This window comes from Pseudomyrmex gracilis, unplaced genomic scaffold (assembly GCF_002006095.1).
Source record: "Pseudomyrmex gracilis isolate BER0280 unplaced genomic scaffold, ASM200609v1 scaffold_5, whole genome shotgun sequence".
Taxonomy (NCBI): domain Eukaryota; kingdom Metazoa; phylum Arthropoda; class Insecta; order Hymenoptera; family Formicidae; genus Pseudomyrmex; species Pseudomyrmex gracilis.
This window is the reverse complement of record NW_018020589.1, coordinates 75,479-133,189: the sequence shown is the minus strand read 5'-3', so window position 1 is coordinate 133,189 and position 57,711 is coordinate 75,479. Positions and strand designations below refer to the sequence as shown.

General features: G+C 35.6%; 9 protein-coding genes across 18 annotated transcripts; 6 read left to right on the top strand and 3 right to left on the bottom strand.

The window, feature by feature from the left end:
* Positions 1-3,688: 3,688 nt before the first annotated feature.
* Positions 3,689-4,771, top strand: LOC109857460 (ejaculatory bulb-specific protein 3-like). The gene is made up of 2 exons (XM_020433768.1): positions 3,689-3,950; positions 4,392-4,771. The coding sequence occupies exons 1-2, from the start codon at positions 3,752-3,754 to the stop codon at positions 4,565-4,567; spliced, it is 375 nt and encodes a 124-aa protein (XP_020289357.1). The 5' UTR covers positions 3,689-3,751; the 3' UTR covers positions 4,568-4,771.
* Positions 4,772-6,019: 1,248 nt separating this feature from the next.
* LOC109858002 (metallophosphoesterase domain-containing protein 1) lies at positions 6,020-8,323 on the top strand. The gene is made up of 5 exons (XM_020434857.1): positions 6,020-6,189; positions 6,402-6,546; positions 6,641-6,917; positions 7,248-7,474; positions 7,564-8,323. The coding sequence occupies exons 1-5, from the start codon at positions 6,067-6,069 to the stop codon at positions 7,689-7,691; spliced, it is 900 nt and encodes a 299-aa protein (XP_020290446.1). The 5' UTR covers positions 6,020-6,066; the 3' UTR covers positions 7,692-8,323.
* A 34-nt stretch (positions 8,324-8,357) lies between these two features.
* On the bottom strand, positions 8,358-17,975 carry LOC109857988 (ribose-phosphate pyrophosphokinase 1). 3 transcript variants are annotated; one of them, XM_020434824.1, is made up of 7 exons: positions 17,813-17,975; positions 15,198-15,405; positions 14,252-14,435; positions 13,172-13,231; positions 9,703-9,926; positions 9,287-9,620; positions 8,358-9,165 (listed from the first exon to the last, which is right to left on the bottom strand). In XM_020434824.1, exons 1-7 carry the CDS (start codon positions 17,877-17,879, stop codon positions 9,073-9,075), a joined length of 1,170 nt encoding a protein of 389 aa, XP_020290413.1. In that variant the 5' UTR covers positions 17,880-17,975; the 3' UTR covers positions 8,358-9,072. The 3 variants fall into 3 exon arrangements, with proteins under 3 accessions (XP_020290413.1, XP_020290431.1, XP_020290422.1); XM_020434842.1 differs by lacking the exon at positions 17,813-17,975 and adding an exon at positions 16,667-16,752; XM_020434833.1 differs by lacking the exon at positions 13,172-13,231.
* Positions 16,843-20,160, top strand: LOC109858007 (ubiquitin-conjugating enzyme E2-22 kDa). 2 transcript variants are annotated; one of them, XM_020434879.1, is made up of 5 exons: positions 16,843-17,135; positions 18,594-18,746; positions 18,989-19,071; positions 19,198-19,361; positions 19,425-20,157. In XM_020434879.1, the coding sequence occupies exons 1-5, from the start codon at positions 17,073-17,075 to the stop codon at positions 19,562-19,564; spliced, it is 603 nt and encodes a 200-aa protein (XP_020290468.1). In that variant the 5' UTR covers positions 16,843-17,072; the 3' UTR covers positions 19,565-20,157. The 2 variants fall into 2 exon arrangements, with proteins under 2 accessions (XP_020290468.1, XP_020290458.1); XM_020434869.1 differs by lacking the exon at positions 16,843-17,135 and adding an exon at positions 18,131-18,212 and having other exon boundaries at positions 19,425-20,160.
* A 324-nt stretch (positions 20,161-20,484) lies between these two features.
* Positions 20,485-24,125, bottom strand: LOC109857839 (E3 ubiquitin-protein ligase RFWD3-like). The gene is made up of 3 exons (XM_020434568.1): positions 23,923-24,125; positions 23,518-23,691; positions 20,485-23,425 (listed from the first exon to the last, which is right to left on the bottom strand). The coding sequence occupies exons 1-3, from the start codon at positions 23,930-23,932 to the stop codon at positions 21,963-21,965; spliced, it is 1,647 nt and encodes a 548-aa protein (XP_020290157.1). The 5' UTR covers positions 23,933-24,125; the 3' UTR covers positions 20,485-21,962.
* A 694-nt stretch (positions 24,126-24,819) lies between these two features.
* Positions 24,820-25,897, top strand: LOC109857785. Its single transcript, XM_020434478.1, has 3 exons — positions 24,820-25,049; positions 25,245-25,622; positions 25,754-25,897. The coding sequence occupies exons 1-3, from the start codon at positions 25,044-25,046 to the stop codon at positions 25,895-25,897; spliced, it is 528 nt and encodes a 175-aa protein (XP_020290067.1). The 5' UTR covers positions 24,820-25,043.
* Positions 25,797-31,143, top strand: LOC109857846 (early endosome antigen 1). 3 transcript variants are annotated; one of them, XM_020434593.1, is made up of 17 exons: positions 25,797-25,893; positions 26,038-26,234; positions 26,402-26,538; positions 26,639-26,743; positions 26,849-26,997; positions 27,092-27,268; positions 27,975-28,285; positions 28,434-28,621; positions 28,735-28,956; positions 29,108-29,152; positions 29,225-29,450; positions 29,546-29,694; positions 29,786-29,887; positions 29,987-30,196; positions 30,284-30,457; positions 30,527-30,676; positions 30,781-31,143. In XM_020434593.1, the coding sequence occupies exons 2-17, from the start codon at positions 26,042-26,044 to the stop codon at positions 30,976-30,978; spliced, it is 2,736 nt and encodes a 911-aa protein (XP_020290182.1). In that variant the 5' UTR covers positions 25,797-25,893; positions 26,038-26,041; the 3' UTR covers positions 30,979-31,143. The 3 variants fall into 3 exon arrangements, with proteins under 3 accessions (XP_020290182.1, XP_020290171.1, XP_020290190.1); XM_020434582.1 differs by having other exon boundaries at positions 30,275-30,457; XM_020434601.1 differs by lacking the exons at positions 25,797-25,893; positions 26,038-26,234 and having other exon boundaries at positions 26,452-26,538; positions 26,679-26,743; positions 30,275-30,457.
* Positions 31,144-31,593: 450 nt separating this feature from the next.
* On the bottom strand, positions 31,594-37,961 carry LOC109857515 (MATH and LRR domain-containing protein PFE0570w-like). Of its 4 annotated transcripts, none has more exons than XM_020433872.1 (6): positions 37,403-37,961; positions 35,372-35,740; positions 32,999-35,214; positions 32,188-32,913; positions 31,900-32,099; positions 31,594-31,795 (listed from the first exon to the last, which is right to left on the bottom strand). In XM_020433872.1, exons 2-6 carry the CDS (start codon positions 35,721-35,723, stop codon positions 31,663-31,665), a joined length of 3,627 nt encoding a protein of 1,208 aa, XP_020289461.1. In that variant the 5' UTR covers positions 35,724-35,740; positions 37,403-37,961; the 3' UTR covers positions 31,594-31,662. The 4 variants fall into 4 exon arrangements, with proteins under 4 accessions (XP_020289461.1, XP_020289471.1, XP_020289480.1 ...); XM_020433882.1 differs by lacking the exon at positions 37,403-37,961 and adding an exon at positions 36,788-36,874; XM_020433891.1 differs by lacking the exon at positions 37,403-37,961 and adding an exon at positions 36,033-36,720.
* Positions 37,017-39,876, top strand: LOC109857527 (ubiquitin-related modifier 1). Of its 2 annotated transcripts, none has more exons than XM_020433915.1 (5): positions 37,017-37,236; positions 37,350-37,414; positions 37,496-37,577; positions 37,983-38,031; positions 39,694-39,876. In XM_020433915.1, exons 1-5 carry the CDS (start codon positions 37,187-37,189, stop codon positions 39,760-39,762), a joined length of 315 nt encoding a protein of 104 aa, XP_020289504.1. In that variant the 5' UTR covers positions 37,017-37,186; the 3' UTR covers positions 39,763-39,876. The 2 variants fall into 2 exon arrangements, with proteins under 2 accessions (XP_020289504.1, XP_020289514.1); XM_020433925.1 differs by having other exon boundaries at positions 37,155-37,236; positions 37,986-38,031.
* Positions 39,877-57,711: the final 17,835 nt, after the last annotated feature.

The following is a 57,711-nucleotide window of genomic DNA, read 5'->3' as shown; positions in this document are numbered from 1 at the left end:
TAAATGTTTCTTAAGATGCCTTGACTTACTTCCACTAGTTCAGTTAAGTAGTCTGCGATAAATATTACAATAAAAAACGAGTTAATATCTCAAAGTGTTAAAAAAAACAAGTAACAATGTGTGTATATATCTGAGATAAAAAAAAAAAAACAAAAAAAAAATACATATTTATTATCGACAGCGTGTAATATGTTTGTATCAGCGATTTCACGAAAAAGGTTGGCTTGGCTTCTTCCAAACTCAGTATTAGAAGACTTTTGGAAACATTAAAAACAGAAAGCTTGAATTTGTAAGTAATTTTATAACCGTTTTGTCTAAACAGATCGGCTTTTGTCATCTCTCTCACTGATTTCGCGAAGTTTTTCTAAATCTAAAAGAATCTTTTAAAAGAAATCCTTCCCATTCTCTTCCACATAATATATATATATATACGCGTCGTCTTCATATTTTTATGTGGATAATTTACATTTTATATACATGCGGTGTGTATGAAACGGTGACACACTAATATATTCGGCGAAATAGTATTTTATATATATATTATAGGCGATGTGTGTAGATCTTGAAGATTTTATAAGTGTTTCTTTGCGAGAAGAAAACAAACAAAACTATGTACTTCGTTCTTTATGCTCGTGATTGTACTTTGATGATCACGTGTCATGTTTTTGTCTCTGATTACTTTAACAAATCGCCTCTGAGCAACATTTTATCGTGAAATCTTTTAAATAAAAATCAACTGAAATGGGCTCTCTTGCCCGTTAATATCAGACAGTGGGACCGGACTAAATTTTATAAGTGTATATTTGAGAAACACACGCACACACACACACACACACACACATACAACACACAAAGGTTTGTAATAACTAACGAGTGTCACCGTCATTTCTCTTTCCGATTCTTTGTGAACTCTGTTGATCTATGAGAATGTAATTTTATTTATTGTAAATAAAACAAGAATCATATATATATATATAAATATATACATATATATATATGAAAACAATTTTATATATTGTGCATTGACACACACACACACACACACACGTATTTCATTTTCGAACAATGAAATTTCTATCTATTGGCCCAGAGATTGTAATGCAAATTGTACGGAGAAAAATTCATAAAAACGTGAATATGACTCTTTGTACAGCGATCTTGCAAGAAAGTACAACTCTAGAAAGAGAGCCAATGTGGGGCAGGAATAAAAAGTTAATTTCCGATAAAACTGTGTACTTTATTACACATATGATCCTCTTAGATAAACATTACCAAATAGTATTTGATACAATTAACGTTTACATATTGTTGCATTGTTGCTTCTCTTGTATATCGAATGCGATGTGATAAAATTGAAAAAAAGTTGGTTTTTGTACATAAAATAATACATTGAAGACATTGAATTTATTATTATGCTGACTAGGTTTTTTTCATAGTTTGCGTTGCATACTCTTCAAGGTTATGCTGTTGTAGTTTAATATTTTATTACATGGATATATGGCCATAGTCTGAAATTTAATGATTTTTTTTAATAGCAATGTGACCTATACACGTCTTAGCAGTTTTAATCATTTTGAGCAGAGTTATATAAGTATCGAACTGTTTTTTTGTTTACGTACGTATAACGAACACAGCTACGTATTATACTAACTTATAATTATCTCTGAAAAACAATCTTCAATCGTCTATATACATGAATAATTCACAAAGATTCATAAAGATAAAGTATTAATTATTGTATATGTTTCTGTGATCTCTTATCAGATACTAATTTTTTCCATCTGATTATTTTCATCATTAAATATACTCGTACCACATAAATCAGAGTTGTTTTATTACAAGGATAACGAATATTAACTCACAGATTGTTTGAAACAAGTTTTATAAAAATATGCGTAATTCTTTTGTGCACATGTTCCTCTAATAATACTTAAATCGTGTAAAAAATAAAAATTTATCTTTTTATTTATTACATCCATAATTTTGAGACATTTTGTTTTTTTTTATAGCTAAAATCTAGTGTTGTATATAACTTCATGTCTTGTAAAAATATATAGATATTAAACAAATACAAAAAAATATTGATCCTGATCTTAACATTTCAGTGCCAGATATGGCTCTTCGAGACCCACTTAAAAGTTTTAAACCGGTGTCTCCTAGGTATAAATTTAGCGCGACATCATGAAGGCCATGAAAAAAACTTTCGACAATGGTAAAAGTTGTTGACGATAGCGTCCTTCGTTTAGCTTTGCGAAGTTTAAATTTTGAAGTAAAAGGATCTGAAAGATTTGAGAGACCCAAGACTGAACAAGACGTTAGCATTTCGAGAAGTAAGTGAATTTTTTTTTCAGTTTGTGCATTTTTAATACATTAAAAACTTGTTGTTTTTTATAATTTTATCAAAATTATATTATATGTACATTTACTATATAGCGATTTATTAGGTCATGGCGCGCAGAAACGTCTCAAACGTTTCTTTGAAAGTCAAGTACTAGAGATTTTTTCACTTTGTTTTTTTTTTTGGATCGACGAAGAATTGTTTAAATTTTCTCTTCAAAAAAATAATTATGTCTAAATATTGATTTATTGCTAAAATATTGTATGTCAAAGTTGGGCGCTAGAAAAATGTATTCTTCAAATAACATTCCAAAAAATCCATTGTGAAAATGTTTTTTTTTTTAATTTTACAATTTTTAAAAAACACTTTTGTCCCTGAAAGTACGAACGAGTCTGTACAAAACTGCGTTGGAATTTTGTGAAAATCTTAATTACACAAAAAATTATGAATTTTCAAACAAAAAGCCTTTTTTCGAAACAATTAATTGTCAGGTTTTTCTTTAAACGCTTGTATCTTCAAAACTAGTGGAAGACTTTTTCAATCTGTTTCTTTTGATCGACGCAGAGTCGTTTAACTGTTTGATTCAAACGAAAAGAAATTGAAAAAAATATTGATTTTTTACGGAGATATTCGAACTTAAATTTTTTATGTCTGGCACTGAAGAGTTAATAGAAAGAATATAACAAATGTTTTATATTTATAGAAGAATATTCCCACTAAAAACCAACAATTTATTTGCCTTTTAGGATAATGTGATTTCACTTTTATTTATTTTCTTTGTTTCCACATTTGTTTATATCTTCAATTTTGAATGGTCTCATTCTTGGTCTCGTATGCTTAGTCAAAGTAAATAAAAATAAATAGATTAATAAGCAAATAAATAAATTAGAAAAAAAAAGTTTTAGTAATGCTGGGAATAGACTATGCGTGTATTCGTGATTCGTGATTCGCGATTCGTAGCGATGCGCTACGTAGCTACGTAGTAGTCACGCGAATACACGCAAAAAGTGTTTGTATAATCGCGAATCACGAGTCACAAATCACGAATACGCGCATAATCTAGAGGTAGCATAAGAAAAATAGGCATAAAAAAGCGACAAGATTGTGGTGTCTTAAAATGCAATTATACCAGCTAAAATTTATACAAATGCGTATTTATTGATAAATAATATGAAATAGGTGCATATTAACATTATTATTACATATTGTTACTACTGTCGGCTATTTATCATCAAAAACGTACATGATTAAGTACAATTCTTTTTCCAGCTTTTTTCTCTCGATGACGGTTCAGACTTTAGCATAATAAATGACGGCTTGAACCTATATATAACAAGACGTTTGCTCAACAGCATCGCATTCGATATTTCTCCGTTCACGGTCAATAAGTTGTGTTTCAGAAGAAGCGAAATAATGGTTCGGCTAAGCTGCGTCGTTGCAGTCATCTGTATTGCACTATCGTGCGTCTTCGCAGAAGAAGAAGTATATTCCACTCGGTACGACGACATTGATATTCACGGTATTCTGGACAATTCTAAACTGCGAGATCAGTATTACAAGTGTTTTATGGATTTCGCGCCATGCAAAACAGCAGACGCAAAGTTCTTTAAAGGTACGTACAATAGTTATTTACTTTTTTTTACAATAAATTTTATATTTAATACAATTAGAGATAGTTTTTATTTGAATGGATGGTTAGGAAAAAAAAAAGTTTTTGAGTAAAAATATAACAAAATTATGTAAAATTATATAAAATTTTTTCTGAGAAATTATATAAGGAACACAAAAGAAAATAATTAAAATACTTTTTCAGATTAAAAGCAACTACATTGCTATAGAAATTTTTATTTTATTTTGTATTTTGTTTGTGATGTAACATATTTTTTTTTAGGTTTTAATGTCTAAATACAATTTGTATCTTTTTTGCAACAGAATGTTAGACGTTAATTTAAAAATTCAGGTTTAAAAATATTATAATCAAAAATATATGAGATTAAAACACTGTGTGAATTGAAATCAATAAGAATGTTACGAATTTATTTGATTCTTTCAGAGATTGTAGGTGAAGCTTTGCAAACTGAGTGCAAAAAATGTTCCGAAAGACAAAAACTGCTTCTGGAAATCATGATTGATTGGTATACAAAGAATGAACCTGATAAGTGGCAAGCTTTTGTGGCAAAAACTATTGAAGATTTGCGAAAGAAAAATAATAAACTGAAAGAAAAATAAATAACTGATGAGTGCTGATATCTACTAAAAACAAGGAAAATATTTACGTACCAAAAAGAAATAATGCCTATATATATATATTTACATGTAATCAGTATATTATATTTGTTATATCTTTGTATGTGCGTGGAAACTCTTGTGATAATCATTTATTCAAACAATCTCTGTAGAAAGAGAATAAAAATTTAATACTTGTCTGCTGTATTTTATGGAACACTATGTTTAAAACCTGATGACTTATAGACGTATCCGATCGATCGATCAAAAGAGCAAGACTCGATCGCGATCGTAAATAGCGATCGGCTCGAGACTATTCTGCATGTCGGTAGTATGTACCCAGCAAACAAAATGGTGGCAACGTGCCGGCATTACGCAAGCATGCTTTCATGGCGTGATGTCTCTGGCTTATTGTTTACACCGATCGCTTAACACGCGTATTAAGTACTATATTCGTATTAAATCGGCTTAGTCTCAATAATGTAAACAATGTCATATTAAGCTGGTACGATAATGCCTTCTTCACGCGTATCGTATCAAAATGATACGCGTATCAAGCACATTTATAAATGATGTAAGCGCCAAAATTATACATTGACAAACAAATTTTATTTGATTCGCGTACATCAAAAAGATGTACGGTGTAAACTAGGCCTCTGTGACTGTCAGATGCAAATTCATTTGGCACTTATCTAAGCTGGCAAGCATCGCGATGACACGTTACGCTCAACACTCTATCCGAGCTTTGGGCTGTGTGTCCAGTTAAGCAAGAGGGAACGAACAAACGCAAGAAATACAGGAATTGAAATGCAGGAATAGCAGAAATTGAAAGAAGTTGAGAAAGTGCAAGACAACCGTCTGCTACTGCGCATGCTCCGCAACAGATCGGAGAGCCTTCTCATCAGAGTTGCAAGATCGAGGAGAGAGCAACGAGAGATCGAAGCAATGTAGATACGTACACAAGCGAAAACCGCCCTCCGTGTGCGCACACGGAGGGCGGTTTTCGCTTGTGTGCGTACCCCCACCGCTTCGATCTCTCGTTGCTCTCTGCTCGATCTTGCAACTCTGCAGTTCTCATTTCTTCTTTCGCACTTTATCGACTTCTTTCAATTCCTGCTATTCTTGCATTTCAATTGAAAAGTAGCGATCTCTGTCGTTATTTATGCTCATCATCTTCAGCATGCCATGATATCAGTTTGCTAGCACACCAACCCGTGGCGTCACTGAACAGCACTGTACCAACATATTGTTCACATGGCATGATTTCACGGCGTGCTGACACGTTGATGTTTGCTGGGTATGTAACATACTCACCGACAAGCTGCTCGTGGACATGGCTACGTAGTTGCCAACGCGCACCACTTTGTAATTATAGCGCTGGCGAACAGGGTGAAAAAGCGATAACAGTTAAACCGGGACCGTGGCCGCTCTCGGTCTTCTCTTTAATTTTAGCGTACCGAACCGTAACATGTAAACCTGTCATATCAGATCGTCGATTCAGCATGAAGATAGATATTCACCCATTAACAGCGAATCCCACGGCAGCTTGGCGCGAGTTATCGCAGCATCAGAAAGTTGTTAAGATAACCGCTAAATTACCAACAACTGAAGCACCGACCAATAAAGTACGTTTAAGCGTTTGCATCGTTTTAACTTCTTTTTATAAAGAAAGACGTGTTTGTGGTAACCCTCTATGCACTCGCTCCTTAATTTTCTGTAGTTATTAATTGTTAATTATAATTATACAGAGTTAAACATTTTTTGGTTTTACAATGTAAACTGTATCACTTCATCCAAACGACGCATATAAATTTATAAAATAAAATCTACTTTTCAGTTACGCGTAGTATGTATGAGTGATACACACTCACTCACACCTTTTATCAAGTTTGATATACCTGAAGGAGATGTCTTTATTCATGCCGGGGATTTTACAAAATGTGGTAGTTTACAAGAAGTTATAGAATTTAATAATTGGATAGGTAAACATTTATAAACATATATATATATATATATAAATTTCATCTTTTGTTGAGATATTAAAGATGTTAAGTAATGTATATTGTGTATTTATAGGTAATTTACCACATAAACACAAAATAGTTATAGCTGGAAATCATGAACTTAGCTTTGATCCAACATTTACACATCCCTTTTCCGTACATACTAGTGGAGATCATCAGAAGCATACAGGGACTAGTATACTTGATGATATACCCACTTTGGGCATGTCAAAAGATACTCTTGCTGAAGCTATCAAAACTGCTAATGTTAAAGATTATTTGACAAATTGTACATACTTGGAAGATTCTGAAGTTTTAGTACATGGAATCAAAATATATGGCACTCCATGGTAAATATTGCATTTCCTATTAGCTTTATTAATAATAAATAACTTAGCAATGAATAAACAAAATTATCAATCAATTTATATTTATATTAAACAAGTGTTGTAAATTAGAAAGCTAAGAAATAGAAATTGAATTTATAAGAGAGAATTCTCTTGTATTACTTGTCAATTGTAAAGATCTCTCAAAATTTAAATATTTTAGAAATTTATTGATGGATTGAATTAGAAGCAAACCAAACATGTGTGAGAGCCATACTATGAAAAATATTTGTAGACAACAATTTCAGATATAGGAGATTCTTATTTCTGAGGGACATTTCGTTGAAACTTTAGGCAACCAGAGTTTTGTAAGTGGGCATTTAACGTGCCGCGCGGAGAAGCATGTCTTTCCAAATGGGAAATGATTCCATCAGACACAGATATCCTCGTAACGCACACTCCTCCTGTAGGTCATGGAGATCTATGCTGTAGTGGAGTACGTGCTGGATGCGTCGAATTGTTGTCAACCGTGCAGAATCGTGTAAAACCTAAATATCACGTATTTGGTCACATACATGAAGGTACAGCAAATTTCCAAAATATATTCTTGAGTTTGAATGGAAAAATATTCGATTCATTCTGTCTGTATGTATAATTTTGTTTCTTACAGGATATGGAATATCTTCAGATGGCAAAATAATATATATTAATGCGTCGACATGCGATCTAAATTATCTACCAAGTAATCCTCCAATAGTATTTGATATAACATTACCTCCTGGCGTTGAAAAATCATAAATCCTCAAATGAAACAAACATCCTTTCATACTTAATTACTATATCTCTCACGAGCTTGAGAAAAAAAAACTACATGATTGATTTACAATTATGTAGAGTTTCTTGCCTTAATTTAAATCGTGATGTATGTATAAAATGTATAGAATAAGTACTAATTTATCTTTTTTTACACAATTTGTAATATCTTAACATTAGATGAGATGTAATTAAATATGTGATCTTTTTTTTGAGTAAACATCTCGCTAACACATTCTACTACCCAGAAAATGAAATAAAAATAATAACAATAAATAACAAATAGAAACGAACGTTTCGAAAAATTAATATTATACATTTTTTGGAATATATAATCTCAACTTATTATATCACTAATAAAACACCATTTTCACTTTTTTTTAAATACATTTATTGCAATATCCAATCACATAACAAGTAAAAAATTTGCATTTGTCGTAATCATTGTAGTCAGGCTAAATCTTGATATTTGGTCCGAGATTATTTCGAATAAAAATGAACTGGCATTGACGGCTGTCAACCGATTCTTGTTTTTTTTTTCACGTTATCGGTGTCATAAATCATCGCGTTAAAAACACGATCAGATTTCCTTATTACGTACAAATGCGCATAACAAATTTTATCGCGATAAACTTAGTTTAGTTTTGCATATAATTTATGAAAATTATCAAATTTTAATTAGAAAATCTTTTTATACAGATATTGCAGATCTAAAATTTGTCTAAACACGGGATGTCCGTGGTAGCAAATTACACAGTAAGCGAATATTATGTGCATTTATGATACTTATAGTTTACAAATATTTCGATTTCTAAAGTTCAATACAGATCGATTCTTCTCTTATATTTTTGTTAAACGATGCTACTTGTTGTAAATTACAACACTGCACTAAGATTTTAATAAAGTTCGAAATTTCAATCACACAAAAGCATTATGCATTCTTACTATTGTTTGTAAAAATTGAGAATATCTTTAGACTATTAAGTTTCAAAGGAAAAACCGCCTTATATGTACATATTATATCTAAATTTTCTAAAAATGTATTGTAGTTTCATATATCGATACTGTCATCATACTCATAAAGTTCATGAAAAAATAGATAACAATCTCAATTTAGAATTAGGATACAGAAATGTGTGTACCAGCCTTCTTATTCTGTAACTTATAGCGATAATTTCATTATCGTTAACGTATCGTTGCGCTACTTTTTGCACCAAAAATTCATAACGTATACGTTAAAAGTTCTAGAATAAGCCCGCTGGCTAGCAGATAAATGAAACTATTCTTATATGACTAACAATAAACAAATGTAAAAAGAGTATACATTCTTCTTACACAGATTTTCCAATATACGGAAAATTTTTGTCTAATACGGTACGTTAGAAAACAGGTACGATACTGATTCACCGTTGTGAGTCCGCCTCACGGCTTCAGCAAACATCATCGAGACATCAATGCACTGAAAGAAAATTTATTTAGTGTCACGTTAAAATTCACTTACTCTTTCTCTCTTTCTTTCTTCCGTCTCTATATAAATTATCGCAATAAAAGAATTTCTATACTGCAAGAAAAACACTTACCTGGATTCTTGGACAATCTTTCATGTGACCATCTTGAGGAATAGTATTAGTCACTACTACAGCTTCAAAACAAGCATTGTTAATCCTGCTAATTGCGGGACCGCTGAATATTCCATGTGTTAGTATAGCGTAAACTTTCGTGGCTCCAGCTTCCAACAGCTTTTCTGCTGCATGACAAATAGTACCGCAGGTATCAGCCATATCGTCCACCAGAATCGCGACTCTGTCTTTGACGTCTCCAACCAATACCATGCTGGCAACTTCATTCGCTTTTTTCCTTTCTTTGTGTATAAGCGCGAACTCGACGTTTAATCGATCAGCAATAGACGTGACTCTGCAAAATACAAGAGTTACGATCAACATATCGCGTCAATAAAATTCTCTTTTTTCTCTTTTTAAGAAATTATCTCGCTTACCTCTTAGCGCCACCTGCGTCCGGAGAAACAATGATGCTGTTTCGCCATTCATAAATATTTTCTTTGATCCATTTGAGAACGGCTGGTTCGGCAAACAAATTGTCTACTGGGATGTCAAAAAATCCTTGTATTTGACTAGCATGCAAGTCCATGGTAATGATATGATCTGCGCCCGCTACCGAAAGCATATTTGCCACTAGTTTTGCCGAAATCGGAGCGCGACTCTGCAAAACACATTTCAATAAGATAAGTTTCAAGAATTTAGACGAGTCCCTCAAGTCCATTTGCAACTGGAAATATCCTGCAATTTAAAAAAATTAAAATTCTTTATGAGCAATATCAAACTTATATCACAAGAAAAAAAATTCACGAATCTAGATTTTATTACATTCAAAACTAAAAAAAAAACAAAAAAATCTTTTTGAACGATACTCTGTTTCAACTATGTCTTTTTAGAAAGAAATATACACGATGATTTATACTAAACATTGGAAAATGTAATAATTACCAAAACAGATTATCTGTTTTTGGAGGGGACAAAATATAAATACAATGGCCATGTACTAAAAACTATTCTTTTTAAAAAGAAATGTGTATTCATAAAATATAATTTTACAGGAAAACAACTAACTTGTTGCAAATGCACCCCAGTTAGACTCTTAACAACAGAAAGTAAAGCAAATTATCTAAAAATTACGAACGCAAAACAAAACACAATGCATCTCGGTCCTTTGCCCTCGTGTAGCAAAGGATGGCGGGAGATGAACAAGAGGGCAAACATTGGTAACATAGACGTAAAAATGCACATCAATAAAGATAAAAATAAATTTTTGTTTAAACAAACGACTATGTCAATATTGCGAGTGCATCTTTAATATTGTGTATATATTTATGCAACATTTATAGATAGGAAGATAATTCACAGTTGCAAATTATGTTCGTATTAGTATATTGTTTTTTTTTTAAATCGAGAAATGCATTGTGCGCAAATAATGGAACAGTTTTAGTAAACTAGTACTGAAGTAAAAAATATAACTATGTTATATATTAATAAGCTATTAATAATTGTTTTATAATTTTCCCATGATTATTGACAACACAAGTTATTATCAAAGTAACTCATTGACATTCCTATACTATCACATATGTATAAGCGTTAATGAGATAAGGCTTGATTAGTGCATTCGGACGATAACATCGACATCGATATAAATTAGTACCCAATGAAACATGTGCGTACCCCACTGTAATAATAATTGCCAACAATGTACTGCTATTATATTAATATTTTGCCCTCTCATTCGGATATCAATATGCTTTGTGACCAAATGTTTCATTCATTCATTCAATCATGGGGATACCACTGTGTTGTATAGCAACGATATTATAAGTTTGGTTAGTCCTACAAAGAAAATTCTTGTTTGAATTCAAAAAGTACAAATCGAATTACAAATCGAATGGTTCATCGAATTATTGCAAACGCTGCACTCGACAATCTCTCGTTGCTATTATACTCACTGTAGACAGATCGGGCAGAATATCCTGAAAACACGCAACTATTCAGAAAAATAAAACAAAACACAGTGTGTGGAAATTTTGATTTTTACTATGTTATAAACATAAATAATTAACAATATTAAGAATATCTTTTGTTTTGTAATATTTTGAAACATAAGGCGCTGCTTATATTTCAAATGGCGGCTTTCTATTTGATGCAGAGTTGTGTTGGAGCACCACGCTCGAATGCTGGGAGATCATGAGACGACTCGCACATTCTTGAAATACAAATACGTCAAACTTCAAATTTTCTCTCAAAGTTTTTAGGCCACAAAGAAAACAGAAAAGTAATGAAGAGAATAAAAAAAAAACTCAAGATGTTTCCAAAAGTGACCATTTGTGATTCAACAATATCCAAACATAGACTCTAAATGTCTCACTTTTATCTCCAAGCATAAATCTCATACGTCTTTTATCTCCACATCCATCATGATCTATCATGCAACATATTTTTCATCTTTTTTTTTACCATCAGTGCTTACTTGATAAAAACACAGAAAAGTAAACAATTGAATGACAATAGGAAAATTCCATATTATCATATTAGTTTACCCAGACCAGACATTCATGGATATTTTGTTACATACTGATAGCTCTCTTGAAGAAATTTATTCAGTCAATCTAAAATACCACACGAATTACATCAAATTTGGATTTTTGTTTCTTTTAATGTCATATGTTTGCAGTTAAAATTATATGTCATTTCTTTGTATATCATTTTTGAGATATCAAAACTCCAACTTTTATACGAGTGTTCTTGTAAGTATAAAGCAATACACACGATTATTACATTGTATATAATATTTTGAATAATGTTACCATCTGAATGTGAGAAACTTTACCGTTTGTGAACTTTATATACCGAGAATGTATAGAAGTAAAATATCTTTCTTTTGTACACGTGCGTATATAAATAAAAAACTAAATAATCGGGGGAAGAAATAAGTGAGTCCGTAAGAAATAAACTGAATGCGTAAATGTTATTATCTTGACAGCAAAATAACACAGAAGACCCCCCTGAAAGAAATCTAGCACGAGTTTTGCAACGTTCAGTTAGTCATCCAGTTGATAACCTTATGTCATCATCGAACATGTTTCAAATACTTGTGCATTTGCATTGCTGGAGATAACTAGAATATTTACTATGTAGTTCATTACAAACATCTCGTGTGATTGCGTTAGTAATTGGAAATAGATGAAAATTATAATTCTGTGTAATATATTACACATATGTTTATATATACTATTTTTCTTTTACACTTCGAGAAACCAATGATACGTATATCTATATACATATACGTATTGATACTAAAAAAGCATCGAATGTGATTCAAAATACAAACTTTGATATATGACATTAATCTGAATTATTACTGCTCGCATAAACTGAACTCATGCTTCATATATACGAGATGAATTACATATAAATGATTTAGTTTATGTATAATTGTTTTGAAATTTACAATATATGAAATGTTGCAACCTTTACTTATTCTTCATGCATTTTTGCTTGCAAATTATCTAATATTTTTCCCTCTTTCTGTAGTGTGTGTGTATATATATATATCTTTTTATGCACATTCTTATACTTTTGGTTCCACTTTTGATTCGTGTTTTATTTGTTCTACAAAAGTGAAAAAGATACATACATACAAACACACACATATATATTATTGAAGAATCCTATAAAATATAAGATCAATAATCAGCGAATAGTGAAATTTTTGTAACATAAATTATACTATCTGGTGCCCAATGACAAAGCCTGCAGAGTACAAGCGGATTTTATATGGTGATGAAAATCGAGTTTTTTGCGTTTGGTATAAATGATATTATCCCACCGGTCGGTTGCAAAGCTATATAAAAAAATATAAAAATGTAGAACAAATAAAAAAGAACCACCGCAAGTTACCCTGAATTTCCAGTCGTTTGACTTCAGCACAATTTTTTTTGAGTCTTCCCCATCACCGCCCTGTGAAGATAATACATAAAAGAAATTCTCCATTGTGTTTCCTCTTCCTTTCCTCGCGCATTTGTTATATTTACTTCTCAAAAGAAAACTTAAACGAGAAAACATTAAACAGAAAGTGAACTTGAAAAAATTTGTTTTCCAAACAAACACATTTTTCTATTTGAACTAATAGCACGTAATTCATAGAGTAATATGAATACTGAACTTTATATATACATAGCACATATTTACTTATTATTTAATATAATAAAAAGGCTTATCTCTTTACAAACATTTTCTCTAAAAGCTCCTTATAAATTACTACTATTTTTTTCATTATTACTAAAACCTCTTTCTCTTTCGTTTTATCTATTCATGATATAATGCACTACTTGCATAACTGTGAGACACACCTAAGTACTGTTGAAAAATGTATATGTTCACATATTGTGTGTAGTTTTGAAAATCATATCATTAGTCTTAAGTCATTAAATAAAGTTCAAAAAAACATTAAATAAATGATCAAAAAAACGCATTAATATTCATGTATTCGTATGTATGTAGGCTATCATTATGTTAAATATTGAATTGATCAAAGGTTATATTAGTAATAACTGGTGTTAAAAGAATCATTTTGCAGCAAATATGTATCTATGTACAGTCATACAGGTACACAGCTACAATATGATGCAATGATTATGTAAGTGTTGTACAGTGTATGTACATACATTTATTTTTAATTGCTAGAACGTTATGTATTTTGTGTGCATATGGATAGAAATGTTATAAAACAGTAATAACTTATTCAAATTAACAATAATTCAATATTGTGTGTGGTGCTTATATACTATAAAAATAATTTTATTTTATATTAAAAACTAAAACTAAAATTACATATAGCGTATAAATATAGCGTTGTCATCAAATAAATATTATTTACAAGTGTTTTTGTTTTATTAAAAATATTACGCTTGTTATTTCAACTACTTAGACCGCAAATATTTTTTTTATTTAAACAATCGTTATTTTTTTCTCTCTTACCTTGTCTTTCTTATCTTGTCTTGCATATGGAAAGCAAGGAATAACTGCTGTCACTCGAGATGCCGAGGCAATTTTGCAAGCATTGATCATGATGAGAAGCTCCATTAGATTGTCGTTCACTTCGCCGCTTCCACTTTGGACAATGTACACATCTTCGCCACGAACTGATTCCCCTATCTCCACGCTAAATATTATTAATTGCATTATTACTTTCGGCAACTTTATAAAAATCAAAATCGAAAAAAGAATATAAAAATAAGAACTTCCAACATATCGATGCCAAACTCGATTAAAGATCGCGTTTTTAATTTTCTTTATATAGAGAACGAATCGTTATTATCGTAGTTACTGACTTACAAAAATATCGAGCTAAAATACATTTTACCGTCTATAAATATGAAAAATTCAGAGTACTAACTCCGCACTGATAGATACATTACTCCGGTGCTAAAAATGATGATGAGGATCTTCTCAGTTATAATCAACAATCCGCAACGTTCGCATATTTCGGTTCGTGTCGCGTATGCGAAGCACGGGAACAAAGTAATTTGCAACTAGTGTACGTTCGCATGTTCCAAAAATCTTAATATCGCGAATACACGCGTGCCGCATATTGTGTTAAAAACAAATCGGCGAACGCGACTATCGAGTGTTGTAAAACCACTACAATTTGATTTTTTTTCTTTGTGGCGGTTGCTCTTTGTAACGGGGTTGTTCGGAGCGTCGACTCGACAAAAGGAATGCTATAAATACGCTATAAAATTTATGAATGCGCAGAATGAAAAGACGGCGAAACAACACCATGGTTTGCTGATAGCGATCAGAATCACCGGAGCGGAAAGAATGTGATCGGCGCGTGCGATGACACGTGGTCGCGAGCTTACGGCTTCAGCGCGATTGACAAATATAACGTGGTTAACAAATCGGAATCTGTAACGACCATTACCATGTCTCGAGGTTGCTGAATTTTTTGGTGACAACCTTGCCGATGTCGATGCCAAGCCGGTCCACAATCCGCTGAGCCAGATCCGGATGCGAAGTCCCGCTGAAGATCTTGATATTCGGCATCCTGCTTTGCAAGATTCTCACGCGAGAATTTTCCAAGTTTGCGCGTAACAAACTCTTGGCTCGTACTGGCTGCGATACAGGCATCACTACAACAGAAACCACCGTAACGTCTGGCCAATCGGCGATCGCCCGACGAAGCGGACGTGACGTCACACCGAATTACGCTCCGCCTCTCTCGCGCGCAGGGTATTAACGCGTCAAAAACAAAGTCTTATCAAAGCCTCCGGGTTATATCATTTTACGGTTTGCTTACGGAGGAAAATAAATGATCTCAGATATGAGAGACGATCTTATATCGTTGCGTAAATCAACGGTTGCGACATTGGCCGCGTTGATCGGCCGCGCGGCGTCTCTCGGCGCGTCGCCGATAATCAATACAACACGACGACGCAATTCGGTTGCTCTGTCTCATTTTCGTCCTCGCCATCTCTCTCGGCTGCCCTTGTTTTAAATTTATTTTTATGCTCTCAACTCGAGTTCGCAACAATTACATGTCTCCTACTACTTTTGAGACAATCGCGTGCTTTCCGTCTCTCGCCGAACATGTGTTCCTTTCTCACAGTTTTTTCCGCGACAAACGATGATTGTAATCCAAAAACAAAATTTGAATCTCGATCGGAAATATCAGGACACATATGTCCGCCACAATCGGAGCTAAATTGCGTTACAGAAGCTTGCCGAAGGCAACGGACAGGAGTGAATTTAGATAAAATTCAAAAGGCGCGGGCGGGACACAGCGAGCGAGTTCACTTTTTGCGCCTGTTCCTTCGATTGTGGAACTTACGACGTTGCGCTCGACAAATTCGAATTTTTTAATCGAGATGTACCGCGCCCTCATCGACCAATTGAGCAACATGGGAACTAAACCTTAACGCAGATCTGCTCGCGGATTTTGTCGTCAGATAAAATATTGACTCGAACTGTTGATGGAACTGCGTATTAAGGGTTGCATTCCGATATTCTCCTCAATCCTACATAAAAAAAATCTTTTACCTCACTCGTTACATAGGACTATAGATTTCTAGCTTGATGCGGATTATTAACTACTACTTCTGTTTGCGGTCTCGTGAATTTGCTGCCAATCTGTCTGCGTATAATATGTTATCACACTTTATTTTTGCAGAATAATTTATTATATATTTTTTAAAAATTTTATATGTACGTAGAGAGATCGATTTTTCCCGATACAGATCGTTGAAAAAAAAAAATAGATAAATATCTCATCACATTCAGATGGACAAATTGATGCACATTCACCACCAAAAATATACAGCGATTATACGGTTTTTAACATTAACGCAACAGAATAATAGTTGGGTTTTATATGACAACACATAGAAATCTTACTCGATCTTATGTCCTTGTAGAATTATTGGGATTCACCGCGAGCCACAACCGCACCAAAACCCATAACTAAACCAAGTGGTCAGAGGCCCTTATGTATATACATATACATATATATATATATGTATACACATACGGGACGGATGGAGCGCCGGTGGCGCTGATCGAATATGTAACAAACGTGCGTGTGTATGTAACGACGGCGTGAGTTTCTGCCACACACCACGGGTTAGGTTCGACCGCGGGTGACGCGAAATTTTGGGTGACAGGCGAAATTTTGCGATATCGCGTGGAAAAATTTATAAACGAAATCTTTGAGGACAACGGGGCGAGCAACACGCCATACCCGGTTAACGGTTATTCACGTGACAATGATAACGTGCTAACCGTCCCCTACGATTCAGAAGCCATGGCAAACATCGCGGCACAGCGAATCAAACGGGAATTTAAAGAGGTTATAAAGAGCGAGGAGGTGAGTGAGCGAAAAAAAAATTCGTGGCCGAAGATGCGAATTCCGTTTCTGCTTTCTACGTATGTATATATATATATATATATATACATACGCACGTATATATACATGTATACACAATAAGTGCATATATATGTGTATGTATAACTTTCGCCAAGTACACAGCGAATGAAAAGCGGTTTACGCGCTTTTAAATTCCGAAATATTTCGCACGCGACTTGAGAAAAAGCGCCGATTTGTGTTATCGGCCGCTTGACAGATTTGTGCACAAGCTCGATTGCTTTTTACGTGTCGGTTTACCCAACTGTCATTTTACGTACACGGTCTTTTGTAATTTTCTTTCGAAAATATCACGCTCAATGCGAGAGAGCATTCAATTCGCGAATCATGCCTCCCTTGTCTTGTAAAACATGCGCGTTACTGAGATTTTAATTACTTAACAATTTTTAACAAATTTTTTGCGCATAACGATAAATAATTTTGTGTTCTTGTTTCATTGTTTTCCTTTGTGAGTAAATTATGTTTTTCTTTAGCGAACAACATATAGTGTCTGTATATTTACAGAGGATGACATGCATCAATGTACGATGCAATAATTAGCAAAAATGTCTCCGTTCGTCCATGTCAACAGTCTAATTAAATCGTATGAATACAGATATTAGATGTGTGTGTATACTCACCGCGATGTCTGGGATCTCGATTGCAGTGAGATCCTCGTGCGGCTTTACACTTTTTCAGATTGCTCATTTTCCGTACTCACATTGACATTTTCTGTGATAAAATGTTTCTTCCACATGCTTCTAAGGCGGTCGAATTAACGCGAGTAACATAACAGTTTCGAATTGTCACTAGCAATCGTGATAATTTTTTATTATCACGTTTAAATGTCACAGGTTATGTCGATTGCATGTTTATTTTGAACATTTATTGCCAATGACGTAGCGCACCGCAAGCAGACTGTGGTGGAAAAGTTTTAGCAATACACACATTTGTTTTTATCTAATTCTCGCAAATATGTCTATCCATGATTGCATAATCAATCTTTGCGAAAGAGTGATCAAGACAAACAAGTTGTGTGACGTACGTTAAAAAACGATTAGAAAACAATTTTAGTTTGTATATATGTGCGCTGTACACTGACTAGAAATAAATTTCATAACCCGATTCAATTGTTTGTTGTAAAAAAAAAACATTTATTTTTCTGAAATTCTATAAATAAAGCAATATTTTCTGTCTATGAAAATTTATACTACTTGTTTATGTATGTAAAAAATAAGTCTGTATATAAATGTAATTTATTTGACTAATGAATGATAATTGATAGTAATTTATTTAGTATATTAATACACGCACACGAAAATTGTCGTCTGACATATTCAAATTGCATATACTAAAACTAATACATAATTTGTAACAATTTTATAATTTTCTACTGCTCTACTTATTTGATATTTTTAATAGATAGCAAAATGTGCGATTAAAGTTGAATTAGTCAACGATAGTCTCACGGAATTAAAAGGTGAGATTGCTGGTCCACCAGACACACCATATGAAGGTGGTAATTTTGTGCTGGAAATTAAGGTTCCCGAAACATATCCTTTTAATCCCCCCAAAGTAAGTTGACTTTCTTAAGAAATACAGATATAAGATTGTAAAAAACAAAAAAAAAAAAAAAAAAAAACAATTTGTTTTCTTTATTTTCAATAATACCTATTAATTCTAATTGCAATATGCACAATTATAAGAGAAGAGATTATAATCTATCTGATTCCTTTAAAATTAACTGTAAAAATGGTTTTGGACAAAAAGATATTTTGTATATCGTATAACTAATATAAAAAACTTTTGTTTGATAGGTACGCTTTATAACAAAGATATGGCATCCTAATATATCTTCTGTTACTGGTGCCATCTGTTTGGATATTTTAAAAGATCAATGGTATGTGTTATTTAAATCACTCACACACACATATGTTGTATGTGTATAACATCTCAGAATCAAAGAGTATCTATATAACTTGTTGTAATTATAACATAATTAAAAAACTTTATTTTTGTATCTAAGGGCTGCTGCAATGACTTTACGTACAGTATTGCTGTCACTACAAGCATTATTATCTGCAGCGGAACCTGATGATCCTCAAGATGCTGTAGTAGCAAAACAGTATAAAGAACACCCCGAAATGTTTAGGCAAACTGCCACACATTGGACATTTGTATATGCAGGTGGTATGTATTATAATTACACGCATATTGGTGTTGAACAACCTTTTGATTTGTGTTGGCTTGTAGGTCCAGCAAAAATGCCTGATTTAGATGACAAAATAAGAAGATTAACAGATATGGGAATTGAGGAACATAATGCAAGAGTTGCTTTGTCTTCATATAATTGGGACTTGGAACGCGCCACCGAGCACTGCCTCTTCAGTTAGTGATAACTAACATGACATAGCTAATCTGTCACATTTATAAAAACATCATCCTGTCACTGAAAATTTCTTTGTAATAATATCATTTTCAAGTATCATCAGTGATGTTATTTCAAAAGAAATTGAATTTCGCACTTAAGACAATATCTGGACGCAAAAACATCATTTTGAAAAGCAATTTTTGCAAAACAATATCCACCAATTTATTTAAGTTTATAGACAGAAATTGAGAAAATAATAAAAATTACAGCATACGTTAGTTAAATTAGGAACATTTTGTAAACAATATGTTATGTAACACAAGTAAACTTTCATATTATTGATTTAAAAAACAAAAAGAAACAATAGTAAAATTTCTCTAATAACGTGATGTAAAAATTCAAAGTTAAGATAACGTTTAATTTTTACTTGTCCACTTTTCCATTCTATGTAATAGTTTAATGTGTTACTAATTTTAATTTTTAATTGTGTTTAAATTGAATCAAATTTATATGAATTAAATAAATTTTATACAAAAAACTGCATTTTTTTTGCTATATATGTATATGTACTTTGTATCTTTTCAAGAGTGTGTGGTTATATTAATATATTAATTTTGAGTGCAGTTTCTATATAAATTTTATATTATCTGTCAATAATATAAAAAAAAGTATCTGCATTTGTAATTTTGTGCTAACTGTTTCACAGGTATAATAAAAATAATATAATTGTTTTCTCGATTTTTATACATAGAATTAATCTCTCTTTAGTAAATATAATAAAAAAAAAGGACAAAACCGAAAATGTATACAAATAAGATTGTTTGAAATTACAAAATACAGCAAAAATATATTTTTCAATTTAGTTTTTCATGATATATATCAATCCATACTGTATAAAAATTCACAATTTTTGTGTAGGTCTTTCTATTTGATACTTGTGTAATTAAATAATCGTTAAGTAATTTCATCACTTAGATTTATAATTGTGCAGAAATAAGGATGTATGTATATCCTTTATATATAGATAGTATATAAATATGTGCAAAAAAATAATTCTTTCTTTTTTTAGTTTTTTGATAGATTTAAAATAGAGAATCTGTAATTTGAGAGCAAATCTGATTGTATATTATTGAAGTGTATGCTTGTATAAAAAAAGTTCTAAACTTAATTTCACTTTGTGTTAATACTTTATACTTTTGTACATTATTCACGTTGGCTTGTGAGGTGATGAAATTGCCTCTTATCACACACATTTCATGGATATGTATTCTTACATGTACATATTCTGTCAATCTTTTTGTATTTGCATCACGTAGTGTACATTCCAGATTTAAACATAAATAGCATTTATGTATAAATTTACAATTTGATTTAATACTAAACTGCAGACGTTAAAATGTACAATTGTGGAAAAGGTTTAAAGAAAAAAATTAGATTACTTTCGATTTTAACTAAAAAAACAACAGATTACTTGTTTTTTTGGTAACTAATTTATAAAATTATCAAATACATACATACACATACACACAGACACACACAGAGAGTGATGTTTGTTTAGAAAGAGATGAAAATTTAATTAGTATCATTTGTATAATAATGTATATGACGCAGAAATGCATAATTTTATGTACAATCAGATGTTAAATGTGTGTTGTATTATGAAAGGATGAAGCTTAACTACAGCTTCAGTGTATTGTATTCATGTTTACATATTGTCAGCAATTCGCTATACATATAGCATCAATTACTAAATCAAATTTCTTTCACATATTCAGCTCGCAAAATACACAATCATTCATATTATTTGTGGATGTTTCTGACGTTCTATTTGATGTTTTAAAAATCACTGTAATGTTCAATATTACAAAAAAATAAATACTTCTTTTTTTCATTGTTCTGACTGGACTCTGTCTTTCTACAGATATTTTCCTACTATGTACAGCATTATATAATTTTGATAAACACATTCTTTACAAGATTAACTATATTAGTAAAACGAATTTTCAGATTAGTCTAAATCTGAACAGTATTTAAAGAATAATTAGTTTTTCATCATAAAACTTTGTATTTTCAGATTGTAACTATCTGTTTGAATTCCAAGTATGTAAACTAACACAAACATATACAGAAAAATAATAAAAATAAAATTCATTTATATTAAAAAGATAAGTGTGAAATTAGACAAACATTTATTCATTTTTACTTCAAAGTTGTATGTAAAGAAAGATAAGAGATATGTATATGTGAGATATAGTAGGTACATTATGTATAAAAAAATTAACTCTCACACAGTCTTGTATACACATAATATATATTATATCAAAAAAGAAATATTCGATCACGGCTTAAGATAGATATCACACATATACACACATACAGCAAGCAACGAGGCAGATTGTGTATTATTTTTGATTTGTACTTTATGTCAATTTGTGCCCATAATTGTATAGTCTCAATTTCCTTGAAGAAAGAGTAGCTAAAAATAAATTATTGTTAGCTTCAAATGAGCATAAATCCATAACAGGATCCGATACGGGAAGACCATGCAATTGTGAGCCATTCGCTGTACTCCATAATGATATATTGCTGCTTGATTCTGCATACGCTGCGACTAATGTATCATTTTCCGTATACAAGTAACACGGACGAGATAAAAGCTGTTGAGTATTTCCAGCACGCAATGTATGTATAGTGTTACAATAGATTGTGTCAAAATCTGCATTCTTTTCTAAAGTACATACTGTGTGTCTCGCCTGCAGTTGTCTGGGATTGGGACGAGATGATATAAGATAATGATTATGCTTTGCATCATAGCGCACCGAGATGAAGGGGCCTTCCAAGAGTATCTGCTTGGGTACGTACACAGCGTCTTTAACTTCGTACGCGTAACATGTATTTAAACTACACGCTACAAATCCACCTCTACTTATACCACTGTTGGGATTCGGTGGAACCATTGCCATTGATACAACCGGTGACACATCGTGACGATCGTCAACGATTCTTACAGCACCAGAAGTCTGTCTAATATCGAATTGACTAATAAGTCCATTTTGCGCGCCGGTTAGAAATATGTTTGGATTGTCACCTGACCAACAACAACTCCAAAGTGAACATTCTGTTTGGTATGTGTGTACTGTCATATTATTTTGAATGTCCATCAGCCTAGCATATTTATCGAAACCAACGCTAAGAAGAAGCGTGGGTTGCGTAGGATGAAAAGTTAGATCTCTTATAACACCAAGATGCAAGCAAACAAATTGCCGTACGTTGAAATATTCACAGTCAATTTTTCTTATACCGTATCCGTTAAACAGAGAGTTTATTGATTTTTGAGAAACAGCTAGAATTTTATACCATGGATTATAGTCTAAGACACGGCATCCATTCTCTTTGCATATCTCTATAGTTCGGTCTAAATAAAACTTTCTAGAGAGATTTAAAACATCTTGACTTTTATGTGGAATATTTTCTAATTGACTTTCTAATTCAGTGACGCGTTTCCTCATATTGTCCAACTGACTCTCGTATATTCTTTGACGAACAACGTGCTGTGATAATTCCATCTCTATATGTTTTTTCTCAGCTGATACATTTTTCAATTCTGTCTTCAATTTATCATATTCCGAAGTGTCAATTGCTGTAAGTTTTTTTGCATATAAAGTTCTAATGTGTTTCATTGAAGCTTTTGCTTTGCACTGTGGACAAGATCGATTTGCACTATTAGAATGTTGTAGCCATCTGATAATACAACTATATCCAAACAGATGTCCACAACGTAAGCAACATAAACGATGTTCTCCCGAACTAGTCCATTGCTCCATACAAATCGGACATGCTTGGTCAGAGTCTACTTCTGAGACATCAAGATTTATTTCATTTGCTGTAAATTAAAATTTTATTTGTAGTTAAATATAATTTTTTGTAAAAAGTATTTTTACAAAAAAACAATAAGAAAGTTATTATGAAATATACTTTGTTGTGAACTCTTAGCTACAATTTCATTTTTGTCATTATCTTGTACATTATCATTAGTAGGATCTTGTGCATTATCATTGTTAGAACCTTCTGGTGTTCCATGATCATGCTGTAAAATCATATTGTGTTCAACTTCTCCAGCTTGATCTTCTATTTGCATTGTATTTTCATCTATAACAGTTTTGTATATTTTGTGAATTTAAAAACTGTTGTGTTACAAAATTAAGCAAATCAAATATTTTTAATTAGAAAAAGTCATGTGTTATCTTTCTGTATAAAAACTCGATACAATATATGTAATTTTATATATAAAAAGTATATTATATATACACATATATGATAGTATGTTATATGTAAACAATAAATATACAAAATATACACAACAAATTTAGTTGTACTCACTGTTATCCATAACCTCTTTATCTTGTAGTTAATCTTATATCAATGATATTAAATTAATAGATCGATTAAACAGCATTTAAATAATCAAACTAATGTTTAATCGAACAATTTAACATATTAATTTATTTTTTTAAAAAAAGAACAAATCAACAGTAGAAGATACTCAGCGGTGTCTTTTTCTTCGCAACTGCTACCATCTGACGTATCATCCATAAAAATGACAAATACGACAACTCTATCGGTAACCATTGGTTACTGGGACGGGATGTTTTTTTTTTTTTATAGTTTTATGAAATATTTAATATTTTATTAAATACGTTTGTGTATTTAGTTATATAAATTAGATATATGTATGTATGTATGTATATATGTAATATCAGAGAGAAGAATGAGAGCGGTCACGGCCGTAAGAAAATGTGTAATCGCTTTTCGCGGACATGGTTCTATTCCGTGCTATGAGAACACCGACGTGGTGGGGATACGCATACAAGCGAGAACCGCCGAATACGAAATTGCCAAATGCATAAGTATAAACAGAAGTATTGAAATCCTATAGTTGAACCTTACTAAGTTCCGGCATAAGTTAACGGTTATTGCTCGCATAAACAAGGCCTTACACATTTTCTTATGACCGTGACCGCTCTCATTCTTCTATCTGGAAATATATGTAAGGATATTTACTATAATACAAGAGTTTCTTGTTTTTTAAAAAACATGATAAAAAAAGAAATCTTGTCGATAATATTCAGATAATAAAAAAAAAAAAGCGCGGTACTATTTATTCACAAACATAACTTATTGAAAAATAATTGACGTACGCTTCATCAGAAAGACAACTTTGAAATTTTACAATATAGCACATACACGATCATATATTTGATATAAATGTGACAGTGTGTATGACATCGTGTGTAAAACTTACTCTCTTTTTTTTATATTATAACGTATATATACAAATCTTTGCTTGTTGCGAAGATTGCACACAAAAAGTCTTTTTTTATTATATATACTCAAATTGTATTTGTAACTTCGTCAGAAGAAATATCAACATTTTGTAGGTTATTCGCATAAATCATTATATATTTCATCGATTAAATCGGTGTCAAATCGAAGGTAAAAATATGAAGGTAAAATTATAACGTTTTCTAAATAAAATATTTTTTTACGTAAAATATATACACACGATATACTACATAAACACATACATGTATCATAATTAATACTGAAAAAACAGTCTTATCAGTATACAAAAAAAAAAAAAAAAAAATGTTAAAGAGTATTACATAACATGATAACACTTTTGTCAATTTCTCTTATTGCAGAAACGACGGCACGGTTGTGTGAAAAATTATTTGCCTTCACTGAAATATTCTCAAACGCACGAACGTTTTCTAGGTAAAACAAGAAACACTGATGATTCAAAAGTTCGAAATTCGAAACGAAGCTACACTAAGCTTCAACAAAAAAATAAAAATTGCAACGACGCGCCGTATTTAAAAAAAGACGCGTTTTATTTCCTGGAATCGCTCTTCGACTTGAAGAAAACTTTAAATTTAAAGAATGTATACTCTTTAGCATTTAATTATCACAAAGAAAAATCGATTGAAACGTTGAATACTACAAAATCAGAACCTGTTGTGGAAACGTTATTTCTGCAATCTTTCTCGCCACGAACGGATCTCGAACCGCCCGAACCACCAGTATGCTTTTATAAATCCTAAGATCCGTCTTCCTTTCTTCATTTTATCTACCGTGAAAAAAACAATAACAAAAGGATAAGCTACTTTTGATTGAAAGTACGATAAATACAAGGATACTCTAACTGTTTCAGTTCGATGAATGTTCAAACAAAAATAAAGAGAGGACAAGAAACAAAATAGAAACGAGCGAAGTACTTGAGATAAAAATATCAGATTCTGTGCAAGAATTACAAAAAAATAATTTAACACAGAATCAACAAAGTTTCTCAAGGTAATAAGTTTATTTCATGGCATGTATTTCGTGTTTACATTGTATTGTAAACATATGTAAATATATATCTGTATATATATAATATATAAATATAAAACATATATAATACAAAAATTGAAATAATAATTTTATATACATATGTAGAAATATGACTGACAACAAAGAAAAAATTCTGGAAATACAAGAAGAGAAATCGGAAGAACAAGAAAATGAATCAAAATCTGAAAGTGTCATAACGACACCAGTAAAAGATGCTGCGGAAGCAGCAGCCGAGATAACTGAAGATGTCTATAAAGACAAGGAAGATAAAATCGAAGATAAAGCCGAGAGTGATTTTCAAGGTACATCTTTGTCTTCTGTCTTATCAGATGTTATAAAAGATATATATAGTTTTGTTTAATATTTTTTGTAATAAAAAATGTATCTCTTTTGTAATGAACAATATATCTCTAATTATGTTTTAAAATTATTACATTAAAATTATAATTTATTAAAATTTAAATTATAGATGAAGAAATACCAGAAGAACCAGAAATTCTTTTCACTGATAAAGCAATCGAAGAATTAAAAAAAATAGATAAGATGTGCATTACACTGGCTGATGAAATTCAAGAATTAAAGAACGAAATAGTAGAATTCTCAGAGGTAATATTTTACTGTTATATTGATTACCGTTACTAAATTCCTACAAATATTACATATCATTATTAAGAAACAAAATAATTTAATCTTTTTTAATTTATAGAAGCCTGAATTAACAAAACATGACGGATTTATGATTCTAGAAAAACAAACTCTTTTTATGCTCAAACTCGAAGAACTTGATGGCTTGACGCAAATGTTGCATGAGGTATTAGAGAAATATTTATTCGATATACGCAATTCTGCATATTGTATTAACAAAATAAAGAAACAGCTATATTTGTTAAAATAACATGCAACAAATATATTTTAGACGCGTCAAGAAATGCTTAGAGAAATGGAAAATTTAAAATTAGATATTGTAGAAAAAAAAGAAGACGTTGAGAAAGAAGAAAGAGATATAGAACCGTTCCAAAAACTTTTAGAGGAAGATATTCCACGAGTGGAATATCCCGAAAATAAGTAAATTTTTAAAGTTAATTTGTAAAAATATTTTCAATTAATAAAGTCCAAATTATTTGAAATTTTGTATTCTTTACGTACCTCTAACAATTAGACTTCCAAGAGTAATTGTCTGCGGCTACACAGAAACTGATCTGCCAAAAATTGTGTTAGCAAATAATGAACAAAAAGAAAGAGAAAAATGTTTAGAAAAGTTAACTGATAAATTAACAGAATCGTTAACGATGCAAGAAAAACTGGTTGAAGAAAATGTGCAACTCGAAGGTGGCAAGTGAGCTTTTTTTGTATATTATACATTCTTGTATATTATACATTCTACTTGCTAAAAAAAAATACGTATAATTTTATAGAAAGAGAAAATTTATATATAAATTTTTATATGCAAAAAATCATGATGTATATACAAGGATGACAACACATGATTAAGTTTAATTGTATATTTGTTTTGTAAATTTTCACTCACAGATCTCCGAAATAGAAAAAAATAGGAAATAAATTTATTTATAATTTTATTTATAGAAAACAAAACAAAATTAATCGAGTTTTTTCGAAAACATTCAAAATATATTTTTAGTTCATATTATGGCTATGTTCCGTTATTCACTGCCAGAAATCTATAGCACATGTGACGTGAAGTATAGGTTTTTAGTACTGGCAGTGAATATCGGAACGCAATCTATACATATTATATATTATATAATAGTAGAATATCGAATAAATACTAAAAATTATACGGTTTCCTCGACAACAGTTTGACGATATTTTCAGACGTGAAAACATGTCATATGTCATATGTCATCCATAAATAATTTGATCTTATGTCGTCTCGTAGCAATGAATTAAGCGTATGTTTAAACGTTGGTAATTTCGGTCTTGAAACATGCAGATATATATTTTAAACGTTTTTCTGTCTCATTAGAATTTAGTATCAAACAAACAAAAAATCTAAATTGTACAAAACAATCTTGTTAAAATAGATACAAGCTAGAACAAGCTTTATTAGAGAAAGATACGGCCGTTGAAAGTTTGCAGAAGAAGGTATGTGACTTGCAAACAGAAGTGCGCATAATTGTCAAAGAAAATAAAGTTTTGAAACAAACTGTGGCTAGTTTGAATCAGCGAGCAAGTAAATCTACTTGCTCTTACACCTGTCCGGGTGTCATTTCATCTTGTCCGTCAACACCGTTGACATCACCGCGTCTGTATGTCAGCGCGCAGCCTCGGGACGAACGCCAATGTCCTCAGTCACAGATTGCTGGTACTTCGTCACCACCAAAAACTGTATACTGTAAGATAATGGTATACTAACACACGTAATTTATTGTTAGAGCAAAATTAACAAAAAAAATTCTGTATATTTTTGTTGAAAAAAATACTTGACAATAATATATATATATATATATATATCGCGGTTTCCTATTTCTTTAATTTTACAGGCTCCCCGCGACTTACAGGAGGTGGATCGAAAACAGAAGATCAACGTAACATAGACGACAACACTTCAGAAAATAAAGAAATGTATTCCCGAAGTCCAGTCGTTGTTAAGCCTATGATTTCCGAAGGAATATGTCCTGCGGAATTGGAAGATAAACTCGTTTCTTGCAGCACGAGTACTAAACAGTTGGTAAGTTTTATTTTTAAGATTCTTTATATATGTGTATAAATATTACATATTATAAAAAAGTTTAAATAACTATTCTTTATTTTATATGACTTGTTCTCTCATGACTTGTTCAGAAACAACAATTAGATACTATGGAGAGTAAAGTACACACCATGCAGATGGAATTAGCGAACGTACAACGGGAGCGACAGCAACTGCACCAACAACGTAAATTGCTTAAATGCACAGGACCTTGTGCACCTTGCACTTGTTGCCCTCCGTCTTCGACAATTACACCAGGGCTTCCTGTAACGTCTATTTCGTCGAAAGTGCCTGTACCAGCGGGAGCTATTCAGGTAAATTTGTCCGTTTGTACTGGTACAAAATCCGTTACTTTTCTCTGTATTTAAATGACTAATTTTAGTTATAAGTCGCGCGATATTTTAATTTACTCTTCTCATCCCGATATACAAATTTAATAAAATAAAATTTACCACTTATATGTAGGTTACAGCTCCGATCGGTTCCAATTCTTTTACAAACGGGACTATGGTAAGGATAGAATAGAAAATAAAATTGGGTTCACACGTTATGAATAATCACGTAAATATATTTGCTATAAAGGGTCCTTCAATTCAGCAACAATTAAGCGATCTTCGCGAACAGTATGCTCGACTTCAAGATGATTACAAGAGCAAATTGTGCGAAGTATCGTGCATGCGAACAGAAGCGGAAAAGTTGAAACAGGAGTCACGCGACGCGAATGAAGAGAAAGAACGAATGGAGATAAAATTGATAGATGCTCAAGAACGATTAAAGCTACTAGAAACTGAGAAGAACAAATATGAAGGTATTTTTTTCTCTATATTACAATACAAATGTTTTGAAGAATGATTAACACGTGTAAAATAATGTATAAAAAAAAAATAATCAATTTTGAGACAGGTCTTAAGGAACAACTAATTGAACAGGAACAGGCTTTAATTGTAGCAAAACAACGTTTCCGAGAATCACAAGATGAGCTAGAAGAACTTCGTTCTTTGATTCAAGACCAAGCTGCACAATTGGAGAGCTATCGCAATAAATACTTGCAAGTTTGTATTGTTATTTTGCTATTTACAAATGTTTGTGTGTTCGATTTATTTATTTTCAAGGATGTAAAAGCGATATGGAAATAAATTCTAGGCTCAAGAACAAGTTGAAGAACAGCGGAGACAGCTAGATCTTATGGAAATGGATAATGCGCGAATGAACGAGAATGTTACTTTGGAGATTGGACGTGTTAAAGTATTATCGCACAATATTATTACAATTTTTTTTCAAATTATATCTTTATTATATATATATATATATATACACGCGTGCACGCGTTAACGATGCAAACAGAATCAGTTCCAAGAGAAATTAGCCGAACTTGCGCCATTGCCCGATATGTTGAAACAAATGCAAATGAAGATGCAAGAGGCGCAGCAGATGCGCTTAGTTGCCGAGAGGAACTGTGAGGATTTGTCACGGGAATTATTGGGGTGTAAAGACCAAATTCAAAGCTTACAAAATGAATTAGACGTGTTGCGTACTGAACATCTGACGTTTCAGGTTGTAATTGATAAGTTTTCTTTTTTTTTTTTAATAAACTTCCTTATCTTTAAGAGAGCTGATTGTGACTTTATGTAGAATGAAAAGGAAAAAGGATCTACTCAAGTTGATGAAATAGAAAAAAAGTGCAGCGAATTGCGACATGAAAATGAAAGACTGAAAAACACATTGACACGAAGTGAAGAACACAGAGCGCAATTGCAAAAGAGCATTGACGAGAAAATGCACGAGAATGTGCAGTTATCCTCGATGTTGGAGCAGGTATGCGTGACATCATGACAGACATTTGTTTAGAAATATTTATGTCTTTTTTGTTTGTTTTTGTATAAGATAAGGGAAGATTCGGCTCGACAAGTAGTGAGAACGAAAGAACGATGTGAAACTATGCGAAAAACGATGCAGGGTCAGATCGCCGAGATGGAAAGACAATTGGCACAGTGCAGAGCAACTGCGAGAGCTGCTCAACGAGATAGAGATGAGGTAACGATTATGAATATGCGCGATAATAAAAAGAAAAAAATAAGAAAAACGCAAATGAAGACAGAGATATATTTATGGAATCGTTTTTTGGTAATGGCGTATAGATCCGACAAAAGATGCAAAGTCAAATAAATAACTTGAATGAAGCGTTTAAACACGCGCAAGGTCGCATAAAATCCTTGCAAGGTCACGTGAACTATCTGAAGACTTCTTACAGCAATATCTTCATCGGCCAAGGAGAGACGCCGACAACTGCTCTGGCAAGCGTTTTACCAGATGATTCGTGCGATTGTAATTATTAAAGATATATACAATTGTCTTTCAATAACGGTATATGTATTTTTGATAAAAACAACGAAATTGAAGAGTAAATTATTTGACGTCACCTTTGTATTGCGCGTGTGTATATTTCAAATATTATAATATTCTGACAAAGTTGATTGAGATAAATATTATATAGATGTATTTTTTTTTTTTTTATAATTGTCATTACATACTGACACTATCGAGATTTTTTTTTTTTTAAACATGTAAAGCTACGCGATACATAAAAAAAAATTTATACAGTGTATGACGATTATTTAATTTTTTGCGCGTATTTGTCGCAACAATATTTTGTCTATGTGAAAAAAATTACGAGATTCCATTTTATTAAACGTGTTTGTAACGAATAAAAAAAAAAAAATTAATACATATCGCCGATAGATGCATATTACTAATATACACGTCTGTATGTTTTCTTTGACTATATATATTTTATTTAATAAACCAGCTGTGTACTCTTTATCTTATAAGCAATACAATAAAACGTAGCGTATGATACTACACTGTGTGAGCCAAAGAAGAAACCAAACGACAGAAACATGATATATGTACATATGAAAAACAAAAAAAAAAAAAAAAAAAAAAAAAAATAAAATTTGTAAATTAAAGAAAAAAAAAAAAAAAAAAAAAAAAAAAAAAAGTAATATGAATAATAAGTTCTTTTAGTTTGTATCCACGGAATGAAGCATATTTAGCATATTGAGAATAGCATCTGAACGAGATCGAACTCTTTCCATTTCCACTCGAAATTCTTCTAATTGCGACTCGATTCGCTGTGCGTAAGCACGGCAACATCTGTAAACAAACACAAAACATTCTCTCAACATAGTTTCTCAAAAAAAAAAAAAATGTATACATGTATACACACACACGTTTTTTGAAAATATTTGAAAACATACCTTCCGACAGGATGTCTCGGATTCGAGCATGACTGTTCGGCAGACGCACATGGCGTAAGCTTGATTTGTGAACTGCAACCTGGTGAAGATTCCTTTTTGTATATACAACTTTTGCTAGTGCTATTAGAATTGCAGCAGTCTCGCAAAAGATCCATCAGAATTCCTCGTACCCTTTTTCCGGTCAATCTTCGTCGTCTTGTCTAAAAACGAGTCACGTGTAATCAAGTATAAGTGTCACATAAATTTATATATTTCTGCTAATAATAAGTAAAACTCTTTGATGTTCACCTCTGGCGTCTCATTACATTTTCCTATCAATGGCTCGTTTTCACACATAGGAGTAAGATACTTGGATCCCCCGCTCTCTGGCTCACACGTACATACGTGATTATTACGACATTTGTGACTTTCTTGACAATTATCTTCGTGATTATGTAAATGACGTACTGCATGACACCTACGTGTAGATTTGCCGTCTTCTTCCGCATTAACGCTGTTTTCACATAAATGCTTGTTAGATTCTACGGATTTTGAAAAACCTCGCTCTTTGCTATTCAGTTTTTCTTTGCTACAATCACAATTGTTTTGGAACTTCGGTTTTTCTGTGTATAACGAACAACTATGCTCTAACGTGTCTGCGTCATGAATACAACAAGAATGTAACTTTTCTTGATGTGTTTCTTTGTAACGTGGACATTCTCTGTGATGTTTTGACGAATCACAGTCTTCACAAGAAGAAACGCACGAACTATACATGTCGGCTGTGTTTCCCTTCTCAGTCGAACATGATGGTTTTGTGTTGAATGATGATGTATGTATACATGAAAAATTAGACGCAACTGAAGACAATTCAAATTTCGGAGGAATTTTTGGTTTTTGACTCGTCGAGCATACTAAATTGCTACCGTTGAATCTGATATATGGCGTTCTTGGCAAATCATGGTTTTTATCATCTTTCGCTGCAGCAGATGCTTCTGTTTCACTTCCAAATTCAGCTGTGGAGTTTTGACTGATCTGAAAAAACACGTTTTTAACATTTTTTTAAGATAAAATTCTACAAATGTATAAAAATTTTGTTAATTTTTTTAAAGTCACTTACCTCTTTGCCCCAAATATTAATAGTTCCGTTTACTTCGGACATCCTTACTTCTATATTGCCAAGTAAATATGGACCGCACTCTCGAATACGTCCTTTTTCGTTATCACTCTTGTCGTCTTTAGGCTCTTCCGCTAGGATTAGAAAACTGCGATCTTTTTTATTTTCATTCTCCTGATACACATAGCATTTCACATTGTCCTCCGGATAACAATCATCATTTTCTGTTTCATTATTTGCACTGAGTTTTAAGTGACTTGTGTTAAGATTGGAAGAAGTTTCTTGTGATTTTACTTTGTCATTTGCCGAATCAGACGAATATTTGAATTGTGACTTTCCATTAGATGTTTCATTCTCACTGGAACGTGATTCTACAGAAACATTTAAAGATTTAAGAATGTCTGTAACCTTTCTTTTTTTCGAACTAGAAGGTCGAGCTTGACAACCACTATCTTCATTTTGCGTCTCCATTTCTGAGCTTTCATTTAATCTCCTTTTTGAATTTTGTATTCTAGGACTTTCTGATTGCGGTTTTCCTTGTGTGATATTTGAGAGTGTTTTTAAAATTCTTGATGAAGTAATAAATGCATGAGACAAGGAAGGCGACAGTGTTTTTGATATAGGATCGGTCAGCAGCATGCTATCGTCAGAATGTGACACTTTAACTGCTTCAGGTGGTTTCATGGATATTGACAAAGTTCCTGAACTGTCGCTCCATTGCTCTATAGAACTCAGTGTTGAACCAATACTGTTCTTCAACATCTTATTGTGTTTTATCTGTGCGGATTCTACCTTATTCTGATCTTCTTTGTTAGGTACGCAATTAGTAATATCTGTTTGAATTGATGCAACTTTCTGTTCTGGAAGTTTATTTTTCTCACGTTCATTTGCCAAAGATGTTCTCAGCCCTTCCATCTCTTGTTTCAATTTTATATTTTCTTCAAGTTGTCTTTTGTATGCTTCAAGCAAATTATTATATTGCGCAGTTTTCATATCCAACTTTTCTCTTAATTCAACCGCTAAGATGTGCGAAGGTATTTTATTAAATCCTTCATTTTTATCAAAATTTGCTTGCTCAATATTGTTTTTTACTTCATCACCCATTGCTCTGATGCTTTTAATATTTTCAATTTTTATGGGACAAGATGTATCATTGTCTATAGTAACTTCCATTGGCTCTGCATTATTGTAAGTCTCAGATTGAGCCTGTTCTTGTTCACTTGCGCGTACACTTTTATTTACATCTATTTTAGTGGAATGAGGATTACGCATGTAATCTTGATAAGTTACCGCACGCAAATTGCAAAATAGTGTCGACATGTCTTGATGACCATTTTGTTGAACGGTCACATTTGCGAACGATATTGGAGTTCGTCTATCGTGAATATTATACTCTTTGTCATCAACTCCATTCTGTTTCTGAGTTTTGTTATCATCAGTATTCAAGGGATCTTTTTCACTCTGTGCCGCATCAAAAGCTACATTTATTTGGACCTCGTCTTGTGTAGATTCCTCATGTATTGATGGCAAACCATTCTTATTATCTTGACCGTTTAATATAGTGGCATTATAAGGTGGCGTATCTCTGTCACAGGCTTCCTCAATCTCCAACTGCTTGATCGCTCTTTCAGCATAATCCTTTATTATTTTGTTTGGGGTCTTTGATTTTTCTGCTTCATTAATTTTGCGATTTGTATTGTTTTGATTCCGGACTACATCTTCCTGATATTGTTTTTGCTTGTCCGAAGAACGTCTTAGTTCCTTTATGTTTTTAATGTATCGCCTGACTGGACTTTCTACATGTTGATATTTTGCCGGCCCTGGCTTTCTGTGCACCATGGAATACATCATAGCATTTTGTGGAATGTTTAGGTAGTCTGGCCTTAAATGCGAGTTTTTGGGATGTCCTGCATACATATTATTCATACACACACTTAAATCTTGAAGAGAAAGACTCTTTTCCTTATCATTATTTTTTATTCTTTTATTGAATAGAAAGTCGTCAGACATTCTATCAGAATTACTCAAATCAATATTGTTACCATCATTATAATTATGTCTAAGACCTTCTTCTTCATCTTCCTCATCATCTTCTTCCTCCTCATCATCTTCCTCCTCCTCATCATCAAATGCTTCTTCATCCATCAAATGCTTCATGTTCAATTCATTTAGATGTTGCTCTGAACCAAATTCATTGTCAAGTTCTAGATTCCCCATATCTACAAATATAATGCATAATAAATTATTTTCATGAATTTGATATAAAATACAAAACATTTAATCATACAAGTGTGCAAGAATATTAGTTACTTGCTTGAAATAAAACAAAGAACTAGTATTATTTTTAAATTTGTATACCTCCTTGTATTACCTTACCTTCACCACTATCCTCATCTTCGTCTTCATGATCGGTGTCGTTCTCTTCTTCAGAAGAGACAGCTATTACACTTCTACCTTCCTCACTAGGAGCAGGGCTTGGACTATGGTTCTCCTGCATTTCTTGAGACAGATTCTCTTGCTGCTTCGCATTAACGACGTCTGAATCGTTGGGTCTTGAAGTGCTAGACACACTGATATACGTCGGCATCTCCTCGTCTTCCAGCAGAGCCAAGTCCGTCTGATTCATCATCAATTTAATTTCGCTCTTGATCGAATCGTTCGGTAAATCTTCTACTGTTTTCGTCTCCGTCTCGGTATCGTCGGCCGAGTGTTCGTTTGTCTCCGACATCGTCAAATAGTACAAGACTGTTGGGAATCAACAGAAATACACGTAATTTGCTTTGTAATAACGCAATTTAATCCACGTTATTGTTCACGCGGCGATCACATCGGTAATTTATACTTCAGATATATGTTCGCCGACCCGGCAAAAATGTAAAAGTGGCGCGCGAAGAGAAAACACTCTTTTATCAGCCGCCATTATGAAACACACAAGTCTACGGCAAAATAAATTCTTTCACAACATTGTAGCGCGAAAATATTATTTCCAACAAATTATATACTTCACATGCCGCAAATAAATCGCGTTTTCACTTACAGCGACGCGACGCGAACCATCGGCGCGAAATAAATCGTGTGCATCAAACTCTATCAACACCTAGTATCCTCGCAAGTTTAATGACCTGCACGCCACACAGGGCTGTATGTACATACGACGTGGACGTCGAAATAATTGTGCTGCATTTTGTGCGTGTAAAAACTCAGATCGAAAACAGTCTGATGATAAAATCACACGTGAAAGCGAACATCGTCGTCATTCGACAAAATGACAGTTTTAACTCTCCGAGATAGAGAGAAGTACGTGTTTACTTTTACACAACGCGTACAAAACACCACCATTGCCCAAGTTCCGAAGCAATGTACTTTCGCGCATGCGCACACGTTGACGAATTTCACAAGAGATACGCATATACATTGCATACGATTACGTTCACGTTTTAATTTTATTATGGATGTTTTTCATCATTTTGTTATTGGAAAAAAAAAAATTGATCCGCTCTCGTCGACAATCAATCGAACATTTCTACAACCGTACCGTTCTTTCACGTTTCTCTAAGAAATTTAAAACGCACGGACCATGGACCACTTCAGTCGTGTTATCTGCGACGACATTATCCGGCACGTCGCAGGTATAAGCGCCGGTAGCGGCTGCGTTCAGAAAAACCAAAATTGCGCAGCTGCTTCTCTTCGGTGTGTCAACGGCAAGTGTGTTAGCGACTGATTATAAATTAACTATCTTTTTTTTCTTTTTTAGGTATTGTCAAACAAAACAAAAAACGCAACTTAACAAACCTTGAGCGGATTGATGAGCGAGGTGATCAATCAACTTCGTCGCGATTGCTACCTCATTCGAAAATGCAACTCACAACCAGCATTGATCGCTTTGCTTACTTTTCCCCCCAAGTCGCGCCGCGTCCTCCGGGGTGTAACCGCCGCGCCTGTTCTAAAACTTCTAAACAACGTTTTTCGTGAAAAGTACTCTCACCCGCGGATCGTTTAGTTTAGTCAGCGCTCGGGTGAGAACATCTGCTCAAAAAGTTGCAGCAACAATTGTTACTTTCCGAACGCGGCTCCGCCACTGTCGACTTGGAAACGCGTTCAATTGTGAATGCGCGCGGAAATCCAATTGTACAAACCAGAAAAGTTCGATTCGATTTTACACACACGTCGCGCGTGTGTGCGCGATCAACTATGACGAGTTCGAGGGTAGAATCTGACTTGCCCGTCACCATCGAGTTCGGGTAAGTTCGAAAAAGTAATACGAAAAGAGAAATATCATGCGCAAAGAGTCACACATCTATCCGAAAAGGCAAAAGACGATAAATCATCATCGCGAACGTACGTATGTTTGCAGGGGTGGGGCGGAATTATTGTTCAACAATAAGAAAAGACACGAGGTGAACTTACCTGGTGAGAAATGTAAGTGTAAATTTGTGTTTTTGTAAATTTAATTTGTATCTCGTTGTTTCTCCGGCTGATGTGTCGGGCAAAATTCTTCAGGGACCTTGAAGCAACTGCTGGTCTGGCTACGAGATAACCTCCTAACCGAGCGACCGGAGCTCTTCATGCAAGGCGACACGGTGTAAGTCCCTTTTTCCCGGTTGTATTTTTTGCGATCACGTAATCACGCTTGAACAGAGCGGCTAAGTTGAAAAACAGAAGAAGATCACAACGAATTGTTGCACAGACAAAATTGACACCTTGGTCGCGCACGGTATCGCTTGGCATAAGTGAACACTTCGTGTTGTAAACGCATATTCGTGTCAATCGTGTGTTATTTAATAAAATGGCGACAGAATCCGTTGCGTTTCTATTGACTGATCGACAGATGGCGGCATTGGTTCTACCACGATGGCAACTCTAATAAAAAGCTGTTGTGCGCGTTTGCTCGCGCGAGTGTGTTGTTACCGTTGCGATCGCGGTACATAGAATCTTACTTGTGTTTGTTAATATTTTTTTTTAATTCAGATAATTTGTTTTCGTTAAGGAGACCGGGTATACTGGTTCTGGTGAACGACGCCGACTGGGAATTGCTAGTGAGTATATTGCGATATAAAAATTTAAAACGTAATAATAATAAAAAAAGAGAAGCGAAGAAAGGCCCGATCGCACAAGCGATATCATTTCGTTCTATGTGTGTGTCATCATATCTTTTTCTGATATTTCGGACGTTGTAACAATTTTGTGATAAAAAAAGATCGGAAAACTTAATTACAAATCGAAAAACTTTCAAGTATCCGCTAGTTTTTGCCTTCACGACAAATCGTAAAAATAATAGAATAACGTATATAACAAGGTGGAATAAAAATTGATTCTTATATATATATATATATATATATATGTGACATGTACGAGTGTCGAAAAATGATCCGCGTGTGCGAAAAGAAAACAAAACGACGCAACCGATGACATCTCTCCGTCGCGCTGTATTCTTTTTTCGCCCCGACCCCACAATAGATAGGTAGGTGACGCACGGCTGTTTCTGGCGTCTGACAAACGGAATACCCCGTGACCGGTTTTTACAAACGGCATAATCGGCCACACCGCTACTACTACATTCGATGGCGCTTTACGCGGTGAATAGGGCGCGGGATAACGGAGGGACTTCCCGAACGTTGAAAGGGCGCAAATGACCTCGGTTTGCCACACCCACAGGGAGAATTATCATTTTAAATTTGTAAATGTATACGCCGCGGCTATTAGGAGGCGAAATGCGCGTTCCTCTCTCTCTCTTTTTTTCTCCCTCTCTCTCTCTCTCTCTCTGTCTCACACCAGGATACCGCTCGAAGATGCTGCAGCGTCAGGGAAGAAAAGATGATAGCTCCGGCCATTATTATGATAATACCGCCGCTTCTCCGTGCGCTTCGGCTTCTACGTTTCCGCATCTTTTCACTCGGCCCTTTTTTCCTCAAGAACGTACATAGTATGTACGTATACCTTTATATACGTGTATATATAATATATACATATGTATATATTGTGTATATACGTATATAAAAAATATGTATCATTCAGCTCTTCTCCTTTCTCGCTTCTCTTTTTTTTTTGTTTTTTGGTTTTTTTTTTCATCACATCATTCATTTTTTTATTTATGCAACCGTATAGTCGCACTTTGCGCGAACATTCTTGCAAAATTTTTTCTAACATTTTCAAGATTTTCGATCTCCGAATGTCGATGTAATGAATACGTTTGCTATCGATAAGAGATATTTTGAAAGCATGAGCGCGAAGAAGGAAGAGAAAAATCGCCGATAAAGAAGACGTAAGTCTTTATTTGATAAGGGCACGTACACGACATCTCAGATTTGACGAACTTCTTCCTCTCGTTAAAATTCTTCGATCAGTCTTAAAGATTAAATTTTTTCTTAACGAAATTGCGAAAAGTGTCTTAATATGTTTTTCAGACGTATAAGTGGACTAGGGATCTTCGTGTGCGTTCGAAAATTTGTGTTGGAAATATTTTAGCAGATAAAAATGTCACAAGACTTTATACATAAAATTGATTATAAAATTCTTCGAGGAATGTCATTGTATCGTGTATGTGAAAAAAAAAAAAAAAAAAAAAAAAAAAAAAAAAAAAAAAAAAAAACCAAATAGTTTCCTAAAACTATTTTCCATGTGCAATTTTGCGGCAAAAGCTCTAGTCATCCTTCACGTCACTCGATTGACCAGAGAAGTTTAGAAAAATGTAATTTCAGGGTGAAGGCGATTATAAACTGTGCCCGCGAGACAAGGTGCTCTTCATCTCGACGTTGCACGGAGGATAGAAATTTCTGATATTGGACATCGACGAGGATAAGAGGACGATCTATCCAAACATCGTGAATTTTGTTTGTGATACATACATATATATCACAAAATACACATATGTACAATACATACACGAAGATCTTTATTATTTTTACATTATAGCGTTACATGCATTGTCTGCGATATGGAAAACTAAATCTTTGTTTGCAAAAAAGGCAGAATATAAAATTTATATAATTTCTTTAATTATATAAATAAATATATATAATTAAAGAAATAATATTAAAAAAGCAGAATATATAATTAAATATTATATTGCAATATTTAAAAAATATAATTTCTTATAATTTCTTCAGTTTACAATAATTTAATTCTTTATTATCTAATTATCAAATCAACTTTGAAAGTACGCCTCGGATCAGTTAAGAGATCAATTCCAGATCAGGACTCAATAGATCAAATGCGTTACACACACACATTAGATTTTTTGTTTTAAAGATAAAGAAATATTGTTTGATTGTAGAGAAGTTTTATATTAAACTTTTTGATTAAAGTTGCGCAAAATCAAACCTACCAACTAGTCTATTAAATGTATAGTTATGCGTCTATGAAATAGAGATTTCGCGATATCAAACCAATCAGTCAGACAATGGATCAATGAATCTACCACTACATGCTGTATATTAATCTAGCGATACAAAATGACACTAATAATTAATCACGCGCATAATCCGCACGAAAAATTGTGGAAAAAATCCTAACGATCGTGGACGAGGAAACTGATAGCTCTTCTCTCTCTCCTCTCTCTCTTTCTCTCTCTCTCCTCTCTCTCTCTCTCCCGCGCATTTTCCGATTCTTCCGCATGCGTGCTCACGTGCATTTGCACGCTGTTCGTGTGCACACTTGCGCATGTGTGCGAGACGCGTCCGCCTATCAACGAGAACCTGAGTGTGTCGCAATCGCTAATGGCCTGGCGTGGTTGGATGGTCCAGTGATTAATTGTGTCACCCATGATTACATTACGGACACTGCGGACCCACTATATTATATACGGGCAGACGTGCGTGTAGCGGGCAGGATTGCGCGTTACGTACGTGCGCTGCGCGTCGCGACGGTGCATCCGTGCGTGTTTGCTGGACGGCTCGAGGAAATGCGCTCGTACGTGCTTGTAACAAGTCGGCCGCGACAGGGGGAACGTGCCCGACGAAACATCCCCCGTCCGGCGGGTCGGTCCGCGAGTCCGCTAATCTGCAATTGCAAGGCGCACTGAATGATGACGCACACGAAGAAACGGCTCCGCGCTGCTAATGCACGACGCCGTCGCGCTGCGATATCACGAGCTTTCGGTATTTACCTGCGACGCCGTCTCGTTGATATTCGGAGCCGTCTGAGAGCGTTCGCACGCACGTACCTCGGCAGTCCATAATCTATACATACGGGGCTCTATACTTCCGCGATGGTTCGTGAGTAGCGTATGAAACGGAGATTCCTTATTTAAATATGAAACAGGAGAGATCTTTATGTATGTTATTTTCCCAGTTATAGATAATGGAATGTTTTTTTTTTTTTTTTTTATTTTATTTTTCTCGGATACTTAACTTCCAGAGATACAATTGCTGTTTTTTTTTCTTTTTTTTTTTTTTTTTTATTGCTTTATTTGAAACAATAGATCCCTTCAGGAAAATGTAGAATCTGTCTTCGCACGCGAACGCGATGAATATAAATTACTTGGAATAAATTTACAGCAGCAAACTAGTTTTATTGTTACACTAAAAAAAAACAAGTGATAACGGAAAAGTAATGTTAAGTTTTGTCATTTAGAGCAGATGTAAAAAATCTTCTCCGACGGTTTTATATTCCCTAAATTTTGCCGAAAATAATAGTTTCCATTTTTGTTCCCCCCGTACATTGTGGTGTTTAAACATTCGCGTGTCTTGGTCTTGTATCGACAGGGATTAGACACACACACACACACACACACACAGACTTCGCGCGGCGAATTAGGACTCTGAGCTGGTCTGGGATTCTCGGCCGGAAGATGAAATCGGTCCGGTATCGTCTTAGTATTAAAGTTTCGCGACGTCTCTAACAGTTGTTTTACTTTTAAACGTAGGTATAATTTCTGTTATCTCCAACTGGCGCGCGGCGCGCGCGATGCCGCGAAATATAAAATAATAAAGGGGGGCCATGACGCGGGGAATGGCGGGACGGCGGGAACTTTGGCCATTACGTCGAAACAGTTTGGCGCTAACGCGTCTTCAACTTTTAACGGCTCGCCCTCATATTTTGTATCCTTTTTCGGTCCGCCGCGTTTCTCTTGCAATTTGGACAGTTGAATCTCTTAGCGATTTTAGGCGGGATATACATCGAAATTTTAAGTAACAAAACATCTTAAATGAAATTCAGAATTGTCGTACGGTGCGCAAGTGTCTTCCGTTGTCTTCTTTGTCACGTCGGTAACTTGGTCGCATATACAACTTTTACTTCTCCTCTCTCTCTCTCTCTCTCTCTCTCTCTCTCTCTCTCTCTCTCTCTCTCTCTCTCTCTCTCTCTCTCTCTCTCTCTCGGGTGCTATATTTATTTCAGTTTGCTGCCGTCCATTTGATTACTAATCCTCTTAGTTGGCCTCTTATCTGGCGTCCCAGTATACACGGCTTTTGTATTTCGATTCCTGTACTCGTACCGCAATTACGTTGTTTAATAAACTTGCGCGCGTGTGTTCATACATATGTATATATACTACAAATCTCGCCGAGCTACATTTTCAAAAAACAGCATGTAATTGTTGCCGCGGTAACAAATTTAATCTTTGAGTTCGCACAAAGGCCTTTCTAAAGTAGTTTTGTTCCATGAAATCGCAGCGTCTTACGTACGAGTGTAGCATCCACGTTTTTTTTTTTTGCGATGGGAACAAGAATGGTCGGCCACTTAAAAATTGCAAGCTCGTCGTCTAATGGGCACGTAACGGCTTTTCTTTCAATCGACGTTGTGGCAAAAGAGACGTCTAGCGCTAAGGCCGTAGTGGAAAATTGAGCAAAATCCCCGTCTTTTGTAAGAACGAATAATTTCACACGGATAACACCTGCCCGGGGCGCTTTTGGCTGCAAGCCCGGGATCGTTTCAACTCGATCTAGTCCTGTCTTCGACCGTGTTGGTCATCCCACATCTTCTTGAGAAGCGTTCTCTTTTCGCTCGATGTCTCCTTCATTCGCTCTCTCCTCGCCAATTCTGCCATTCGTTGACCTTTTCCTCGCCTTTTTTTTTCCCCCCCTTCGTAAAAATGTCGCCGGGACGCGAATCATCAGCATAAAGCGAGTAGTTTTATGAGCCGTAGCGGATAAACGCTATCGCGTTACATTTTCTTCAAGCGTGGCGCCCGCACTGTTACTCGCTCCGCGATTTCTACTGCTGATCATCGCAGACTCGCCCCGACCGACTGCGTTAAGAATTTCAACGACGGTGCTCTCTGTGATGCCTTTTGTTTTTTTTGTTTTTTTTTTTTGCTGAAACATCCTTTCTTATCCTCGACTCGAGAGAGGAAAACGCACAAAAAAAAGGCAGTTCCTGCTACGTAGATTTGCAAATATCTCCGCGCAGCCTTAATGAGCTCTACGTGTGTTGTGGTACTCAGGCTCAATACAAAAGCTCGAATGTGGTAATTTAAGAGAAAGAATATTGCCGCGCAATTGTTTTTTTACAGAATTTATAATTCCAGTCAAAAACTGTTGTGTTTTGAAACGCATTCTTGTTTATTTTATACGGCACGGTTTTATTTTGTATCCGCGGACGCAAAAATATTTTTTTAATCTTCCGAGAAATCGCGCCGCGATATTTCGCAACATTGCGCGACTAAATAAGATCAAAGAGAGAATTTTTTTTCGAACAGAGGTGTGAAAAATAATGCATACGCACGGAATGCGGGGTAATATATCGATTTCTGGAATTTCTGCGAACGTTTCATACGTTTCATACTGAAAAAGGGCGTGGTTGCGAGTCACAATATCTCGTGAAATCATTTGGCCGGTCGGTTTACGGGGGAGTCAGTTGATCGTAAAAAAAAGATCCTGACGCACAGCTCGTAAAAACAGACTTAATTCATCCTATAAAGGGAAACGCCTTGGTCGAGACCTCGTTTTTTCTTCGCGTACATTTCGATTGTTTATAGATTTGTGTGCTTCTTGTTTCAACAATTATATAAATTAATTAACAATTGTATTTATTTTTCATAACATTTGTGCGCGGAGTTCATATTTATTCAGTCACGCGAACATATTAATTGAATTTCATTACGTTAAATTAATTTTATGTTTATGTCGTATATTTGACAATTGCTTTACAAAAAATATCATACAGAGACACAACAATGGCACTAGATGCAGATGCGCTATAGATGTGCAGCTATCAACTCTTTGTGCCAAGCACTATTCTTACTTCCCATTGCATCACATACACACACGCACACACACACGTATATATATAATTCTACACAGAGCAGCGGTCGAAAGATCACGCGGGAGAGAAACCCAACGCACCTGTGCGCTGTATATAGATGGTAGAAGAAAAGATAGGATAATAGAGAAAGAAGTGTGGGAAGAGGAAAAGAGAATGAGACGCGCAGAAGAGAGAAGGAATTTTCTTCCCCTAATATCGTCCGATCTCCCGTCGAATGCACAACCTGGCAAATTGGAAGAAGCGCGCGCGCGCGCGCGCGCGTCTTTTCCCTCGCGAGCATCACGGCCTGAGGGGGATACGTTAAGGGCTAACGTGGTAGGGGGTACGACGGCGGATTGCACAATGCACGGGATTTCGTCCGGTCCATCGGGAGTCCCGTCGCGTCCCCATGGCCAGCTATTAGGACGCGGAGTTTTCGCGGAGGGATTTCCTCCGCAGAATGTAGCAGGATAGCCCCGACGACGCGTAGAACCCGTCGTCGGGGACGGGAGTCGAGGATGGCAGATAATTTGTCCAGCGTCCCTCTCTCTCTTCACCCTTTCTGCTCATTCTTCCGCCCCTTCGTCCGGACGTTTCGTCGATGCCCAAGAGAGGTAGCGGACAAGCCCGCGCCGCTGACCCGAATCTCAAATAGGTGTCTATGTCTATTTTAGTTATCCACCCGTGACGGGCGCATGGTTCGCGTAATGCGCTCCAATGCGTATGCCAATAGTTGAACATTTGATTTAGGTTAGGTTAGGTTGAGTAATCTTCCTTCGCTAAAGATATGTTTTTTCTCCAAACACCAAGGAGCACAAAAAGAGGCAAAACTAACATTTCTCGATTTTTCGAGCTTTTAGAAGGAAAGTCAAATTCAGAAAAACATTTGGGGCGTGCAAAATTTATACCGCAAATAAATTATAAGTTATTACAAATATACCTTTTTTTTTGCGCACTTAGATTTATTAAAGAATTAAGAAAATAAAAAAATAGATGATTTAACGGAATTGTGTTTGTTCGTCGGTAAGTTTTGTGTTTTACAGCAAATTTTATTATAATATTCAATAAATATTACGCGCGATTCTCTAGTAAAAATGTGATAAAAATAAATAAATTTTTTTCGTCCTTGTAAAAATACTTTATTAAATGCTTGCATTCTCGTTTGGGCGGAAAATTGTTCGGTTTGATATTGGTACGGAATAATTCCATAAGGATGAACGAGACCTTTAAACAATGGCCCGACTGGCACAAGGGGGGGCAGAAAAAAGAAAATTGTGCGCCAGACTATCAGGGCGACTTCTTACTTCGGTAATTCCTCGGTAGTGCCTGGTTTCATATAACTGCGACTCTCTCTCTCTCTCTCTCTCGGAGACTTTCGATGTGCGAGGGCTGCAGCAGCCGTGCCAGAGAGGGTGGTAAATGGTACTAAAGAGAGAACGCAATTTGTATGTACAGTAAGCCGCTGTAATTGCCAGACCACCTATCTACCCGCCGTAAATGCGTATCGAATGCCCCGACACCCTCCTCCTGCTCTTTCCCCTCTCCACCGTTACCACTAATTTACATATTATAATTTATAGATGAGAGATACCGCGCGCCCACAAGAGAGAAGCGGGGTAGCTTCTTCCGTTACGAAGTTGGAACTTTGTAACGTGCTTCTCGCGGTGATAATTCTTTCTAGTCTCAACGCTATTTTAGTCTGTCGCGCGGTATTAAAGTTTACATGCTGTATTGCGAAAGAGAGTTTTAGTTTTGATAATGTTTAAGAAGAGAATTATTACATGACCCCTTCTTATTACTTTTATAGAGTTGTTTGCGCCGTTCTGTTACCTTATCAAATATCTTCTGTATAAAAGAAGATATTTTTGTTTTGTTCATCTTTAATTTTTAACTTTTTTATGTATAGACACTGAAGAGAAAATCCCATGGTGGATCGAAACGTTTGCGTCAATTGTTGCAAATCTTCGAAATAAAGAAGAATTTTATCCGAACACCAGATGTACAGCTCGTTATTCGCCTTTTCCCTATCTTTTTATTGAAAAAAAATAATGCTGAAATTATTAAAAAAAAAAAAAACAAGAATAAAATAGTTCATTAATTTTTACTCGTTTTGGAAAATTTCAATATTTTATTTTGTAATTTTGACGACTTTTTCGTTTGATAAGTCTCATGCGTTGCACTTACCGCTAGAAAAATCCATTCCAAGAATCAGTCCGTAAAAAGTGCAGTAAAGTAAGATGATGGTTTATTTTATACTAACACACGCTTTTTTTTACGCGCCGCGACGAAAAGCTCGTTGATTATAAGCAGTGTTTTTGGATGCATGGAATGGGTGCACTTTGCGATAAAATCTAAAATGTTTAAGAGATGACGAGGCGAATGAAGATGTATGAGTGCGGCGACGTGAGGGAGAGAAAGAGAGAAAGAGATGAGATAGCTTTCACTGCGCGGTAACTAAGACGTACTTAGCCCTGGGGTTAAAAGGTGGAGAGTCATCGCGTGATTGTGGAACGTTATTCTACACCACATATAAGCCGGATGGCGAGGAAACGTCTTTCTGCCCAAGGTCTGTTCTTCCTCTCCTGCATAGGGACACCGGCGAAGGATCAAATCACTCTTAAGACGATCCCGGTGACTCGGATAATTTTCCATTAAGATGTGTGCTTGTATTCAATCCGCGAACGCAACATAGACACGCAACAGTAAATCAGTCGCTCATTATATTGAGTATCTTTTAGTTCTGATGGCCGATAATATTTTTTTTTTTTTTTTTCTAATGAATTCTCGAGGATCGAATTAAAATATGTGACTCATTGAAGTTTAAAAGTTTGCTTTTAGCTTGACGAACGTTCCAAACTTCTCGACGACGTAAATTAATAGCAGAGTAAATGGGAAAAATGTGCAGAATATACAGCATTAAGAAAATACATAGCTTATATTATAATAATCAATAGTAATCGCACGCGGCACGCATACACACACGCGCGCGCGCAATGTTATTTATGACGGTAGAAAATTGCCAATTCCTGGCACATACTCGAGTTTAACGCTTAACTGCATTCGCTTGAATAGCTTCGGGTTGACGTCATAGAGTTTTATTGCTCCTTTATTTATTTTTCAACGATATATTTATTTGACGATGCTACGATGCTACGCTACTATTTCGAATAATACGACGCAAGACAGTCATTCGCGAATAAAATTGCCTCAAGAGTAAAGCAACTCATCTTCGAGAAAAGCTATGAAATGTTTACGCGCCAAATGTCTTCAAAATTGAAGCAGCAATATGCAGATGTGTAATAGACATCGCGCACGAAAAATAGTTCTTGACGCTATTTACAAAATGCAACACACGTATGTATACATGTATATATATATATATATACATTTTTATTAATTTTACTGAATAATAATGCAATCTCGCGACTTCTTTATCTTGCGACTGATATAAAAAGAAAGAGTGAAAGAGAATATTTTCTTCCTCTTTTATCTTTTTTTTTTTTTAACACAACTGTGATTTTTTTGGGCGGTTCTTTTGTCGATCATGTTCAAGTTTTTATCATAAAAGTGGAATGACAGAAAATTGAAAGCGTGCAACTGCACTGCATTTACGGATTGTGTCAAAAGAGTACAGAGCACATAATGCAAAGATCAGAATGGAATTGTATAAAGCGCTTATCATACCTATTGAATCGCGCTTACATGGCACCCTCCCCGCCCCCCCTCCCCCATATACCAACGCCGCGGGAATACTAAGAAATAAGAAGTCTGCGTATAAAACGTGATTGAATGTGGATGCGCGTACGTGTGTGAGAGAAATACTCGCGTCTTTTTAGAACGCTTTATCTAGCTTTGAAAAATCGATCATTCCGCGCACGGCCACAATGCAATCAGCAAAGAATTTCTTTACCAAAAACCACGATGAAATGATACACAAAATGTTAATAATAGTAGCTTATGCTTTTGTTATGCTCTTCACATCTCAGCAAAATATAATTTTTTTCTTAATTTGTTAGATGATTTGTTTTTTTTTTTTTTTTTTAGAAAAAATCTAACACGTTTGTGTACAAAGTGGAAAAATGGAAAATAAATTACGACTTACAGTTCTGTTTAACAAATCTCGCAAGTATAATTTAGTTTAACGTAGTTTAATTTAAAATTTAATTTATCAAGACTAATATATTCGAAACACTGAAACTTGAGATCTTGCGGAAATGTGGTATCTAGTTAAATCCCAGTTGAAAAAAATTTGGGGACTGCACAAGTTGAGCAACGAAGAAATATATTTATCAAACTTTAGATGACCCAGTTAATAATAATTATTCTGCAATGCTGATTTTAACTGTTTGAGAGAAAATTTGTATTCGAAAATTACAAACTTTCCCAAAGTTTAAAGAGGCGCGCCAGAAGGGTTAATTCTAATTTCTTTTATCTACAAATCCCCGCAGCCGAACTGCGACGAAGCGCTATTCATCAATATACATGCGCAACAAACGTACACTTCATACTAACGAACGCTCTTGAATAAATCGATAAGTGCGAGACATCGTTCTTCGAGAAGGCTCTCGCTTCGAGAGAGTTACCGTGCCACGCTAGAAATTCCGGGCATGGGCGTAACATTGAATATGCATTAGCGTCACTACGTCGTCGGGTGCAACGTCGAACGAAAAGGAGGGGTCGGCAGCGACTCATATTGTGACCGGAATAAACAAACTATCCTTTAAGTTTCCTTTCGCTCGAGGACGACGACGGCCGGCGTTGTTTCGACGGCAGGACGAAGAATCCTTGATCGAATTATCGTAATCACGCGTTTCTCTGGGCGGAACGACGACGATTCTTCTTCCCTTCAATTTTATTTGCGCACGTTTTCCGACGGACGAGAAAACGTCGTGAGTATACTGCCCGACGAGAGCACCTGTGTCACCCTTTGCCGAAGCGCCCTTTGTCGAGACCTTATCAATGAAAGACGGCAATTGTGATTACGATGGGCACACACCGCATGGGGCGCAATTTAGCGTGAGGATGATGATTCGTATCTATGATTCGGTCTCCACTTTTCGAGGTTTGTGATAAAGCTTCGAGGAGAGAGACTTCTTCGAGCTTATGCAAATTTAAAACAAATTGTCTCTTATTTCGGAATTGAATCGGAAATATCGAATACGCTACGTAATTTTTTATATTTTTGTGGAAATGTGTCGCACGAAAGAAAAGAAGTGCACTTCTGATTCAACATTTCGCAAAATTGAAATTTATAAAAATCTCAAATTAAATTATATAAACAAAACTCTTCGTGCAAAATTAAAAACTTCGAGCAAAAACAAGAACGAGACCGAACAACGATCCGACACATTCGCGTTTTATCCCGACACGGTTTTATTCCTTCTATAAGTTAAACTGTATAAATCTTTTGTCTTTCATTGTTTGTGTGGCTTTCCGTGTGCCATGCGATTTACCGAATACATCAATTATTTCCGCGAAAACAGATGAATTTTTTTAAGATGACACTAAAAATTGCGCCGCCATTCGAGCGGCAGCAGGCGCTTACCCGGCGCCGGTCGTTAATTTGTCTCGGGGCAATCCATAACTAGGATCGTGTCGTTGAAGGGAGCGTCGGTCGGCCGAGGGGGCATGAAGGAGCTAAGCCGTGGCATATCGGCTCGCACGTGGACGTGCGTGATAACGAAGCTTACCATCGCGAGATCGTCGCGCGCATGTATGCGTGTACGTACATCGCGAACGTACATACAGATGCAAAAGTGACGTCCTTGCGCGCTTGTCACATTGTTAATTAATAGCTACAATTACAGGTAATATTATGAAAATAGGAATCTATAAACGATGTGTTATACTCAATTGTAAAAATTCAAACAGTTAAGATTTGCTATAATATTCGAAAGGCGATGTTTTTTCAATTACTAATTGCATTATTCGATCACTTGCCCGCTTGGACAGAAAAAAGTGACAAACTTTTGATTATTAATAAAGAATCTTTGTTTCTGAGGTTTTTAAACGCGAAATATATGTAAACGTAATAAGAGCCGTACGCTGGACGTTGTTGCGGAAATATGAATATATATACAGGGTTTCCCAGAATTAATGTAACATCTCTTGTAAACAGGTAGACGAAGTAAAACCGAGTCGATAAGTCCTATATTATTTTGCTAGATTCGAAATAGTTACTGAGATCTTAATTAACAAAGATCAGCGAATAAGCATGCATCGTGCTGTCTTACGCGCGTAGAAGACAACCCGGCGCGCTTCGCGCGCTTACAGTCATTACCCGTAGCAACATATGGGAAGAGCTAATATAACAGCATATACTCTCTATAACATATACATATTAAAACGTAATCGTGCGAAGCGCGCTGAGATGCACAGCCTGATGCACGCTTATTCGCGGATCTTTGTTAATTAAGATCTCGGTAATTATTGCGAATCTAGCAAAATAGTATAGGACGTATCGACCCAGTTTTACTCCTTCTACCTGTCTACGAGAGATGTTACCCCAATTCTGGAACACCTTGTATATCTATATATTCAAGTGTAAATCTTACACGTGAGTTTTTGAATTGAAATTTCAATTCTTTATGATTCATATAGGATGCTACATTTGCGTCACATGTATAAGAGACTCCGGATATCTTCCTAACTAATTTTAAAATATTGCGAAAAAAACACACCTCGGTCAGGAGTCGAATCTGGAATCTCCGCGACTTTCCGTCGTCTTCCCAATTCAGGATAAATTCATATAAGATGCAAATATAGCATCCTATATGAATTTAAGAATTGAAATTTCAATTCAAAAACTAACGTGTAAGATTTACACGTGAATACATACATGTATATACATATATATATATACGCATAAAAGATAATAACTCGCTTGTATTATAAAAACAAAATAAATGTATCTCAATGTGATGTCAGTATCGAGCAAATAAGACGGAGTTATGAAATATTAAAAGTTCAATTAATAATTAACATAGTATTTAATACGAAACGTTTCACGTCAGCATTTGACTCTATACCTCTGACATTTTTATTTTACATTGTGACGACAATAACATAACTTCTGCACGTGAGGTATCTACACCATATGACAACTTTATTAATTTAATTATATACGACTGAAGATGACATATGTGAATGTTGAAACGTTTCGTATTAAGTACTATGTTAATTATTAATTGAACTTTTAATATTTCATAACTCCGTCTTATTTGCTCGATACTGACCTCACATTGAGATAACATATATACGCATAATTCCGCAACAAAACATCCAGCGTACGGCTCTTATTATCGTTTATACATATATTTTCGCGTTTATAAATTTTCGATTGTTACAAAATGTTTCAAATACAAAATCGGACGAAACATCATCATTAATACACTCCACAACGTGATGCACGGCGTGTAAGTTGAATAGTCCCCGGGGCGGAGAACTGAAAGTTTGATATTACCTTGGCAAGTGTCCACGACAATCTTATAACTCAAGTGTTCACTGACTATTATGCGCGCGGCGTTTCGTACACATGTAACGTTAACGCCCACGACGACGAGACGTCGACGCGTTGATTCGATCGCACCTATCTACGACGTGAAATTCTCTCGCAGAGAAGCGGACATTTGGATCGCGCGGAATCACCGCGCGATGCTTTTGGGCGGCCGGAAGTTAAATTCAAACTTTAATTGACGTGCCACATCAGTTTCGGATCGCGTGGTCCGAAGTTGAAGGGGGATATGCATTATCTATCGTTGTGTGTTGCCGAGCGCGCTGTCACGGATTGCCGATTGGCAAAAATTTCGCACACGGAACTTTTCAAAACGACGACACGATTGCGCGAACCCGCACGTTCAGACGTCTTACTTTACTTTGATAACGATGATTATTTGACACGCGAGAACGTCACGGTATATAGAAGAGAAAATTCATTCGCGGAGAGAGATACTTGCACTGAACGAGGATTGCGATACGAATTTATTCGCGCCCATCGAGTTTTGTGGTGTTTCGAGGGAATAAAAGAGCGCGTCGGAGAAACTTTGAGTTTTACGCGCGCGCTAACTTGTCTCGTTTCTAGACGTAGCGTGCTCGTATTAGATGGCGATCTCTCGGTCGTCGTATCGATCCTCGCGTTGTCCTTTGCACTTGATCGGAGCGTAAAGCGAAGAGAAAGAAAGAGAGAGAGAGAGAGAGAGAGAGAGAGAGAGAGAGAGAGAGAGAGAGAGAGATTATACTATCACGTATAAATTTAAAGTCCACATCATGTTTAAAGTCTATACTTCTCTGTCGAACGATCGTGCTCTTCCATAAACTCTTTTTTTTGGCAATTTCCTTTCGCTTAAAATGCTGCGAACACACGAAATTATTGACTTCGGAAATTCTCTTTCTCTTCCCCGGGAATTAAAAGCGAGAGAAAGATAATACGGAGGGTTTCCGCCGACGCGAAAGTGAAGGGCAATAGCTAGAGGTAAATTGTCTTTCTCGTTTCTCACTCTCATGTACTCGTACATATAAACGTGTAATACATACACGTGTATATATGTATGTACGTGTGTGAGCGCGCGCGCGAGACGAAGAAAGAAATACAAAGTGCGCCGCGTGAAGCGAGAGAAGTAGTTATATTGCCAGGCTTGGTGCCAGCGGCCCTTGTAAAAGCTACCCTGTGGCCTCATTATAATAAACCGCAAGGGGCGCGACATAACTTACGTTACAAATTGTCCGCGGCATTAGATTGTCGTTATAAGTACTTTCGCGTATTTTTCATCGACGGCCGCGAGACTCAATTATCGAGATTTTGTTATCAGATTGGAATTTTATAAGCGGTGATAACAAAGGGGAATTGCTCCGCTTAATGGATTTCTTTACACGTATACAAACTGCGCGCGATGAAGTAAAAGGCTTTTTTTGTTTTTTTAATATATATATATATATATTTTCTCCTTACTTTGAAGTATCGAGAAAGCGCTATGGGAAGGGAGAATACAAAGTCAAATTACTCTTTGAGAACTTTCTTTTCTTAAAGGTGTTAAGTCACAGAGCTTGCAACATCACGCTGGCCCAATGACGGAGCTATGAGAACTTCTGTTGCTACGAGCAATAATAACAGCGACATTGTCAGAGCAAACGAACTTTGCTCCGAGTGCCGGTAGTGAACTTGTTAATATTGTATTCGAATTAAAAACTTGCGCTCCCATCTAACTGCAAAGGACTGAGAATAGTTAAAAAGTTATAAGAGACTCTCGCGCAACTATGTTGAGCATTCTCGCAACTAAGAAGATATCGAGCAATAATAGACGAGGAGGCCACGAGTAACTTGGAGAAAAATAATAAAATAATGCTAATCCCGCGATATTAACTTGCTTAAGGTGACGATAGAACGGTGGAAGCCAGCGGACACGCTGAGAAGAGGCAATCTCTGTCGGAACAATATTTAAACTTCATTATGAAGCCGAGCATCCTGTTGCCTCTCACTTTTTTTTTTTTTTTTTTTTTTTAACCGCTCACTTCCTTTCGCCGCGCCGCGCCGCTACTCTGATGTAGTTTCCGCTCGCGCTCTCTTAGGTCTTTGCAAGATAAAACGAAGCGAATAGTTTATTTTCGCTCGCGCGCGCGCGCGCGGAGAATATCTATCATAACTCGTTAAATGTTTCCGCAGTCTATTCGCGCTCGGCTGTTTTACGCAATTGCAGGCAAGCGCGCATCTTAATCTCGCGGTGATAAAACGCGTTGTAACCTAACATCGTTCTAAACGATTCAAACAAACATATAGGGAGAGGGGGGGGGCGAGAAATTTGTGTTTGACTTGCAATATGGGTTAAGCGCGGATAAAAGCTGAAGCTTGTAAGCGAAGTTTCCGTTGGAATCTCATTCCAACACATCCGGTGTACGATCTGAAACTTCTTTGCTCGAATAGGAATCTTAACGTTTCCACTTGCCGTGTATTTTATTGGAATATCTTCTTACTTGCTCGGATTGCACGACGGGGGGGGGGGGCAAGAGAAGACGCGTACGTGTGTGCGCGCTTTCGTGTAGTGGAAGGCATAAGGAAGTCGCCGAAGATAAGGCGAATTGAAACCTAAGGAGGTGTCGGCAGAAGAGGTTGAAGTGGTATCGGGGGTGTTGCTAGGTTACTACCCTGCTTCCGTTGATGAGAGCCGAAGGTGGGTAGGCGGCCAGGTTCAATGCGTATGCGCGTTCGTTCGATAGCAGCAAGACCCGACATGCGGTACACCTCAAATGTTCTTGCTTCTTCTTCGCGCCGCCGCCGCCGACTTTAGAGATCTTAATTTCCTTCTTGTTCCTTATATACATTCGCTTTCATTTGCCGCTTCACCGGGTCTCAAGATAATTCCGCCGTGTTCCCGATAGCGTAGCTGATCTCGCGCTATAGTAAAATAACGCGACGATATATATATATATATAAGCACAATTAATCGCACATTTATCGACCGAGGAAGTGATAATTAAAACATTATGAGAAAATTATTTGTTATAAATAATGTGATCTCTTAAATGTGATTTTAAGAGTTTTAGAAAAATTTTATTTGATATAGCACGCATTTAATCTTCGAATTAATTTAATTCGAATTACATTTGTGCAAATTTAAAACAATATATTTCTCATTGTATATCTTATATGAATTTCTTATATATATATATGTTATCTCTTTACGTATACTGCACTATGCCTTGAATTGCACGACCGTGTATCTTGGTTGCGAGAGATGCAGTCTCGCCGGATGGCTAATATACGTATATATACATAAATATCGTTTTACACGCCACGTTAGAAAATAAATCACATAAGCTTCCATTAATGGCTGGTCAACGCGCGGTCAATGGCGTTAAACACAGTTCTGGTTTTAGTAAGGATAACCGGTAGCAGACCCTCCCAACGGCATCCCGTTAGATACACCCGCGATCCGTTACGTCGGTCCCTCTTGTTTCGACGTTGCGGTTGCATTAAAACAACCTGTTACCTCACGGGAGCAAGTCGTCGGATGTGAATTTCTGGCAGCGATGAGCGATTTACCGGAGCAAACGATGAGAATTAACCGATAAATTGCGCCGTTATGTACTCTATCGTTCGCGCGCGCTCGCGAAACGCGCCCGTAATTGCATTACACGTTCGTACATCGACATATTCATTTTCGTATAAACGAGAGAGAGGAAGAGAGAGAGAGAGAGAGAGCTCTGCGAGTTCTCTTCTCTCGACGTTAAACGTCAAACAAACGAGCGCGCGAACACATTCTCGCGGCTGAAATATTCGCGGGAGATTGCGCGTGATGATTTCTGGAATCCAGTTGAACCGCGCGAAATGAACTTCCTTTTTTAACGACGTAACGTTTTCCGATGAAAAGAAGCAGAGGCGAGGTTCTTCTCCGCCGGGAATAAGGAGGCCATTTCGAATCGGTTCGTCCGTATGTATCGGTTCAATTTTCATTTTCACCTGGCACCTTCCAATTTTCCCGGCACTCTTCCCTCGCCGAGTAGGTACATACTCGAGTTAACGACTTCATCTGGCACAGCGGCGACGATGTACTTCGTACGGATGGCGAGGAGAGAGGGAAGAAGGTTGTGCTCGCGCTCGAGGGCTGAAGACTGCCAGAAACGTCGCGCGGGGAGCGGCGCGAGTGCTTCAGCGCACTCGAGGATGCTGGCCGGAGTTTCCGGGGCGAGACTTGGAAAATTAATTAATTTGTTCATTAGAAGAATCAATATTGTTACAGCGTTGAGACTCGCGCGAGGCACCCGAAGCAGCCACTTCTCCACTTGTCTTATCGCTCGTCCTTTGGCCAGCTCTGCTCCGCTCTCTCTTTTGCTATCTCCTTTTCCGTTTCGCCCGACCACCACCTTGCCGACGCTGCACGGCGAAACGAACGTACCCGGCGGCGATTTCAGCCAAGGGAAATGCCAAGTTTTGCACGAGGGACGCCCGCGTAAAACCGATGAGCACTCAACGTCGCGATATTCTATCTTCCGGCTCCGCCTTGCCGACGTTACATTATTCCGGCCGCCGCGAGTATAAGCAGATTCGATCGTGCCGCGGCAAAGGAAATTCGCATTACGTTTCTGATCGTCCGTTGAGAGACAGTGACTCGAATAGATTTCGCTCTCAGCGATGGAGAGACGCGATGGGGAGAGCGCGGTGTGTGTTGCGCTGTGAGCGTGTAACGCGCGCTCGACCGCCTCTCGTCTTCGAACGGAAAAATATTGTTTCTTGTCTCGCGACGTACTTTCGGTTCCTCGTTTTTCCCGGACACGGCGCGACAAATAGAGTTTGCCTTTTATATTCCCGAATGCTCTATAAATTGCGTGTTTGGTGTCGAGTAACGAGAAGAGAACGCGTTTTTTTTCCATTTTTTTTTTTTTAGAAGAGCAACATTTTATAAAATTCAACTTCGATTTGTTGATTCTTTAACATTTTTTTCGCGAGTACGTTAATTATCACGTGAAGTCAAATTTGCGAAAGTGTTGTTTTGCAAACGTTACTTTTTTTTTTTTAATTTTCTCACAATTACATATAGATTACTTATGTATTATTTATAGATTATTTTGTGCTGTTGTTTAATTACGAGGAAAAATGTGTACAATTTAGTTCTTGACTTATCTCTGAGGTTTTTTTTCGCGGCCTAGTCCGACATTATCTTTGGGTGAAACGCACACCGTGAAAGGGCGATAAGATACCAGGGAAGATGAGAATCCAACGAAAAAGGCCGCTCGGAAAGCCGCCTACAACAATCATCGTAAGGGGATTCGGGGTATCCCTTTTCGGCTCTTCCGTCATTGCGGCTCCGGCCTAACCGCGCGTTTTCTCGGATATTCGCTTTTCTCTGTCACTCACGTGTGTTCTTTGCTTTATTCGTCGAGGGATGGCGTAAAAAGTCGACTTAATGGTTCCGCAGGGGACGCGACAGTTGGCTGAAAAAACAATTCCAGTTGTCAAATCTGTTGTCACGCGACCGCAGACTCGATTCCTTTCGAAGTTACTTTTCACGTCAGATTTTTTTCGCGCGTCTCTCTTTACACTTTTTCTTGCGGTGCTCAAGCTCACCTCTTTTTTTTCAAGAACAAGCGAAACGTATATTCGTGAATTTCATACGCGTATAAAATGTTACATCCATTTTGCAATATGTAATATGAATAAACATTTTGAAATATTCGTCAGATGTATACACGCGTATCGCGCAATATCGCGGTAGATAATTTTTAATCATGAATTTGTTTTTCCGTAATATTATATCTGCGACTTTGTGCGTTACGTATTTATTCACACGGATACTCACACAAGCAAAGAATTTCTTTGTGTGAAGTTACATTTCCATACGAATACATATTGCGTACAAGTAGTAGTTTTGCTTGTGAATAGTCGGCCGTCGCAAATGATAAAAGTAGTAGCAGCGTATGAATAGTCAAACGTCGTACGTTAGTGTAGCGACTAGTAATTAATGATTTATACGCAAAAACAATGAATATTACAATGATCAAGCATAATCGATTGGAAAACAACGTACAAGTACATACGGTTCAAA

Bases quoted from the DNA above. Each gene is read 5' to 3' on its own strand.
- LOC109857839 (XM_020434568.1), bottom strand. The intron at 23,426-23,517 runs GTATATTTCATA...TTTAATTTACAG, and splicing joins AGCTAAGAGTTCACAACAAA to CAAATGAAATAAATCTTGAT.
- LOC109858002 (XM_020434857.1), top strand. From the start codon at position 6,067: ATGAAGATAGATATTCACCCATTAACAGCGAATCCCACGGCAGCTTGG. The intron at 6,190-6,401 runs GTACGTTTAAGC...TCTACTTTTCAG, and splicing joins CTGAAGCACCGACCAATAAA to TTACGCGTAGTATGTATGAG. The intron at 6,918-7,247 runs GTAAATATTGCA...TTGAAACTTTAG, and splicing joins AAAATATATGGCACTCCATG to GCAACCAGAGTTTTGTAAGT.
- LOC109857846 (XM_020434582.1), top strand. From the start codon at position 26,042: ATGACTGACAACAAAGAAAAAATTCTGGAAATACAAGAAGAGAAATCG. The intron at 26,235-26,401 runs GTACATCTTTGT...TTTAAATTATAG, and splicing joins AGCCGAGAGTGATTTTCAAG to ATGAAGAAATACCAGAAGAA. The intron at 29,695-29,785 runs GTTTGTATTGTT...AATAAATTCTAG, and splicing joins ATCGCAATAAATACTTGCAA to GCTCAAGAACAAGTTGAAGA.
- LOC109857988 (XM_020434824.1), bottom strand. From the start codon at position 17,879: ATGAGCAATCTGAAAAAGTGTAAAGCCGCACGAGGATCTCACTGCAAT. The intron at 13,232-14,251 runs GTAAGAGAGAAA...TTATCTTCACAG, and splicing joins GACAAGATAAGAAAGACAAG to GGCGGTGATGGGGAAGACTC. The intron at 9,927-13,171 runs GTAACTTGCGGT...TGTGTTTTGCAG, and splicing joins CAAACGACTGGAAATTCAGG to AGTCGCGCTCCGATTTCGGC.
- LOC109858007 (XM_020434869.1), top strand. From the start codon at position 18,147: ATGTCTATCCATGATTGCATAATCAATCTTTGCGAAAGAGTGATCAAG. The intron at 18,747-18,988 runs GTAAGTTGACTT...TTTGTTTGATAG, and splicing joins ATCCTTTTAATCCCCCCAAA to GTACGCTTTATAACAAAGAT. The intron at 19,072-19,197 runs GTATGTGTTATT...TTTGTATCTAAG, and splicing joins GATATTTTAAAAGATCAATG to GGCTGCTGCAATGACTTTAC.
- LOC109857527 (XM_020433915.1), top strand. From the start codon at position 37,187: ATGACGAGTTCGAGGGTAGAATCTGACTTGCCCGTCACCATCGAGTTC. The intron at 37,237-37,349 runs GTAAGTTCGAAA...GTATGTTTGCAG, and splicing joins CCCGTCACCATCGAGTTCGG to GGGTGGGGCGGAATTATTGT. The intron at 38,032-39,693 runs GTGAGTATATTG...ATGTAATTTCAG, and splicing joins ACGCCGACTGGGAATTGCTA to GGTGAAGGCGATTATAAACT.
- LOC109857460 (XM_020433768.1), top strand. From the start codon at position 3,752: ATGGTTCGGCTAAGCTGCGTCGTTGCAGTCATCTGTATTGCACTATCG. The intron at 3,951-4,391 runs GTACGTACAATA...TGATTCTTTCAG, and splicing joins AGACGCAAAGTTCTTTAAAG to AGATTGTAGGTGAAGCTTTG.
- LOC109857515 (XM_020433872.1), bottom strand. From the start codon at position 35,723: ATGTCGGAGACAAACGAACACTCGGCCGACGATACCGAGACGGAGACG. The intron at 35,215-35,371 runs GTAAGGTAATAC...TTATATTTGTAG, and splicing joins AGATGAGGATAGTGGTGAAG to ATATGGGGAATCTAGAACTT. The intron at 32,914-32,998 runs GTAAGTGACTTT...GTGTTTTTTCAG, and splicing joins TTAATATTTGGGGCAAAGAG to ATCAGTCAAAACTCCACAGC.
- LOC109857785 (XM_020434478.1), top strand. The intron at 25,623-25,753 runs GTATGCTTTTAT...TAACTGTTTCAG, and splicing joins TCGAACCGCCCGAACCACCA to TTCGATGAATGTTCAAACAA.